Source organism: Antechinus flavipes, chromosome 2 (assembly GCF_016432865.1).
Source record: "Antechinus flavipes isolate AdamAnt ecotype Samford, QLD, Australia chromosome 2, AdamAnt_v2, whole genome shotgun sequence".
NCBI lineage: Eukaryota > Metazoa > Chordata > Mammalia > Dasyuromorphia > Dasyuridae > Antechinus > Antechinus flavipes.
In genome coordinates, this window is record NC_067399.1 from 148,273,725 (window position 1) to 148,345,813 (window position 72,089).

A 72,089-nucleotide genomic window follows, 5' to 3' on the forward strand; every position below is an offset into this window, starting at 1 on the left:
AGCAGGTTAGGAGGCAAAGCACTACATATTGAGAACTCTGGGTTCCAATATTGGCTTTTCCCTTCATCAGTCATGGGACCATGGGACCAATCCAATCTTACGTAGCCACCCAACATCTATGATGTTTCATGGCTGATATATCATCTTCTGATCTTGATTCCCATGGGACAAATCCTTTCATCTCTCTATTATTTTCTCATGTGTTGAATGAGTATAGTAACCCCTATCAGGATTGTTACAAGGATTCATAGAGATGTGGGTGAAAGTGCTTTGGGAACTGTGAAGAGATGTAAGATCATGAGGAGAGAATAATATGTATATTTGGGAACATGGGTGGGGCAGATGTATCCCAGAAGCCTCTAGGTCAACTCTATGTGGCAGGCTCCTTATAAGCTTATGGATTTCTAAATAATCTCTTTTCTTTTTACCATAAAACAACTTATAGCAACATGAAAGGAATATCTGTCACCTGATAAGCAGAACCTTGAAGTCTGAATCCTTTTATTCTCTGAATGATCCAAGCAAGTTGTTGAAAATAGAGTTTATTGTTGTCACTGATATTTGAAAATCTATTGAACAAAATACTTGCCCCACTCTCTAAAGACAGTTTCTGAGTGGATTTTTTTTTAATACAAACAATCAAAATAACCCAGTTGGGATAATTTTTTCCTGATTTAAAGGATATTTTGGTAGGACAGCAAAATTCATTTTGCCTTGTAGTAAAGGAGGTGTTGTAAAGATGACTGTCAACAGAGGTGGGCCTGCAATGGCCACTCCACAAATATTTGATAGATAATGGCATTTTGAAAATCACAGATGAAGTAGAGAAGTGATATTGGAAAATACAAACAAAACAAAACTTGAAAAGGGGTTATCAAAGACTAACACCATTCCACGGAGATGCTCAGCGGGGATACTGTAAAAAAATTCCTCGAATCCTACTTTTCTGAGAGGCATAGGATAATGTCAATACACATATTTGCTATCTGAGCTTTACTGGGTCAGGGAGGCACCATTCAATTATAACCAAGGGATTTCATGTAAACCATGGCTGGAAGTCTTGGTTGAGGCTGGAGATTTTTACAAGAAAACTGGTATGAAAATATTTCATAAAGAAAAAAACTAAAGGATGTAGAGGCTGTATCCTTGGTATCTATATTGTTTCATAGCTCATCTCCCCTTCCATGGCTGATACATCATTTGCTGTTGGTTGCAGAAAGAATCTGTTGGGACCCTCGCACAGACAAGATTCCCTAAGGATCTAAAACCATGTACTGGGATAGTGAGTGAGATCAAAAATGGCCATGGGAAGATATCATCTAGGGTTCTTGGGACTCAGCATAGGGGTCTGAGGAATCTCATTTTGCCATCTACCTTCTCCCTAGCACCTCATATACAGGAAATAATGATGAGAAAAAGCAGTCAATATTTGGGAATAAACACAGCAAGCCCCTGACTCTCTATATATAGTTAGTTATGTGAGGCAGTAAAGATAAACACCAACAAAAAACAGATAGGTTTCCATCCCCAAACCCCCATTTTGTACAAGAGAACAGAGATCCATTTAAGCATCCCCAACTTTTAAAAAGCTACCCTGGAAGGATGGCCAATCAGTTAACACCTTCTGGATTTTTGGGTAAACTTCCACAGGACTTTATGATGACTTCCATCTGATTAAAGAAAATACTGCATGGACCACATATATCAGAGTGGCAGCATATGCAAATACCTGTAACCAAATAAAGGGGCAATAATCAGTGCACAAGATTAAATGAAAAAATACAGATTAAGAGTCATTCTTTGTTTTACTCTGTGTTTCATTATTCTTAAGCTTACCAATAGCTAACATTATAGAACACAGACCAAACCACATGGAGGTACAAGCACAGGTGACTTTCACTGCCCCTAATGATAGATTCAAAGGACCCCATTATAAGCCTCTTCCCCCATAAAGGCAAGTGCCCCATTGTCACTGACTTCAGCCACCAAGGTGTGTGTGTGTGTGTGTGTGTGTGTGTGTGTGTGTGTGTGTGTGTGTGTGGATGTGTATATACCTGGTATATATAAAGATAAAAATTATATGGTTCTAGAATTTGAGTTGGAAGAGACCTCAGAGATTATTTAGTCTGATTCCCTCACTTTACAGAGGAAGGGACAAGCCTGAGGTCACAATCACTAAATGACAGAGCAGGGATTAGAACTCAGATCTTTTGGCTCCCTTGTCTAGACCATTATACACATGGATTTATTTCAAAGTGTTGGTATTATTATAAACGCCATATCTCTCAATAAATATAATCTAATTGTGGAGTAGATAGAGTGGTGCGATAAAGTGCCAGGTCTGGAGTCAAAAAGACTCATCTTGTTGAATTCAAATCTGGCCTCAGACACTAGGTGTATGACTCTGGGCAAGTCATTTAAATCTATTTGTCTCAGTTTTCCCATCCATAAAATGATCTAGAGAAGGAAATGGGAACCGTTTTGGTATCTTTGGTAAGAAGACCCCAAAAGGGGTCACAAAGAGTCAGATATGATTGAAAAGTAACTTTAAAATATGGAATAATTAAAACTTGAAAATTCAACTACATCATAGGAAATTATATATTTTATTTCATTCTATTTTAATTGCATTTTGAATTTTTAATTTAATTTTATTGGCTCTTTGTCCCCTTCTGAATTTGTCTGGGTACTTGTCAAGTTTTGATGCTGTTGTTGGGTTTTTTCCTTCAGTAATTGTAATTAATATACACATGGATTATATTGTTCTTTCTGTTTAACTTTATTTGCATTTTGCCTCTTCCCTTTCTTTATCTTCTCTTGATAATTTGTAAGGTATCTTTAAGTTTCTCTATCGAGGCAAGGGATGAGGAAAAAGTTCCTTCGAGTCTTGCTTAGGTCTGGGCTGAGCATATATCAAAAGTTTCTATCTGGAGAGCTTGCTTTTGAGGAGGATCTCTCCCTATCTCTTTGGAATGACCAGCATAGCCTGCTGGAAAACAAATGACAGTTATATACTCATTTGGTCACTTGTGACATTGTAGATGTTGGGCCATCTTCCATAGGAAGCTTTCCCATATCTCCCTGCTCAGTGCCTTTCCACTGAAATTACTTTTCATTGCTATTCTATAAGCTTATCATGTACATAATGACTAGCATTATCACTAATATTTTATTTGCATGCTTTTTTTTTGCAAAATTACATATATAAAGTACTTTAAAACTTGCAAACCCTTTTGATTATACATTGTCTGTTTTCTCTCCAATTAGAATATGAGCTCCTTCAGAACCAGGAGAATACTGTCCACAGTAACAGCAACATTGCATGATGATCAATTATGATAGACAACTCTTTTCAACAGTATAATGATTCAAAACAATTCCAATAGATTTGGGGTGGAAAATGCTATTCACATACGGAGACCTTTGCCAATAAGACTAGTATGGAAATATGTTTAAAATGATTGTCCATGTATAACCTATATCAGATTGCTGGCTGTCTTGGCTGGGGGATGGGGTGGGGAATTTAGAATTCAAAATCTTACAAAAATGAATGTTGAAAATTTATTTTTACATGTAGTTGGAAAAAAATATAATACTAAGTGAAAAGAAAAAAAAAAAAAACAACACAAGGGCTCCTTGAGGGCAGGGAATGTTTTTGCCTTTCTTAGTATCTCTAGGGCTTAGTGCAATTACCTGATATATAGTAAGCATCTAACAAATGATTGTGAGCTAACAGAAAGCAAAGGAGCTAATCTCTAATTTTTCTAGCTTCTTTTCTAAGGATTTTTTCTTGCATTCTGCTCCAAAGGTCCCAAGGTCCAAAGGTCCATGCTGCGAAGAGCTTGAAAAACTATCTACCTTTTCTAGGACATGGGTACATTTTATATTTTCAATAGCTATTGCTGTTCTCAGGGAGAGGAGAGGACATGATCCCTTTCCTCTGGTCACCTCTTCCCTTAGGATTACTCTAGGAAGCTGCCTCCAGACTATAATTTGAAGGGCAGCTGAAAACCTACTCCAAAGCTTTCCCCTCCTCCACCCCACCCACACATTCACTCCAATATACTAGTCTGCTAGGGTGTATCCTGGAAATAGTGTGCATTTTTGAAGGGTCAAAGCATGATGCTACCTGAAGAGATTGCCCTATTAGCGAGATAGCACATTATCATGAACTTCCAGCTTCTAGTCTCAGTTTTGCCATGAATGAACTGTGTGACCATGAGCTTGACTTGTCTGAATATCAGTTTTATGATGAAGTATTTGGTCAGAGGATCTTGCAGGTCTATTCCATTTCTTTTTACAATTATATGAATCTTTTTTATTTTTAGAAATTTCTAAGGAACACAGAGATATCCATTTTTGAGGGCACATGTCCATGAATACTAGCGAGGAGTGGTACAGAAATTCTTGAGTTTAAAGTCTGGCTTCAAGATACTCAAAGCTGTCTGATTTAAGGCAAATCAAATAGTAGTCTCCGATTTCCTCAATTTTCTCAACTATAAAGTGGGGTATAAAAAAATAACATCTACCTCCCAGATAGGTAGTTGAGATTAAATGGGATAATATCTATAAAGCATTTAGTATGATACTTGGCCCATAGTACATTCTTAATACATGCTTCTTTTCTCCTTACTCCCTTCTTTCTATCAGATTTAGCCCATTATTATCAAATAGAAAATTTTATGGGAGGAATAAAACACAAGCAAATTTTGCTGGGCAAAATAAAAATAATAAAAAATCCAGAGTATGAAATAGTTCCTGGCCACTTCTCAGGTCCAAGGGAGGGAACAGGAAAGAATAAGATAAAGGCAAACTCTGCCCAGTTCCCAGTTTAACTCAGGGCCCACTTTCTCTAATCATTCTACGCCTTCTGTTTGCCCTGAGCAGCTTTATTTTCAGGTACTGGTTTGGCAGGTGAGACCTTGGAAGCTTACCTACTGGCTTTCTAAAGTGAATTTCAAAAACTGGTTTAGTGACTTAAGGACATAAGGTCAGAAAATTCTAGTCCAGGCAAGTTATTTTATTCCCTTTGTCCTTCACTGACTTAGACATGCCTACAAACCATAATCTGGGCCCTGTCTCTGCCCTCCCCTCTCCAGGGATGGAATCATGACTGTAAAAATATTCTGGTTTTCATTGGAAGAAAACAATGAGTAACCCAAGTTAGCTAATAATAGTAATTTAAAATAAGTTATCCAGGAACCTTTAAGTATTCTCTATGAAACTACTATACTAGAGAGAAACTAAATGAGGCTGTAGAGAACTACTCTATCAAAATACATTCATTAACTTCCTAAGTGAGGGGTGGAGCCATATGGATTAGGATAAGAAATGGGTCCTGTGAATGTTGCCCAAGTGGGCTAAAGAGTCCCTGTTAATTCTAGATCATCAGGAAATCTAGATTTGAATCCTTACTTTATCTGGCTGACCTAAACAAGTCATTTTTCTTACAAACATTTCAGTTTCTTCATCTAAAAAATGTGGGTGTTAATTTGAAATGACTGATAAAGATTCCTTAATAACCTACAAATTCAACAAAAACCAATAGCGTAACATGGCAGCTGCGAAACCAGAGGATTTTAACCTGACTTAAGAGCAGAGCATTCATGGCTATGAAAATGAGAGGCCTATTGTATGCTTTGCCCTGGTCAGACTCCCTCTGGAATATTGTTTTTAGTTTTGAATGTTGTATTTTAGCAAGTACATCGATAGGTGGAAGAGAGCTCAGGATGATGAAGAGTATTGAGTCCATCTCAGACAAGGATAGGCTGAAGGAATTGGGAATGATTAGCCTGGAGAAGAAAAGACCTGTGAATAAATATTTGAAAGCTGTTGTATGGAAGGGGTATTAGATATGTTTTGATTATTCTCAGATTAGGAATTATTGACTATTTCAATAGGTGGAAATTATAAGATGAGCAAGTTTGCTTGCTATCAGGGAAAACTTTCTAATAATGAGAGTTATCAGAATGTAGAATGGGCTGTCTTGGGAGGCAATGAGTTCCTTTCATTACTTGATCTAGAGGTTTTTAACCTGAAGGGCCTGAGAATTTTGGACAGAAAAACAACTACATCTTTGTTTTCACTAGCCTTTGGTTTTCTTTGTACACTATGTATTTTGTGCATTTAAAAATATGATTCTGAGAAGGAGTCCATAGACTTTAATCTGCTAAAGGGGTCCATGACACAAAAAAAGATTAAGACCGTCCAAGGTCAAAAGATTCTGATTCCAAGTAAAAATGGTACCATGAGCCCACATTTTTGTAATCTATCCTTGTCTCATGAATTTGGCCCAGGGTAAAAGTCAGGAGTTTGGGGGTTCTGGTGCCAAGTTATTTCTTAGATTAGGCCAAGTCACATGGAACTCAGATTTCTCAGCCAAAAGAAAAGGGGGAAGAAATGTCCTAATGGAAAAATCATTGGGTTTTGAGTAAGAGAAGCTAAGTTCGAATTTTGGCTCTGCTAATAATAATAATCCATATTACTTCCCAAGTTTATCTCCTATCCTCACAATAAACTTGGGAGACAGGTGCTAAACTATGAGGCAGACAGAGGCTGAGTGACTTGACCAGGACTAACAATTAGTAATTATCTGAGGCAGATTTTGAATGTAGACCATCCCCACTGCAGGTTTAATGATCTCCAGCCCTTGTATCACTCAGCTGCCTCTATATTTGATATATCTGGGCAGAAGTCAGAGATATGATTGGAATAATAGAAAAGGCAGAACATCTGACTTCTGCTCATGCTTTTCATGACATGCTGCCTGTATGACCTTGAGCATTTTAGATATTAACCTTTTGGGACTTCAGCTGCTTTATTTGTAAAAATGGAGTATTACTTAACTGTCCAAAGGCAAGGGCTGGATGAGATGATTTCAAATATCTCAGTTGTTTTTCAGTTGTTTTTAACTCTTCATGACCCTATTTGGAGTTTTCTTGGCAAAGATATTGAAATGATTTGCCATTTTCTTCTCCAGATCATTTGACAGATAAGGAAACTGAGGCAAATAGGCTTAAATGACTGTCCAGGCTTACACAGGCTAGTAAGTAACTGAGGCTGGATTTGGATTTAGATGTGTTGTGGTGGAGGACTTGGGTTTTTATACTGCTTCTGATGCTTACTCACATTGTGAGTAACTCATAACTCTTGAAACTACCATTTTTTCACTTGGTATTTTTATTATACAGTGTTGTCACGAAGAAAGTGATTTCTGAACAATAAAATACTACCTCTCTTTTCTAATTAGAGATATTAGGCATTGGGGTACTGAATGTTGCAATATTGCCAGCAGTGGGTTGGGTTTTGCTTAACTGGTTTTTTTTTTTTTTTTTTTTTTGCTATAAGATAAGGCTCAATAACAGGGAGATTATATACCAAGAAATGACTGGCATAAAAACAAAGAGGCATAAAAAACCCAACCAAAAAAAATATTCAAAATTATAAAGTGCTATTATATACATTTGAATAATTATTATTATTCCAGTTCTGAAATCTATGAAACTAAAGGATTTTGCAAACAATCCATCTCCCAGGGCTACTAGTACACAGAGGTCTATCTATATATAATGCATGGTAACTTTTTCTGGAAACAGATATCCTAAGCTCCACTTGATGGATTTGGTGTCTTATGTAATGATTATGGAGTATCTTCAAATTCCAAGGACAGTTAGGTGGTGTAGTGGATAGAATGCTGGGCCTGGAGTCAAGAAGACCTGAATTCAAATCCAGTCTTAGTCATTTATTAACCTGTGTGATCTTGGGCAAGTCATTTAATCCTGTTTGCCTCAGTTTCCTCATCTGTAAAATGAGCTAGAAAAGAAAATGGCAAACTATTATATTATCTTTGCCAAGAAAACCCCAAATGGGTTCATGAAGAGTTGCACATGACTGAAAAATGCCTAAACAATTCACATTCCTACCCTTCCTTCAAGGATCAAGTATGAGGTTACTCCCTTCAGGAAGCCTCTCCACATTCTCTCAGTTAGTGTTTGGTTTCTAGCTCCTCCAATTATCTTGTGTTGACTTATATGAGTAGGACTCATCCCTGCAAACCCACAAGCTCTTACAAGGACAGGGACTAATTGAGAGTTTTGCCTTGGTATCCTAAGATGAGGAAATTGAGGTAAATAGAGTTAAGTGATTTTCCCAGGATCACATAGTTAATAAGTGTCTAAGACCTGATTTGAACTCAAGAAAACTCATCTTCCTGACTCCGGTCTTAATCCTCTAGCCACTGAGACACAGAGCTACCCCACTAACCGTCAGGAGATATATTTGAACCCCGGACATTCTGACCCTAAATCTAGGACTATAGACCCTCTATTTGCCTTACATTCTTGGATATGGTGATGCAGGGAGCAGGGTAGGGTTGCATTACTTGTGATTTTATTGATGTATGAAAAGTCACTAATTGTTTTACTATGTGTCAAGTACTATTTACATAGACTTCCTAGTAAGTAGTTTTTTTTTTTTTTTGTTTTTTTTTTTAACCAATGCAGATTGGTATCCTGCAATTTATAGTTTTATTGAGTTGACTGGCTCCCTGAATGCTTAAGAGATTAAAATGATTGCATTATAATGACAACAATATTTCATGCTCATAGATTTCTTTACAGTAACAAAGCATTGTTTTCTTTTCTTTTTTTTTTAAGACCCATAAACACAAAAGGAAGGGGAGGATTGGGAAGATACTATTTTCCCTATTTAACAGATGAGAAAACTGAGGCTGAGAGACATTCTTCTTCTTATTTTTTATTTTGGTCATAATTTGTGTTAGGAAAGTTTACATCAGAGATGAGACTTGAACCTACATGATTCTGCCTCCAATCCAGCTTATCACATCATTATAACATTGCTATACTATGCTTTATACCAACACAATAAGAGCTCAATAACCTGTTGTTAAGCGGATTCTATGGATTTTCTCAGTCTCCTTAAAAGACCTGGAATCCAGAGAAGTTGTTGCCTGAAACTTCAATCCCTGACTTTGACACTTATTCTTTTCTCTCTAATTGTTATGGTGATGGAGGGAAGGTGGGCAGCATAGATCAAGACTCTAGTCATTTGTCTTTAATACTCTATCTCTTACTCCCAAGTTTTTTTGTTAGTGCAGTGGAAAGATCAGTGAATTTAGAATGAGTGGTTATAGATCATATCCCTAATGTGTCAGAGGCCTTCAGGACTTCACATCCTGTACTCTCTCTTCATGCAACATTGTCCCCTCTCATTTTCTATCTTTCTGCTATTGTTGTACACCTAATCTCCTTCCTGTATTTTAAGTTCCCAGTCAATTAGGACTGACTGTTCCTTCATATCTTTAGTCTTTAGTTCCTTCTATCTTGAATCTTCTGCTTTTATTTAAGCTGCTCTCTCTTTGTAGACTGCATTCCCCCATCACTACCACACTGTAAAATCTCTAGCTTCCTCCAAGACTCAGTTCAAGGGTCACATCAATTGGGTTTTTCTTGATCTCCTGATTGCTGGTGCCCTCTCCCACCATCATATTATATTACTTTTTATTTACTTTCTATGTTCTTATTACCCTAATAGAATGTAAATTCTTTGAGAATAGAGTTTTTTTTGTTGTTGTTGTTGTTGTTTTTTTGGGGGGGTCTTTGTCTCTCCAGAACCTACTACATTTAAACATGGTAGATGTTAAAAAAATGTTTGTTAAATGAATGAACTTACCACTGCAGAGATGTTTTCTTGGTAATGTTTAAAGGTTTCATTAAATCCACCCATTAGAGAATAATTCATTGAATCCTTTAAACGAATTGTAGCATAAGCTTCTAGGACTGAAGCACTCAGGTAAAAAAGAGCTGCAATCAAATGATAGGACACGTCCTGGAATGTCACAGAAAAGAACCAGTCAGTGGAGAGAAGCAAAAGGTCCCATGAGAGGAAATATGCAAAACACAAAAAACCTGACAAAGGAAGTAGTAGCCAAGCTATTCATAGGAAGGAATTTCTTCCTTCAAACCTTCAAGGACCTGTGACTTTATTAGTAGGTTACCCCCTTGGAAGGTAATTTTAATAAGTGTATTTCAATATAATTTACTTCTTTCATAATCTTGGATCCAAAGGCGTCACCAGACTTCCAGAGGGGGGCACAGCACCAGAAAGGTTAAGAAGAAATTGTATCCTGGTCAAGAACTTGGTCTCAGTTTGAAAGGCAATTAGTTAAGTGTGGCTTTCCCTATTGCTAGGAAGAAAGAAAATCAAACCGAATGACACTGGATATCTCCCTTTCCCCTTTATCAAAAGCTAGCAATAAGCAACTCAGAGATCTGTCCCTGGAAACTTCATTGCCTCCCTTCAGGAATCATTTCCAACTACTTCAAACTCTTGGAGGCAGAGATCATTTTAATGATGTATGTAGTGATGTGACATTTCATTAATGTTACCATCTCTATTTGGAAGGGACCTCAGAGACCACTGAGTCTAACTTCATTATTTTAAAAATGGATCTTTTATTAATCATTTGTACTTATATATGTCTATATTTATTTATTACATATCCTTTTCTCTCTCCTTGAGAGCTATGTCCTTTAACAAATAAATTTTTTTTACTATGTGGACCACAACATAGCATTCTTACTCTTTCTATTGTTGTTTGCTTGCATTTTGTTTTATCTACTCAATTTTTTTTCTCCTTGATCCAATTTTTCTTGTGGAGCAAGATAACTGTATAAATATGTATACATATTTTTTAACATATATTTTAACATATTTAACATATATTTTAACATTTAACATGTATTGGACGACCTGCCATCTAGGGGAGGATGTGGGGGGAAGGAGGGAATAATTTGGAACAGAAGGCTTTGCAAGAGTCAATGTAGATAAATTACCCATGCATATGTTTTGTAAATAAAAAGCTTTAATTAAAAAAAGAAAGAAAATTATAGATAAAAAAATTAATTTTTTTGAAGGGAATAGGAAAAAGTTGCAGCAAAATAATCAACACATCCAAAAAAGAAAAAAAGAAAAATCTGACATTCTAAGCAAAGTTCTACGCTTTCTTGACCTCCACCTCTACAAAGGAACCAAAGTTGGCCTTTTCAGTTTTGCAGTATTTATCTTCAGTTGTTTTTTGGTGATTGTTCTTTCCATTTCCATAGTTGATTATTTATTCTTTGCATCAGTTATATGTAAATCTTTCTAAGTGTGTCTAAACTTATGTTCATTGTTTCTTATAGCACAGTAATATTCAGTTTTGTTCACAAATCCCAATTTATTTAGCCATTTCCCATTGATGGGGATTCTTTTTTTTTTTGTTTTGTTTTGTTTTTGGTCAAAGACCTTGGGGTCTATGTCTAGCAGTAGAATCTCTGTAGATTCTCTAGTCTCTCCTTTCTAATCACTTCCTTTTCATAATTCCAAATTGCTTGGCAGAATGACTACCAATTTACAGCTCCATCAACAATGTATCAGCAAGCTTGTCTCTAGACAACTTTTCTAATATGAACTATTCTTATTTTTGGACATTTTTGAAGATTGGCTGGGTGTGAGATCATCTCCCTTATTTTAAAGAAAGAGTCCCAGTGAGGTTGAGCCATTTGCCCAAACTCACCCAGGTAAGTAAGTGGCAGAGACAAGATTAAAACTCAGGCTCTATGACTCAAAATCCAGCATTCTTTATGCTATACCATATTTACTTAACCCTGGAGCACTTTCACTTTTAAGTGTGCTTGCAGGGCATAGGGTAGAAGTTATCATTTGTACCCCAGAGAATCTTCTAAGACAAGCACTGGCTCAGTGCTTAGGGATCAAGACAGCAGGATTAAACACAAGGAAAACAACATTATTGTATGCTGGTTGCTTTACAGTAGCAGATTTTTTCCCCTCTTTTTTGAGACTCATGATCACCCAATGAGAGCTAGGGAAGATAATACTGTCCCCATTTTTTAAAAATGAGAAAACTGAGACTGAGGAGCAATATTCTTATTTCACTTTAAATTGGTCATAATTTGTATATTCAGCAAAGTGTTCTAAAAGTATTATCTTATTCTAGTTATTTGTGGTAGGAGCAAAAAGAGGTAAAGTGAATTAGTAGGAGGTTTAAAGAGGTAAATATTAGTAAGGTCAAATAGAATCTCTACAGACTAATTATTCAGAAGAACTATATGCAATGTTTTGCCATTATGGTTCCATTGTAATGTTTCACCCTGGTGTTTTAGCTGGGTTTTTAGGGGGCTGGATCAGTAGTACACAAGCTCTGATTTATTCCCATTCAACTGGAAGTATTTTGAGCACCAATCATTTATTGACTGGTCATATATTGACCTATCATGTCATGACCAACATATACTAAGCTAAATTTGGAGAAAAATTTCAGTCACAGTCATCTCTCAAAGACAACTTATGAAGCTTCAGAGGATTATCTCTTATAAGAATGTAAACACCTTGAGGGTAGGAACTGTTTAATCTTTGGTTCTGGATGCCCAGGAGACATTTAATAAATACTTTTTGATTGATTAAAGTATAGGGTAAGGAAGTACACAGGAAGTACACACAAGTAGGGAAGAACATAGAACTTAGGTTCAGATGACTTGGCTTTGCGCACTGGCTACACTATTAACATTCTACATAGCCACGATGAAGTCATTTCATTTCTCTGGACTGTTAAAAGAAAAAAAAAACTTGGGGGGAGAGGAGTGTGATTCTAGGACCTGGGACTTTTAACATTTTTGGTGTCACAGTTACTTTGGCCATCTGGTGAGACCTATGGATCACTTCTCATGATCATATTTTTTTAAATGTATAAAATAAAATGTAGAATATTATAAAAGGAAATCCATTATATTGAAATACCGTTATCAAAATATTTACAAAAACAAATTCATTAGCTCAGATTAAGAACACCTAGATCACACTATCTCCAAGGTCCCTTCTATGCTTTAGCACTAGAAGCACCCAACCCAATAGAACCATAGATATTTGAGGAATGTAAGAAGTAATATAGTCAGTGAACCAAGTTTCCTAGGAAGGCAAGTTTCCCTAAAGATGGGGGTCTTAGCCTAAAAAAGGCTGACAGTCTTCCCCCAGTAGTAATATGAACATGTGTTCAAGTAGAAAAGGAATTTGACTCACCAAGGGTATCCAGGAAGCATCTCCACCATGAGCACCGACAAAGTAGAGAAAGAGCAAGATGGTTGTGGCCACGAAGCAGAACACTGACACAAACATGACCCAGCCCTGAACCATTGGGTATGGTACTCTAGAAGAGGCCACCAGAATCCAGACCAAGCCTCCAAATATCTGCAAGGGAAACCAGGAAAGGAGAAAGGTTCATAAAGTAGGCTGTGATTTGGGTAAAGGCATTTGAAGGATCTATTTCCTCAGAATTAGTAAGAATGAATGAAATGTGAGTCCTGTGGGTTTGAAGGGAGGTGAAGAAAAGATAGACATTCTTACTTAAAATGATTTATCCCTTCATCCTTCATAACATAGATTATTTGTTTTATCTTTGTTTTCCTAATTCTCTGGTGTTATCTGCTTATTTGGGTTTCCCATCTCTTCTTGCCCAGAAGTCAACCCTGAGATTTCAATGGGATAGAGAATTCCTGTGAGGAAAATCTTTCTAGCAAAGCAGATCAACACCTACTCTGCAAGTTAAATTTTTAAAATTTCTGCTGTCAAGGAGCTTGCTGGAAAGCCCTTTCTTTCTGGTTCTGCCTGTATAGTTCTTATCTATCTTCCAAGGCTTAATTCAAATGATATCTCCCTGCTCTACTTTCATTGCCCAGCTAGAAGTAAGCATAACATTTTTGTACCTCTTTCTGTATGACAGTCATCTGTATTAGCTATCACTTCCAGTTCTCTGTGAATGAATTGAAAAAAGCATTCACTCTCTTTTCCCTTTGTCTCTCTTGATAGAATATAAGCTCCTTCAGGGCAAGATAGTTTTACTTTGGAATCGACTGCATGACATGGGAGACCCAGGGACAGGACCAGCATGGTGTGCCCACAGCAAAGAAGATCCTGTATTCTATGAGCAAAGCAGAATTGCAATAGCTCAAAAGAAATATATGATGTGCAAATTTAGAAACATTTCTACTCCAGATGTTTACTCCTGACCTGTGGTTTTTGTAGCTCATATTGATCTTACCAATCATAATGGGACACACTGTACTTGGCAATATATTCCATTTTGGTTCTCTTCAAAAATGAGGGCCAACAACTAGTTTTACTTTCATCCTTGTACCCTCAATACCTAATACAGTGCCCGGCACATAGGATAGGAATAGAGATTAAAATTGTGATTTCAATAGCATTTTTCTCAAGTGAAGAAATTCTCTTTACCAACTCAGGTTGTTGCTGAGAGGTATCTAGAGCATTGAGAGGTTAAATGACTTGCCAGAATTACAAAATCTTTGTCAGAAGTGAGATTTGAACCTAGGATTCCTGACTTTGAGGCCAGTTCTTTGTCCTTTATGTCAAACTACTTTTGTACAATTTATAGTAGACATAAATACTTATAGACTAATTGCTTCATTCAAGTCTAGCACAGGACCAAGGACAGATCCCCTGGAGCTGTTTCTAGAGAGCTTTTTTTTTTTTTTATCATTGATCCATTATAAATCACTACTTTGGGGATCTGATCATTGAACCAATTTTGAATCCACCTATTATTTTCTAAGTCTGTGAGGTAAGTGGTTCTATCTTTTCATTTGAGAGTACATAATAATAATAATAAAAAAAGAGCCAGTGGCCAAGAATAAGAAATTTGGTATGACAAAGTCTGCCACCAAAAACATTTTAGTACTTTTTCACACATAGTTGTGTTTTGCCCATAGTAGACACTTAATAGATAGTTGTTGAATAAATTATGAGTACAGAAAAAAAGAGTAATTCCATCTATTTTGGCATGCTATGGAAAATTCTTTGTATACTGGAAACTCTAAAGATCCATTTAGACCAGTAGGCAACTGTGGCTTTCATAATTTAGAAAGAAAGTTTCTAAATATAAAAAAGGAAGAGATATTAATTAGATTTTATATATACCTGGTTAAAAAATATATGTACTTAAAAAAAATTAACCTGAGACTGTACTGGTGTGAGCAATTTTTCTTTTTGCCATTTGTAGTTTTAGAGTTGGGGACATTGAGAGTTTAAATAATTTGCCCAGAATTATGCAGCAATATATATCAAGAGATGGAATTTGAATTTGGATCTTCTAGACTCACAGGATTGTTATGCTAACTTGCTTCTCATTAAGTAAGGCACTAGATTTTCAAAGTGCTGATGAGATTGTTCCAGTCTATTTTTAAGAATAGCCCAATCAGGGGGCAGATAGGTGGGGCAATGGATAGAGCACCAGCTCTGAAGTCAGGAGGACCCAAGTTCAAATCTGACCACAGACACTTAACACTTCCTAGCTGTGTGACCCTGGACAAGTCACTTAACCCCAATTGCCTGGGGAAAGAATAACCCAATCACTTCTAACTCAAATCACTACAGCTGATGTGACAAAGTAGCAATTTCATCCTTGCTTGCAAATAGGTCCCTTTCTAAAGCAAACATCACTTAAAACAATATTATGAGAAAAGACCCAAGAGAGCATGATTCTAATAGTCCACACAAAGACCAGTTGAACTCCCTTGGGTGTAACCATTAGAACTTTACTTAATGAATAAGGCATTCTTTAAGGATTAGGTTCCCACCCAGCTTTGTGCATCTTATGGTTCATTTAGGTGTGGTGATTTGGGGGTAGAATTATAGGTTCATAGAATTTGAAGCTGAAAAGGATGTTGGGCATCATAGACCACAAATACATAATTCCACAGGCAGGAAAACTGAGGTCAGCAAAGTGAGGGACTTTCTCAAAGTCCCACACCTAGAAAGTGATTGAGTCAGGACCGAAACTCAGATCCCCTGATGCCAAATCCAAGGTTTTTTCCTTTACATCAGTCTAAAGTAAAGTGAAATCAAATCACTTATTAAGCACCTGCAATGGATAAATGAGGCATAGAATCAGGAAGTTTCATCTTTGTGCCTTCAAATCCAACCTCATTAACTGTGTGCCCTGGGCAAGTATCGATCCTGTTTGCCTCAGTTTCCTCAACTGTAAAATGAGCTGGAGGAGGAAATGGCAAACCACTCCAGTATCTTTACCAGGAGAATTTCAAATGGGATCACAAAGAGTTGGATATACCTAAAATGACAACTCTGGGTCATGCACTTTGCTGAGGATAAAGAAAATATATCATAAACCTTGAACCATTTGACATGACCTACTTCTCATTCTACTGATCTTTGTGTGATTGCATTTATTGTGTTGTCTTTTGATCCTTTTTGGATTTGCTATGTGGTTTCAAATTCTTTCAAATTGTTCTTTTATGTTCATACTGTGTAACCCATGAAAAGTGAGACATCATCCATGAACTTGACTCTGATTCTAATTTCATTAATTTTGTAAACCTCCTGTTCTTACTACTTCCATGGGTTTATAGTCATTTAGCATGGTGCTTTGCACTTAGTAAGTACTGAATAAGTACTTTATTCATTCATCCATTCATTCATGGATTAAGAAACTTGAACTCTGAAATTACATTGCTAGCTATTTGAGGAAAAAAATGGATTATTTGAATGAACCAGTTTTATTATCTTCTCCTGCTTAGAACTGGTTATTGGGATATTCCCTTTGTTAGGATTATACAAAAATGTTTACATTTAATATATGATAAAAATATTCTTTTAGTGATACTTTATGACCACAACTCATTGACTGATTCTTTTCTGAAGAATTAAAGTTGTAGGTTACCCCAGGGTGACTGAGGATAGAATACGGGTGAGTAGTAGTAGCACATGTCCAGTGAAAAGTTGTGAAGAAAGACTGCATGGCATAATGAAGAGAGAACTGGCATGAGAGACAAGTAGTCCTGGATTTAAGTTCTGCTTTTGATCCTCATCAAATTATTTAACACTTTAATACCTTAGTCAAATGTTAAGAATAAACAGTAGAATTGTTGGTGGAGTTGTGAAATGATTCCATCATTCTGGAGAACAATTCCATAAAAATGCTGACTCTTCGATCCAAAAGTTTCTCTAGTAGGTCTGTATCCCAAAGAGATCATAAAAGAGGGAAGAGGATCCTCACATGCAAAAATATTTGTTGCATTCCTTTTTGTAGTGATTGGGAATTAGAAATTGAGTGGATGCTCATTAGATGGAGAAAGGCTGAATAAATTAGGAATAGAAATGTAATGGAATATTATAAGAAATGATGAGAAGGCTGATTTAAGAATAGCCTGGAAAGACTTATATGAACTGATGATGAATGAAGTAAATATAACTAAGAGAACACTGTACACAGTAACAGTAAGATTATGTGATGATCAATTGTGTTGGACTTGACTCTTCTCAGCAATGCAGTGATTCGAGACAATTAAAATTAAACTTGGGATGAAAATGCCATTCAGATCCAGAGAGAGAATAATGGAGACTGAATGCGGATCGAAGCATAGTATTTTTCACCTTTGTTTGTTTGTTTGTTCTTTTTCTTTCTCATGTTTTTTTTTTTCTTTTTCTTTTTGGTGTTTTTTTCTTACACAATATAACAAATATGGGAATATGTTTAAAAGGATTGTACACATTTAACCTATCTTAGATTGCTTGCTGTCTTTGGGAGGGGGTTGGTAAGAGAGGGAGGAAGAAAATTTTAGAATACAAAATCTTACAAAAATAAATGTTGAAAACTATAGGTATAGTTGGGAAAATAAAATATTGTTGAAGAAAAAACAGAATAACAGAGAAAGTGTCATGTAAAGGTTCCTTAAAGGAGAATTCTCTGTATCAGTGACACCACAGGTCTAAGACATATACCGCAATGACCAAGAACTCAGCACACAACAGAGCAAGATATATATAATAGCCATTACACATGTGTGTAATGTTAAAGGTTCTAGAGGAAGGCCCCTAAGTATGGGGAATGACCTCTGAGTGGAGGATTTCTCCACAAGAGATTCACTGAATGAGCAGGTAGAGATGGGCTATAATCTACATTATTGGAGAGAGTACCTACATCAAAAAGATCAACCAAACATTTACTAAGCTCTCACCAGGAACCAAAGGGCAGCTAGATGGACCAATAGATAGAACACCTAGCCTGGAGTCAGGGAGATTGATATTCCTGAGTTCAAATGTGACCTCAGGCACTTCCTAACTGTGTGATCCTGGGCAAGTCACTTCCACCTATTTGCCTTATCTTCTTCATCTGTAAAATGAGTTGGAGAAGGAAATGGCAAACCAGTATGTTTGCCAAGAAAACCCCAAGTGTGATGATAAAGAATCAGACATGACTGAAAAATGGTTGACTAACAACAGAAAGACATAAATGAGCCAATCCCTTATATCAAGGAGTTTACACTCTACTATGAGATAAAACATGTTCATAGATAGGTAAATATAAGACCTATAAAAACTAGATACACTAATAGGGCACATTTACTTGGCAAATTGGGAAAGGTCTCTTGAAAGAAGTGGCATTAAAGCTAACCCTTGAAGGAAGCCAGCATTTCCAGGAGGTATAGGCAAGAGGAAGGACTATTAGAAATGTGCAAAATTGTGGTGACTGGATGAGTGTTAGTGTCTGACAGAAACAAGGAAATGAAAGGAATGGCGAATTTAAGAGTAAAGAGAATGTGTTCTGTTCTGTACATGTTGAATTTGTTTATGGAATATCCAAATGGAGATGTTATATGTACAGATGAAGAGACTTGATCACAGAAGGAGGGAGGGGAAGAGGGAAAGACAGAGGGAGAGAGAGACAGAGAGAAGTGGGGAAGGAGAGGGAGAAAGAAAAAGACAGGCAGAGAGAAAAGAAAGAGAGAGGGAGAAAGAAAGGAAGAGAGATAGGGAAAGGAAAAGGGAGAAGAAAAGGAAGAGAGATAGGGAAAGGAAAAGGGAGAAGGAAAGGAAGGGGGTGGGGAAGAAGACTACAAATTCAGATTTTGGAATTATCTACATAGAAATAGTAGTCTAATCCATGGGGACCGATAAGAACAGTAAGAGAGAGCATAGAGCATACAGTGGAAAGACAAGAGAGCTTACATGACAGAGAATTGGATTCCACTGATGATTGATCAAAGGAGAAGGATTTTTCAATAAGACAGAAAGGATGATCATAGAATTAGATCTGAAAGGGACACTAGAAGCCAGAAGAGAATAATGTCACATTGAGGTGAAAGTATTAAGTGTTGCAGATGTCTAGAAGGATAAACACCCAGAACTGATGAGATCACTAAGACAGCATAAAGAAGGGAAAGGAGGAAAGATTCCTTGGATACACAGATTATGGGTTCATTAAAGTATAGCCATAAAGTTAATGCTGTGTAGCTTGGAAGTAGTCCCTTTGTGGGTCCCCCAGTTGGAAGCAAAATTAAACACAACAAAAAATGACAAAAATGACCTTTGTGCTTTCAGATTTTTTTTTTTTTGCAATTTATTGGAATGTTTCATACACATGATCACATTTGGATGTGAAAGTACTTTGATACAATAATTCAGGATTGATATTAAGAATATGGCAATGGGATGTTTGCTAGCAAGCCTATGCTAGCAAAGGAATTAGAATTCAGTTGCTTGTCTCTAGTTTTTGGCCAACTTCCCTGAGAGCAGACATTAAAAGAGCCACCGTGTCTGTCTCTCTCTCTCTCTCTCTCTCTCTCTCTCTCTCTCTCTCTCTCTCTCTCTCTCTCTCTCTCTCTCAAATTAAAGCTTCTTATTTACAAAACAGATGCATGGGTAATTTATCAACATTGATCGTGTGTGTGTGTGTGTGTGTGTGTATGTATGTGAGTATGTGTGTATGTTCAGATAGGTGGTGTTCCCTTAAGAGGAAGAAACTTGAAACAAAATTCTCAATATATGTGTTTTGAAATGTGTATATATATTTATGTAGTTATTTGTTGTTTGAATTAGCATCCATTTAATTCATAAGAGTTTAGAAAATGCATTTAAAATGCATCAAAAGTATAGGTAAATTTCAGTCTGATTTTTCCTAGCAGAGATGGAGTAATTTATTATTTTTCCCTATATTGGACAATTATAGATCAAGGCATAAAGTTTTATTATGAGCTAATTAATGACTAACCTCCATAACAGAGCTATAAATAAAGGGAATTGTTGTCAGTTCCTCCCAGTTCTAGGACCTAGCTCCCTTAAATCTATTTATGTAAATTTTGAATATATTTATTTGTGTCAGATCGATTCACAAATAAGAAAACCATTTCCCCTCACTTCTGATCTTTGCAAAATAGCTTTCTACTGGAAAGATAATGTATGATATTTCTGCCAAAATATAGATATGTTTCATAGCTAATGCATATAGCAGAGAGGAAGAATTAGAAGATTCATGAATTATACTTCCATTTACAATTCCATTTCCAAAGCTAATCATATAATCGTGTAAAAACTCCTTATATATATCAATAGCCTTCCATTTCAGGCCTGTGACAGTGCCAGCTGCTGCCTCTTAACATGAGCATGACTGCCATCTCATCTATAAGCCACTCAGCAAGCCTTTAACCATCTGCTGAATGTATCCTTGCCTTTCCTAGAACAACATACTGCATTTCTTGGTTCTGGGGATTTTCAATGGCTATTTTCTATGTCTGGAATCCTCTCCCTCCTTGTCTCTGTCTCCTGACTTTGCTGGCTTCTTTCAAATCCCAGCTAAAATTCCACTTTCTATAGTAAATTTTTCCCAATAATTTTCAATTCTAATGCCTTCTCTTTTTGTTAAGTGTCTATTATGTGCCAGACATTGTACCAATTGTTAAGGATAGTTAAAAGGCAGTCTAATCTCAAATTCACTATCTACATGCAATTGTACATTTACATGCAATCAACAGGCATATAAATATGTACAAACACGTTCTGAAATTTTAAAACAGTTTATCCTGTATATAACCTGTTTGTGCATACTTATTTGCATGTTGATTGTATGTAGATGTACATCCTTATGCAACCTGTCTGTGCATACTTGAGATACAGACTGTCTTTTAACTATCCTGGTATAGTGTCTGGCACATAATTAGATGACTTAATAAATGTTTATCAATTGATCAAGTAACCTAGATTCTGCTAGATAATTGGCAAATGCTTCTCTGTTTTCACTTTCCCAACCAACAACTGTAGAACTGGGGGAATGAGTAATTTCTTATGAAAGCCACACTTATTACTGAAGAATACCGAGATCCAAATATCTGAGCTGGAACAAAGCAGGCTTAAAGTTAATATAGGAATCTTTGAGTTAGAGAAGAAAATGAACTACAATAATAATTTACATTTCTAAAGTGTTTTAAGTTTCCTTTAAGTTTATCAAACACTTCCTCACAACACCCCATGTGCAAGGCACAGAAAGTCCAATTATCTCCAATTTGCAGATGAGAACAAAAAGGCTCAGATAGGTTAGTTTAATTATCTATAGTGACTTAGCTAGTAAGTTCCTGAGTTCAGGTATCCTCATACCTAAGTATCTGGACTGCAAATCCAATCCCACTATTCTATTGAGTCTTTTTAGAAGGCATCTGGATGGCTGAATGGATATAGTGCTAGGCTTAAAGTCAGACCTGAGTTTAAATCCAAATATGTATTAGCTCTGTGACCCTGGGTAAATCACTTAACCCTCTTTGCCTCAGTTTTCTCAACTATAAAATGGGGATAATAATAGTACCCCCCAGAGTTGTTGTATTGAATAAAATAATATTTTTAAAAGTAACACAGTGCCTAATATATAGTAGACATTTAATAAATGTTTACTCCCTCTCACCTCTCTTCTTTTGCAACCAAAGAATACAACAATTTTTCTTCCCTGCTGGAGATATTTATGATACTAGATTAAATAGTTATTAAAACAATACCATTCTTCCAGTCAACACTGTTAAGGAATTAGAGGAAGGAAAAAAAAAAAGATTTGCAGAAGGAACATTTGATTTGGAGTCAGAAGACCCAGTTCAAGACTTGGGTCTGCTGCTACCCAAAGTCAATAAAACAAAGACAAATTACATAACTCAACCTTAAACTCAGTTTCTTTACTTATTTTCCTTACTTCCCTGTCCTCTGCATTTTATTGAGTTGTCATAAGGGTCAAATATGATCATGAATGCAGCATGGTAGAATGAGAGAGTGCTGGATTTGTATTCAAGAAGAACTAAGTTCAAATTTCCCTCTGACACTTACTGGCTATGGGGGAATAACTTTTAATAACTCTGAACCTCAACTTCCTCAACTGTAAAATGGGCATAAGAATAACTCTAGTATCTAATTCAGAGTTATTATGAATTTCAAGTGAGATAATAATAGTGACTACCCTAACTCAAGATCTCATCATCCTTCTCCTAAACTATTAATATAAGTTAATCTGTCTTCCTGCTTTTAGCCTTTCCCATTTCTAATCTGTTTTCCACACAGTTTCTCAAATAATCTTAATGTCCATATTTGAACACATCACTCCTCTGCTCAAAACTTTTTTGTCGCTCATTATTGTTTATAGCATAAACTGTAAACTCTTTAAATTGTTTTTCATTTTATTTTATTTTTAATAGCAGCTTTTTATTTTTCAAAATACCTGCAAAGATAGTTTTCAACATTTACCCTTGTAAAACCTTGTGTTCCAAATTTTTCTCCCTTCCTCCCCAACTCTTACCTCCCCTAGACAATAAGTAATCCAGTATAAATTAAACATGTGCAATTCTTCTAAATATATTTCCATATTTATCATGCTGCACAAGAAAAATCAAATTGTAAATTCTTTCGCCTGGCATTTGAGGCCCTCCCTATTTTGCCTTTTATTTACCTTTCCAGCCTTATTTCACATATTATTTCATGTACTTTTTGCCCCAAATTGGGCTATGAGGTGTTTTTAAATGCATGACACATTCATTCAGACATGCCAATATCTAGACATGAAATGTACTTCTGCTCTCCTTCTCTTTCAGAATTCTTCTCTTCCGCCAGCTCTGAAGTCAGGAGGACTTGACTTCATGTCCAGCCTCAGATACTTAACACGTTTTAGCTGTGTGACCCTGGGCAAATTACTGGGCAAAACCCCATTTGCCTCAGGAAAAAAAAGATTCTTCTCTTCCTTCAAGACTTAGTTAGCAAAGATATCCTATTATTTTGTTGAAATGTTCCCTGATCCATGGGATCATAGATTTTTAACTTAGAAGTTATTTAGTCCAATCTCCACATTTTATAGACAAGGAGAGGCTCAAGAAGATCATGTACTTTGCTCATTAATTTTCCTCCCAAACCCATTCCTCTTCTGAACTTTCCTATTACTCGTGAGGTCACCAACATCCCATCAGGTACCCTTGTTTGTCACTCAGTGCCATCTTCAATTTCTTACTCATCCCATATATCCAATTTTGTTTCTTCCTCTACCACCTCATGCCCCTTGCTCTTTCCTCATCCAGCCACTTAGATTAGATCTTCATCCACTTGTCTAGATTATTGCCATAACTTTTTGCTTGGTCTTCCCATTTCAAGTATCTCCACAATTCAATCCATTCTTCAAAATGATTTTTCTAAAGTCTAGATCTGATCATGTCATCAGTGTTTCCCTGTTGCCTCCAGAATCAATATTTCCACGATCTATCCCTTTGCTAAGTTATTAATCTAATTTCCTTTCTTCCCTGCCTACTCATGATTCTGTACACACAGCCCTCTAGTTCTAGTTTCTGGTCCTTTTTGCTGGTCATCTCCCATACTTGGAATGTTCTCTCTCCTCATCTCTCTTTCTTGAAATCTCTGATTTCCTTTGGTTTGTTGTTGGTCTTTATGTTTGAGGAAGACCAAAATCACATTACTATGTTAGGGTCAAGGTACAGTGTGTGTACAGTGGCTGATCAGACCAAAACAAGCTCAGAAGGTGCTCCCAGAGGTAGGGCACAAATAGTCTACATGAACATTTGGAATAGAGAGTCCCTCAATTTGCACATTTCGTGTTTCTTTTGACTTATTGCAATTCTTCTTTGCTTATAGAACATATATAGCACCTTCATTGATACAGTGTCTCACAAGTGATTTAACAGTTCTTCAGAGAAACTTTGAAAGTATCCTTGATTATTTCTTCTGACATCCCTGTGAGTACTTGCCCTATATGAGTTCTCCATAAAATAATCTTTTTGGCAAATGTATGTTTGGCAGTTGAACAACATGATCAAGATTCAACTGAAGTGCCCTCTTCCATATGAAGTCTTTCCCGATTCTCCTTTTTGCTAGTATTCTATCCCCAAAATATCTTATGTTCATTTTGTAAATATGATAAGTAACCACACACACATACGAGATCTCCTCTGTTAGAAAAAAAAGTTCCATTTGGTTGAAGACCATTTAAAAATGGTCCATACATAGTCACTATCCTAATTCATGCATTTCTTTTCTGAACTATCACACTAGTCTCTTAATGTATGGTAGTCTCAACAGTGTGAACTGCTAGGACCCAAAGCTTGTTTTAGAGGCTAAGGATAACACCCCACCTACATTTGTAATGTGAACAGAGAGACAGGACAAATATAATAGCTTATCACAGAGAGATAAGTCACTAGTTTACCCATATGAAGTCAACTTTTCCCCAGATCTCAGTATAACCCTAGCCAAATATTTATTAAAAGCGGGGAAGCAGAAAAGATAAGGGTGATTCAGAAGACTCATTCCTTTCATTTTATACCTAAGTGTGTACTGGGCAATGGAAGGAAAGACCTAGAGCCAAAGAATCACAGAATCTCACAAAAGGACCTCAGCCATCATTAAGTCCAACTTAAACCTGTATGGAATTCCCACTATAACAGGTGACAAGTGGAGAAGGAAATGGCAAAGCACTCCAGTATCTTTGTCAAGAAAACACTGTGGACAGCATTAGCATGAGGAGCTGGACAAGACTGAATAACAACAACAGCATTCAAATTATTTGGCCATTGGTTCCCTTCCAACTCTAAGTTATGATTCAAAAGTCCAGATTTTCTCCTGATACCATTCTTTAGTTACTCCCTTAAATCTCTTCCATTATGGGAAGAGAGAACAAGTTTTCTCAGACAAGCAGAAAACAGCAAAGTGCATCTTTTGAGATGAGGAAGTATTCAAATGATTTGGATTGGAAGTGTTTGGACCATGGGCATCATATAGAATAATGGCAAATAAAACACAAAATTTCACCAAAGTAAATCATTAAGCAGAGTCAAAGCTACCTTTCTGAAACATGATAGTGAAATCTCTGATACAAGGGTATATCCTCTAATCTGATCCCCTGTTTTTTCATTAAAGAAATTAACCCAGAGAGGGGAAATGGCAGGACATACAACTTTATAGGGCAACTGAGTGGTTCAGTGGATAGAGCACTTGGCCTGAAGTTAGACAGGTCTGAGTTCAAATATAGCCATAAAATCAGGGTAGTTAGTACCCACTCACAGGGTTGTAGTGAGGGTCAATTGAGCTAATATTTGTTAAATGCTTAGCACAATGCCTGGCATATAATAGGTGCTTAACAAATGTGCATGTAGAATCCAATTCTCCTGGCTCCCAGTCTTTCTGCTGGGTTTTCTAGTAAGTGATTAATAATCAGGTCACCAAAATTTTGGCTCAATATGGTACTTTGATTCTGATAATTTCAAGGCATTTAGAAACCTATTATTATTTTATTATCCTCACATGTCTGGAAACAGACATGCAGGGGCATTATTGGCCCCAGGATAGAGATGAGGCATCTGAGATAGATTGGGCATTCATTAACTTGTTCAAGCTGAACAACAATGCTTTAAAGTTCTAAAGTCTCTCCAAACTAATTACGAATCCTATGAAGCAGATAGGATAGATCCCAATTATCAAAGGAACTCCTTATTCTACTTGGTTTCCTCCTAAGTCACAGTAGAATACACTCTCAATTAAATAGATCAAGCGGAAATCTTTTGTTATTTAGTCATTTTTCAATCATGTTTGACTCTTCATAACCCTATTTGGGGTTTTCTTAACAAAAATACCAAAATGGTTTATCATTTCCTTCTCCAGCTCATTTTGCAGAGAAAGAAACTGAGGTAAACAGGATTAAATGATTTGTCCAGAGTCACACAGCTAGCAATATTCTGAAGTCAGATTTGAACAAATAAAGAGTCTTCCTGACTCCAAGTCCAGCACTTTATCCATTGTGTCACTGACTTGGCCCAGCTGGAATCATCTACTCTAATCCTTACCTTTTTTGTTTATATACAAGAGAACTGAGGTCCAAAGAGTTTACCCAACATCACATAAGTAGTAAGCCCAGGTCTTTTGGCTCCAAATTCAGCCGCCTTTCCACTGCTCAATATTGACTTTCTCTTTGTACCACCCTGAGTTCCACAGACATAGCTTCAGAAGCAGAACAATGGAAGCTCATGTGTAGAAATGTACAAGAGGCGATTTGGCCAGAGAACAGCCATGTTCCAGATTGGAACCCTGGGCAACTGACCATTAACCCTTCCTTCTTCCCACTGGCTTCCTGTGCTGTTGATTCTAGCTATGGCCACATCCCTAATTATGGCCTTCGGGAGCCATCTCACCTGTTTGGATCTATCAGTTTCTTTCTATTAGTTCAGAGAAGGGCTTGCAAGGAGGTTAAGGACAGAAAGAAAAGCCCAATGTAGAACCAAATATGACAGGGAGTTAGCTGGTACAGTAGGTAGAATACCAGACGTGGAGTCAGGAACACTTATCTTCCTCAATTCAAGTCTGACTGACCTCAGACCCTTAACTTTGCTCATTTATAAAATGAGCTGGAGAAAGAAACAGCAAACCCCTCCAGTATCATAACCAAAAAAACCCAAATAGGGTCACTAAGAGTCAGACATGACTGAACACAAATGAATGACAACAAAACTTCAAATACTCATACCAACAACACTTTTTGTAGAATCCTGACAACAGTATAGAGAGTTACTGATTCAGAAACTGAACAAATTGTGGCACATAGATATCATAGAATAGTACCCAACGGCAATATTTAAAGCACTTTTTCTGAGAGCACCTTCCTCCACCTTAGTGAACTCCCTTCCCAAGCCACGTTTCATTCATTTTGTTTATATGATAACCACACACACATACCTTCATATATGTGTAAATATATACAAATATATACATATAGCTACCTTTTACAAGAAATCTTTTTGAAAGTATCCTGCCTCCCATGCACTGTTTTGTATTTATTTTATATATATTACATAGATGATATTTATATACATTGTGTATTTTGTATATAAATATATTTTAATATATTATCTATATGATAATCGTGTATATACATATATGTGTATGTACCCATATTTAGTTTCTCTCCCTATTAGAATGTAAGCTTCTTGAAGGCATGGACTCTTTCACTTTTGACTCTATCTCCGATGCTTAGCTTAGGACCTGGCCCATAATAATGATAAAACATACCTCTTTCTTCTTGGGAGACAGGTTGGTAGACCATGGATGCAGACATTGTCAGATACATTGTAGATTCTATTGTTGGGAGAACACTTTCACTAAATTCCCACATTACTTCTTTTTGGTAGAGTATGGAGATAAACCAGGGTCAGTTATTTTGAAAGTTTTTCTTTAGTGTTTAAATTTGGACAGGTCTCTCATATTTGGAAAGGCTCAAGTACTAACTCCAAGACAGACTGATAAATCTTTTGCCCAAGGACTAGATCTGCCAAGTTAGTGATGAGGGGATGAAATTTTTACTTTGGCCACAGAATATTCTGAAACTATCTATGAAGGGAGGCATGGAATGGTGGTGTACACAGGTGGACTGAGAGACATTCTGCCCTACACTCCCCCCACCCTTCAATCCCAATGAAATTACAATCATATGATAAAGTTCTTAAGTGATGCTGTTATTGAAAGCAAACCTTGTCAGGGCTTTGGTATCAGAAATAACAACAACAAAGCACAAGAAAGTACAAGAAAGTTCAGAAAAACCTGTTTGTCTAGGCTGGGGGTGGGGAGGGAAGGAAGAATGAGAAAATATGAAAAATGACTTCCTTTTAAATAATCTTAATACACATATAGTATATATGTATATAGATAGATATTATACTTATAATGTATAGTGTGTTTCTATAGCTCTTAACCTATAGCAAAATACATGCTTCTATAATAACCCAGGTAAAGTTGTTTTTTTTAATTTAAAAAAATTAGTCTTTTGATGAATTACTTATGTAATATGGCCAATGGTTGTCTGTTTTTAATGGGAACTTTCTGGTGTAGCTTTAGGTGATTATTTGTGTGTGGGGAAAGAAAAAGATTTTAGTACTTGATTCTCTTCATTACTTTTCACATTGCTTTTCTATCTTAATTGTTTTTGCTATTATATTGATGACTCCTGCATGGTCTGGTTAACAGAGAGCCCGATAATAGATGAGCTTAGGTCATAATTTACACAACTGATGACCCCAAACAGTGACACTGAAGCTGGAAAAAATCTGTCAGGGGCTATAGAGTCAGAGTTTGCAGAGACTTCAAGAGCCCCAGTTGTTACACTCAGGGAACTTCAGGAAAAGTAGAATTTTAATGGGATTTTTGTTCTCAGCTCTCTACTTCATTCACGCAAGCACAATTCAGATATACCAAATAATTTTAACTCAGATATCCAGATAAGACATGAAAATAGTCTTGGGATGAGGAAAGATTAAATCACGTCATCACCATACTTTAAAGAAATATCCTTTATAAAATGAGCTTTGTGCTCTTTTTTTCTATCTTGCTTTTTAATCATAGCTAAAATTTATATAGTGCTTTAAGGTTTGCAAGATACTTTATAAATATAATCTCATTTTATCCTTACAGAATTCCTGGAAACTGGGATTATTATTTTTTATTGTTGTTGTTGAGTCATTTCAGTAATGGCCAACACTTTGTGATCCCATTCTGGAGAGTTCTTGGCTAAGATACTGGCGTGATTTGTCATTTCCTTCTCCAGCTCATTTTACAGATGAGAAAACGGAGGCAAACAGGATTAAATGACTTGCCCAGGGTCACACATCTATTAAGTGTCTGAGATCAAATTTGAATTCAAGGAAGATGACTGATTTCAAGGCCAGTATTCTATCCAGTGCACTCTCTAATTACTCATTAGTGCTATTATTGTCCCCTTTGTATAAATGAGGAAACAAACAGGAATTAAATGATGCCCAAGGTTACACAGCTAAATATTCTGACTTGGGAAGACTTTAGGAAGTGCTAGTTGACTTCACTGGCTTTTAGAATATGTTGGAATTGAGAATGATGATCAGAAAGAGAGAAAAATTGGTTGAACAGGCTAAGGCACTAAAAGATTTGTTGAGTAGACCAGAACTTCTTAAACCTTTTACTTTTCTGACCCCTTTGTGCCCAAGAAGTTTTTATCTTACCCCAAGTATATAGATATATAAAATAGATATATAAATAAAAAATAAATCATAATTTTGTGACCCCCACATTTAGTTATGACTTCATATGAGGTCACAACCTTCAGTTTAAGAAGTTTTGGACTAGATTATTATTCAAGCAGAGATTGTTATGTTGATCAGCATTGTTATTAATAAGCATGGTATTAACCCTCCCACCCCCAAAATGGAGTAAAAGAGGACACTGAAAATTTTTTTGAAAAGTTAAAAACAATTATAGTTTAGAGTATGAAATTTTATTTTGAATCTTCTCATTTTATTTACTACACTGTTGACATTTGTTGAGATTTTTAAAATAATTTTAAATTATGAATTTAGGATTATTGGACTTTGAGTTAGAGGTAGAAGGATTTCAGAAGCCATGTAGTGCAACCCTTTCATTTTACAGGTAATACCACTAGCTAGCATTTATATTAGGCATTAAGGTTTGCCAAGCTCTTTGTGCTATCTCATTTGCTTCTCATAACAACCCTGGGAGGTAGATACAATCACCATTTTACACAAGAGGAAACTGAAGCTCAGAGACTTTTAAGTGACTTGCCTGTGGTTAAAATAGCTAGTTATGTATCTGAGGCAGAATTTGAATTCAAATCTTCTGGACTAAGTTAGGCTGGAGTCCACTATACCACCTAAGGATATTGAGACTGAGTGGCTTGTTCAAGGTCATCCAGGTAAATAATTACAAACCAAACCAAACATAAGGCATTATAGAAACAAAAGGAGGGAGATGGTCAGTGGGGATGGTTATGGATCATTTTACAGAACAGAAAAGATATGAATTGGTTTTGAATGATGGCTAAAATTAAGACAGGCCCAGAGAAAAGGGAGGTAGATGACAGGATGGGAGTAGAGATTCAGGGGTAGAAAGATCCAGGAGTATGTGGGCTTTGAGTAGAATGATTTCTCTAGTTGCTGTGGCTGAAAAAAATCCCAATGTTAATATGTCATAGTCAAGGAAACTAAAAATACAGAAAATCTATGGAATATACCAGAATTCTGAGCTCAGCTATTTGCCAAGGCATAGATTTTTCTTTTTAAACAACTTTTCTTTCGCATTTTAATTTAGCCCTCTGCTGTCCCAGAACTAGTAAGCCCAGACCCCAAAGGGAGAAATAACGACATACAGTACTACCAGAATTCCTTAATGGCATCTCAGAATGTATTTCCTCCTAGAAACAACATTGAAGAGTCAAAAGATTTTACAATATGGAAGTTACAATCTCCTGTGGACTAGTGCTAGGACCCCAAGCCTTGAAACAAGAGGAGACTATTCCTACGGAAAAAAGCATTCCAAACAAGTGACTTGCAAGTCAGTGTTTTGGAATACAGAATACTCTAACCCTATTAAATTAACCTTATGATGTTTAAAATAATTCTGTATTCAGTGGTGAGTTAGGTTTTATAAAAGGGGAATGATTTATCTTATGGGGCTAAGAGGATTAATTGAGATAATATATGTGAAAGTGCTATATAAATCTCAGCCATTATTATTATTTTTTCTTTATTGAAATAGAGTTTGCTAGAGGGTATAACATGAACTGTTCATAATCCTTAGCACACGTGAGTACATTGCATGCATAAACACACACAGAACATCATGAAACAAAGGAGAAACAAAGCAGAAAGATGGTGGCCTTGGCTAAATTTTACACAGGAATAAATTAGTGCATTATTAGCATAGAAAATAATAACTTCACTTTTTTTTGGTGGGGGGGAGGAGTGTCCTAACTTGTGTAAAGTACCCTTGGCTAACTAGCCAAGTGAAAATTTAAATATCTTTATTATTTAAGTGTCTGAGTACCATACTTTAGGGAAAAGTCCTGCTCCTGGGACTTTGTGCAGAACCAATATATTCTTTTTCCTATTGCTTTTTTCTTGGAACACAAGCTTTCTGGAAATTCTGAAATTATTGAACAATGTTGGAAGTAGAACAAGTAAATAGGGCCATGATCTAGAGCCGACATCCAAGTATGGCATGCTTCAGCTCCACTTAGTTACTGTCCTTGTCCTGTTCCTTCTGCCATTGAGGTACCTTTTTCTCCAATCCTAGTAGGGACAGAGGAAAAGCCAAGATTTCAAGTGCATTTACTTTACCCTGTTCTCGTTAGCATAACTGTACAAATGGTCAAAGTTTCTGTCTCTGAAATGCCAGCTTCCTTCTCTCTGAAACTTGTTCTGCCCCAAGTGAAATAATTACTAGTCATGTTTTTGATAGTTATCATTTGTAGAATCAGAAATAAAAGTGTCAGTTGCCACATCAGAATATTGAGAGTAGAACACAATAATACATACATTACTCATGTTTGTAACCCTCAAATAAGGTCATACAGTCTTACAAAGCATACCTATTCTATAAAATCTATTAAAAGCATTGCTTTTAATGCTTGGTATTAGGATGGCTCTGGGGCTCTGACAGGTATGGTTAACAAAGCATTATTTTATTATCACTTTCAAAGGTCAGGAATATAAGCTTGAACTGGAGGTCCAGACTAGTCCAAAGTGATTTTGGATTATTACCTGGGCTAATTTTTTCAAGGTGACTCTCCCCAGCTTTCCCCCCAATGCTGGAAAAGCTCAGGAAGGAGGAAAGGAAGAACTTCAAAAAGAACCTATTACTCTTTCTTCCCCTCCACTTCTTTAAATCCCTAGCTTCCTTTGAGGATCAGCTCTGGGGGCCAACTCCTCCCTGCATCTCCACTAATCTTCCTAACTGATGGCATCTTCTCCCTCTTCAAATTACTTTGTACCTCCTTATCTGCATTACATACTGTATCCATCTAACCCTATCTAAGCTATTTGAAGACTAGTATTGTTCTGTTCTATCTTTGTTTCTCTTATGTTTTGCACATAATAAGTGCTTGATATGAGTTTATTGAATGGAAACAAGTTGAGAGACCTCGAATTTAAAAATCAGGGCTAGGATGATTAAGCATTAATATTGTTAATAAATACTTATTAAATGAAAGCTGTTCAAAGTGACTGAGTAGGTTCAAGAGATGATTGGAGGACTGGATTGATTTCTAAGTGCATCCCCTCCCACAGGGGTTCAGAAATCAAAGGCATTAATTATCCCTCAGAAACCTTCAAATACAAGATGACTTGGGGTCTCACCAAAGCAATGACCCAAAGTCTTCCAAGTATGACCCACCTTCCTGGGGTCTAGGAAGAATTAACTCTGTTTGAAGGAGACACATGATGGAGGGGGAAGGGAGGAAAACCATTTTCCAGTATTCTAGCACACTAGGGATCTTCAGGCACAATAAGCTCTTAGACATGTTCAGCCTGAGTGACCCAAGGTTGTATCTGGGCCACCGGTATAAAGACAGTCTTTGTAGGTAGACCGACCCAAAGAACTGCAGTTACTTTTATTATTCTTTGCTCTTTTGCTTTTTCTGAAAGTCCAGCAAACTCCTTGACAGGGTCATGGGGACTTTGTTTGGAATAGCCAGCATAATAATTCAGCCCATGGAGGAGTAAAAGGGAGAGACAACGTGTGTCCATGTGTCATAGGAGAAAGTAGGATAATGACAATTTCAACAGTGGATGTCATAGAGATTTGGTTAGAAGAAGACTTATAGGGCTTCCCAATAGTCTGTTTCAAAGAATTGCTGAAAGTCACATTATGTGATTCATTCAATAGAGTTCTAGCTTGCATAAGAACTTTTGGTTCAAATACAAAGCTTTGCAAAATGAAAAAAAAAAATCAATCAAGATTAAAAGACAAAGATGATACTTGTAAAACCAGGTATGAACTAGGTGTATAGCCTCAGTTTCATCATTACAATTTTACAATTAGGGATTGGCCTAAATGAGGTCCTCCTAGTTCTAATATTCTATGATCTGTCTTTGCCACAAGATTTTGTTTCCAGTGGAAGGTTTCCCTGACAAAGGAATGTGGGCATATTCTAAATTTGGCTTGGAATTACTTGAATTAGTGACTAATGTATAAGAATTATCCAGGCTGGTATGAACTACATTGGGGATAAATGATTGATTATAATAGTATTTGAAAACAAAGAATTGTCAGAGATAATCAGATTCTCCTTTCCCCTTTATTCTCCCCACCTTAGATCATCATTAGCATAGATATAAACATATACATATAAGCAACAAAGTCTTTTGCACTTGCATTCCATTTTTAACGAAATCTCTCCTTTGTATCTTTTCCTCCACATTGAGAGGGATAGAAAAACTTATTCCTGTTACAGAAAAAAAAAAATCAAGCAAAATCAAATTTCCGTGTTGGTCATATCCAAGTTTTGTGTATCTCCTCCTGTAGTTTGAGTCACCTACTCTCTGACAGGAAGTGGGTAGACTAATAAATTCTCTGAAATTGTGGCTTGTCATTGCATTGATCAGAATTCCCAAGTCTTTCATAGTTGTTTGTCCTTATAATATTGTTGTCTTTTTATAAATTGTTCTCCTGGTTCTTCCCAATTCATTCTGCATCAGTTCACACAAATCTCCCTAAACTTCTCTGAAATCATCTTATAGCATCTTATAGACTTCTATCACATCCATGTGGCTTAAGTTAGTTAGCCACTTCCTAGTTTATTTGATTAATCTTCATAACAAATCAGTGTGATCATTTGATGAACAATCATTTTGTGGATGGAGAATTTAAGGCACATCACAGGGTTAAGGGTTAAGAACCCAAGTCACTTGACTTTTATTTCATTGTACTATTGCAGGACATGTTGGGGTTAAGTGACTTGCCCAGGATCTCACAGCTAGTAAGTGTTAAATGTTAGATTTGAACTCAGATCCTCCTGATTCCAGAGCTGGTACTCTCTATCCACTGCACTATTTAGCTATCCTCAGAAATCTCTCTTTTGAAAGATTGGGAAACTGAGGTCCCAGAGAAGTAAAATGACTAAGCCAAAATCACACAAGCACTAAGTATCTAGTTAAATCCACTGCTCTCTCGCCAATCATTTTGGTCTATATTTGCCACCGGATCCAAAGGCTCTGGAGGGGAAAGTGAGGCAGGTAACCTTGCTCAGCCCTCCTTCCCTTAAATCCAATTCACTCACCTGTCACAGCATCACTTCTGTGATGTCAGGGTTCTCTTTGAAAACTAAGGACAAATAACAACCTCTCACCAGTACAGCAGAACAATATGGTAGTCAGGTGTCCAGCCTGTCTAGCCAGCTCACAAAAGCCTTTCAAATTCAGAAAATGTTACAATGACACTGGATTTGGAACAAGAAAACCTTGGTTCAAATTCTGCCTCAGATGGTGACCTTGGGCAAATTATTTAACTTATAAAATGAGGAAGTTGGACTATATGGCCTTTAACTCCTGACCTATGAGCACACTAATCATTTCATCTTTGCATTTAGAGTTCAAGGAACTAGTTTTCAGTCTCAGTGTTACCATTGAGAATGCCCAATCTCTAGTCCAATTTACCTGAATCATGAGTCATAGTCACAATACCCTGCCCTCCTTGAAGGTTTATCCAGCCTCAACAGAAAGACCTACCGTGACAGGTAATTTGTTACTCATTCAGAGGCAGCCCTTTCATTTTGGGACATTTCTAACTGAGACTTTTGTTCCCAATGATGGCCAGGCATAGATGAATAGATGATTTTTAATGAAAGGAACACCCACATTGATGAAGTCACAGACTCTACTACAACACTGGAATATTAATGCCAAAATCTATCTATCGTAACTTTTGTCTATTGCCACCAATTCTGACTTCTTGGTCCAAGAAAAATAAGTCTAATCCCTCTTCTTACATGATAGGTGTTCAATAGTGATGTTCCTCCTAAGCCTTCCCTTTATCTGCATCCTTAATTCATTCCTCATACTTCTCCAATCTTCTTGTACTTATTTAATCAGGGCAGCTAGGTGGCTCAGTGGATTGAGCACTGAGTCTGGAGTCAGAAAGACCCATCTTCCTGAGTTCAAATCTGGCTTACTAGATGAATGACCTTAGGCAAGTTATTTAATCCTGTTAAAAAAAACTCAGTTTCCTCATCAGTAAAATGAATTGGAAAAAAGATGGCAGAGCATTCCAGTATTCTTGTCAAGAAAACTCCAAATGGAGTCCCCAGGGAGTATAATACACACTTTGATACACAATTTTAGTGGGCAACTTGGAGTTTCTTGAACATGACACTTCACTTCCTATTTCCATGCCTTTGAACTAGATGTCTTCCATTCCTGGGATGCTCTTTACTTTAGCTTCTGATTCTTAATTTCTCTGAGGTCCTTCAAGGCTCATCTCAAAGTCTACCTTCTTCAAGAGGCCTCCCTGGTTCTCCCAGGAGCCAGGCCTTCCCCTTTGCTGTTTACTGTGTGTCTTTGTATAGGCTTAATTCCTTACATATTGTCTGTTCCCTGAAGGAAGGAATAATGTTTTTTTTTTTTCCTTTGCCTTTCTTTGTATCTGCAGTGTTTAGCACAGTACCTGGCACATAATAAGCTTATTGATATGTACTACATCTCCTTTACTCTGTCCTTATGCAGTTATCTTTTGAATCTAAGTTTAGGACCTTATATTTATTCCTCATAACCTTTGACTCAAGCCCTCAAGATCCGAGTTCACAAGATAGTTTATTCTAGGGAACTATCCAATACTTTGTTTCATTCTTGCTCCCATGTAGATTATCCACTTTGTAATCTCCAAATAAAGTTCATTTTCTTAGATGTGAGCTTGGAGATTGAAGACTACTCTTTCCAAGTTCAAATCCAGCCTGACATGGACTAGTTGTGTGACCCTGGGCAAGTCACTTAATCCTATTTGCTTAAATTTCTTCATTTGTAAAATGAGCTAAAGAAACACAAACAGTACAGTATTTCTGCCAAGAAAACCCAAAATGGGAGTCACAAAGAACCAGATGGGAATGAAAAACAATTAGATGACAATAATAACGATGTGGATGAAAAAGTTCTCCAGCTAACATACAAGCACATACTTTAGTCCACCCTGCTGAAAATGGATAAATTTCAAAGGACTTATAGGAGCTCATAGAGAAAACCCATAAAGAACTCACAATAGTCCCTCACTCTGGTGAGGGCCCCACTTATATGGTCAGCTGGGAATGTTGGTAAGCCAGTCAAAATTTTATTAAGCCCCTGTTATATGCCAGGCCCTGTCCTAACTTCTGGGGATACAAAAAGAGGCAAAAGATAATTCCTGTGCTCAAGGAACACACAATTTAATGGGGGTAGAAATCAAACAAACACATCTGTACAAATGAGCTATATACAGGATGAACAGGAAATAATTAAAAGAGGGAAGGCACTTTTTAGTTAAAAGAGAACAATCCCAGTCACTGAAACTATTATCTTTTGTCCTCTCAGTAAGATATCTATGAGCATATCTACCCTTTGTAGGGAAATGATTTCAAAAGTCTCAAACTATGGCTCACCCTTTAAACCAATTTAATTAAGAAACTTTTGTCTTTAACTTTCTTATATCTAGTAAATGATTCAGACCATTGTTAGAACCTGTCAAGACTGGATTCTAAGAATACTGGTTTTTTGATTCAATATATTAACTATCCCTCCTAGCTTTATATTACCTACAGATTTGATAAGCATATCACTTTTGCCTGCATTCAAATCATTGACAAAAATGTTAAATGGAACAAGGTCTAAAACAGAGCCCTGTGGCACATCACTAAATACCTTTACTAGGTTGATATTGATCCATTAATCACCACTATTTGGTCACTGTCATTTTCAACAAATTTTGCATCCACATGCCTATACTATATCCAGTCTAAACTATCTATCTTATCTCCAAGGATACTGAGAGGCAGTCAAATTCTTTACTGAAATACAGATATGTCATTCCCTGGCTCTACCAGTGCAGTGTTAAATGAAAAATGAGATTGTCTGATAATACTTTTTTTTTTTTAAACAAAACTAAATTGAATTGCAGTTTCATTGCTTCCCTTTTTAATTGTTCACAAAATATCTTTTTAATAATGTATTCTATGTCAACCTCACCAGACTATACTTTGAATTATATAGTCAGTCTCTCTCTTCTCTCTCTCTCTCTCTCTCTCTCTCTCTCTCTCTCTCTCTCTCTCTCTCTCTCTCTTTCTCTTCTCTCTCTTCTCTCTTCTCTCTCTTTCTCTTCTCTCTCTTCTCTCTTCTCTCTCTCTCTCTTCTTCTCTCTCTCTCTCTTCTCTCTCTCTCTCTTCTCTTCTCTCTCTCTTCTCTCTTCTCTCTCTCTTCTCTCTCTCTCTCTTCTCTCTTCTCTCTCTCTTCTCTCTCCTCTTCTCTCTCTCTCTCTTCTCTCTCTCTCTCTTCTCTCTCTTCTTCTCTCTCTCTCTCTTCTCTCTCTCTTCTCTCTCTCTCTCTCTCTCTCTCTCTCTCTCTCTCTCTTCTCTCTCTCTCTCTCTCTCTCTCTCTCTCTCTCTCTCTCTTTCTCTCTCTCTCTCGTAAATTGTGTTTGCAAATTGTAAATTGTAAAATGGTAAAATGGAGACAATAACTGTTTACCTCCAGGCCAGCAACAAATTCTCCACAAATCACAGAAAACAGCTCAGTCATAATTTCTTTCAGCTTTCTTGGTTCGTATTCATGTAGGTCATAAGACTCAAATTCATTAAGGTCAGCAACATGTTTTCTGAACAAGTCCTTCACTTATTCTTACTTGAAACTGCTTATTAGCTCTGTGACCTTAGAGATTCATTTTGCTTCTCTTGAATTATTTTTTAATTTTTAAAAAATGTTTATTGTTCAGCTCCACTAGTCTCCTGTGGAGACCAGAGGCATCAAGAGCTGCCTGCCCTTCCTCAACCCATACCCATTGTAAAGGAAAATACATGGAAACTACTCTCTAGTCTATTTGCTCTCACTTTCTGAGTAGTGAGAAACATGCTGGATTTTTAGTCAAAGGAATTACCTTTACACCCTCAGTTTCTTCATCTATAAAAATAGGTGGTTAGATTAGGTGACCTCTAGAATTTTTTTCAGCTTTAAACTTCTATTAATTTCAAATCTTACTACCAGGCAGATTAATGTTTCTAAGGGAGCATTAATTCATTCAACATATAGATCACAGTCCTAGGCCCTGGACAAGATTAAACGTTTGGATGAAACAAGATTTCTGTTATCAGGGAACTTACTGTCTCCTAGGGAGAGAAGATACAGAAATAATTTTAAAACATGTTATTCTATACTAAGTGGAACAATTCACAGTTGCAAAACAAAGTGTTGTTTGAGATCTGACCACTAGAATTCATGGAGGATATTTCTTCTGAGTTGAGTTTTAAGGGATAAATGTGACTTCAAGAGGCAAATATGGAGAAGGAAGACAGTGAAGGCCTGGGGAACAGCAGGAGCAAAGGCATCAACATGGTGCATGGGACAGAAGCGGGAAAAGAGCTTCCTCTGGGTCCACTGGTGGGATAGGTTGTTATTGTCTGTTTTTAGAGACAACCAAGATGACATCATGTTATGTTAGATTTGAGTGACTGCCCTGACTGGCTGATCAGACCAATAGGAACTCAGAACGCTCTGCCACAGGTCAGACACAAATAGTCCATAAGAATATTTGGGGTAGCTTTTTTAGTTTTGTGTATTTTTCATTTCTTTGGGCTGAAATTCAATTCTACTTTGCTCATAGAGCACTGCACCTTCTCTGATGAGGGCACACCATAATGGGCGCTTCTGTGCCAGTGTCTCCCAAGTCATACAATTGATTCTAAAGTTCTTTTTTCTCCCTGAGGCAATTGGGGTTAAGTGACTTGCCCAGGGGCTCACAGCCAGAACGCATTAAGTGTCTGAGGCCAAATTTGAACTCAGGTCCTCCTGACTACAGGGCTGGTGATCTATTAAACATCACCTAGCTGCCCTGAGTCTAAAGTTCTTAAAAGAGAGACCTTGAAAGTGTCCTTGTACCGTTTTTTCTGACCACCTTGTGAGCTCTTGCCCTGGGTGAGTTCTCCATGAAATAATTCTTTGGCAAGCGTACACTTGGCATCCGTACAACGTGACAGGCCAAATGGTGGGATAGGTACCGGCATAAAGTATGCACATAAATGCTTGCTGACGTGCCAGCTCCCTTTGCTCTTCCCTCTTCTGTCTACACCTACCAGGAAGTAGAGCCTCTGGACTTCCAGCTCTGGGTCGGTAGGAAGATGTGAGACAGAGGCAGGAACTCAAGTTGGCAGGAGGCAAGATGTGGAGGAGCAAGAGCTCTGCTCTCTGGTACAGAGATATCGGCCCACCTGCGCCCCTTCTCAAGGTCACCGCCCATTGCTTCTGGCCAGAATTCTTTTTTTTCCTGACTCACTTTGGAACCAAATGGAATATATTTTGGCACTCGGGCCATGAGATTTTCAAAGAATAGTTTTAAAAAATGCTTATAAACAAAGATGAAACAGTCAAGGAATTTCTTTTTTAAAAAGGCTTTTTGCCTAACGCAGTACTCCTGCTTTCCCCTTAGGCCCTTTGTACGTGAAAAATTGAACTGAGATGAAGTTACATTTTAGATAAATGGACGTAGAAACTGAGACACTGGTTCGGCAGGGACTAAAAGGAAAAGGTCTCTGGATAGGGTCAAGGAGGGTGGCTGCAGACTGTGGTGCTGAAGGCAGGGTTTGTGCGTGTTTGTGTGTGAAGTCAGTAAAAGAAGGAGCCAGAACTTGTTCTTCACTCTGTCCTTCTCTTCATCTTCACCATAAATTATGTACTTCCTATTCCAGCTCTGGGGAGAGGGAAGAAATCAAACTAGAGGGGCCTTGAGAATTCCCTATTACGGGGAGAAGTCAGCAGAAGGAGGGAGATTCTCAAGAACTTCAAAGAGCAGTTTTATATTTCCTTGGAAGGGAGGTGTGGCCTGGGAAGAGTCCACTATAAACAAGAGCCACCAAGTAGTTGGGTTTTTTTTTTTTTTTAATAGATAATAAGTGATGGTATTTTGGAACAAGAGAAACCAAACCCCACATCACTGACCACATTAGTAAGCACTTGGTCAATGCTTTTTATTCATTTTCACTCTATTCACTCTATCCACTGCTGGAAGTGACTAGTTTTTATTGCTGACTAGATCTTAAAGCTGCTAAAGGGTAGCAAGTGTTGCTGGGACTCTGAATTTTGAAACCTCAGGGTAAATCCCAATTAGCCGTTACTTAGCTAGCTACTTCTCTGCTCCCAAGCCCTTTTAATAAGGCTATAAATTGAAGGCTAATTGAATTCAACTTTACAAGCAAAAAAGAATCTCTGGTAGCCTAAAGCCCTATGGTCTGCCTAGTTATACTGTTCTTTATCCTGAATGCCATCCCTATGAACCTCGTCTCATGACGGGACCTGCTTTGCAGCAGAAGTAGGAACATTGGACTGATAGTCAGGAGTCTAGGTCTCCTCAGTCTCCTTACCTGTAAACATGGGATAATAATGCTTGTTGCTGTGACCTATGATAAAGCTTTTTGGACAAATACAAAAGACCTAAACAAATGTAAGGTGATGCTATTATAAATTACTACAACCTGTTGGGCATTTTGTTAACTGCTGGGGAACCGAGGTGGCTCAGTGGATAGAGCCCTGGGTTTAAATTCCAAATCTAGCCTCAATAAACATTATTAAGCCCCTTTTGTGTGCTGGGTACTGCGCTGGAAACTGGGGATACAAAAAGAAACAAAAGATAGTCCCTGCTTACAATCTAATGAGACAACATACAAACAAATATATATATATAGAAAATAATTAACAGAACTATGTGATTGCTTTTTGTCAACTGAGTAATGACAATGATAACAGTGCCTACCTCACAGGGTTTTGGGGAAGATCAAATGAGATAACATTTGCTTCTTAGAAGAGTGCTTGGTACATAATGGGTGCTATATAAATGATAGGTATTGTTATTATTAACCATTATTATTAACTTAGACTTGTGGGTTATCTGCATAGATAAAACCTAAGTAGTCAGTGCCATTGAAGGAGCTCAAGCCTCTCTTGGGGAGTTTTTAACCACCCAGCAGCTGGGTGGCTCAGTGGGTAGAACACAGGGCTTGGAATCAAGAAGAATTGAGTTTAAATCTGTCCTCAGACATTTACTAGCGGTGGGACGCTGGGCAACTCCCATAAGACTGGAGGAGGGAATGATTAACCATTGCAGTATCTTTGCCAAGAAAACCCTACAGATAGTGTGGCTAGCTATGATCCATGGGGTCACAAAGAGTCAAGACAACCACAATTCAATTTCTGATCTGAAAGTGGGGCTGCCTTATGATTAAGAAAACAATAACAAGCCCAAAATGCATACCCAATCCTTTTCCTCTCTCGAATTCCATACTTTTGTTAATGGCACTTTTGTTTTGAGTTATATGGATTTTCTTTTCCATCAGTAATTCTGTCTCCACGATGTTTCTGTTTCCAAGTCTCTCCTTTCCATTCCTAAAGCCACTACCACCATTCAGTATTTAAACCCTTATTAACCTTTCACCTAAACTATTATAACAGCTTCCCCAGCTCTAGTTTTCTTAGTTCTATCCTATCTTTAGTTTTCCTAGTCCAATCCATATTGCACATGCTTCCATATTGATCTTCCTAAAATAAAACTTGGATTTTACTAGTCCCTTATTCAAAAACCAAAATGTCTTGTTTACCCACAGATTAAGTCCTAACACTTCAGCCTGGCATTCAAAACCTCGCATAATGTTGTCCTAATCTATTTCCTCCCCCCCACTTTATCACCTTCTAAATATATTCTACCTTCTAATTAAATTGGACTCAATACCCTCAATACACCTCAAGGTTCCTTGCCTCCAAATCTTTGCTCATGCTATTCCACTTTGCTTGGAATGTTTTCTCCTTCCCGATATCTCAACCAGTTGAAATCCTGCCCATCCTTTAAGACCCAGATCAAATGCTACTTCCTTCATGAAGGATGATCCCCTCTTCCACTGGAAGTGATCTCTTTGCCTTTGCACCTCAGAGCAATTTACATGGCTCTAATTGTCATAACTAGACATTGTGCAATGGGCACAAAATGTATTTTCAGTTCAGTTGGTGTGAAGTTGTAAAGACCCCTAAACATCTCCACTCTCCTTTTTCCAACTGCCAATCATTTTTTAAATCTCCCAAAATATCCAGAAAGCCACCTTCAGCAACACACTTGGAGTTTTTGATCTGGATAATAGGAAACTACCTATCAATAAGTCAATGAGCACGGATCAAGCCTCTACTACTTACCAGCCCCAACTATGTACCTATTATATATCTTAGGTCCTGAATATGCAAACACAAAAGAGAGATAGTAAATACCTTATATTCTACTAAGAAAATGCAATAGGACTTTCTCCCCTCCTGCTTCACTCCCTTTTCTAATTAGTTCTCCACACAACAACTTTACAGATCCCAGCAAGGACTTAGAATTTAAAAGAATAAATGTGTTTGATTTGGGGTTGAATAAGAATAATAGAAAAGCAAACAAACAATTCTTAGCAGTTGGTAACACAAGCATGCACCAAATTCTAAGAGCTGGTATCCCTGTTGAAACTGGGTGATTGTTAGTTACTTTCTAATATGTAACCAAAAGGAAATTCCCTAAGAATTTCCATTGAGTTTTTCAACTACGTATAGTCTTTATGGACTTCCCTTTTGAACAAGGTCACTGAAGACGAGATGAGAAGTGAAAAGGGAGGTACAGAAAAGTTCAGAGATTTGTCCAGATCATTGACTATAAGTGGGAGGAGAATCTTAAGCCTCCAAATATTTAACCAGTGAGTGGAAATGCACTGTCATGCAAACTGCTCCTATTGTAATCTTTTCAAAATAAAGTAATCCAAATTCATAAATATAGGATTTAAAGTACATATCAATAAGCCCCAGTTTTTGAATTAGGGATATGAAAAAAGAAACTAACAAAAAATCCAAACAACCCCCCAAAACCGAAATTCAAGTCCTCATAGGATATCCCATTCATAACCACTGTTTTAGAATCACTCAGATTCTTTTGCTTGCTATTCCTCTCAAGAGACTGGGCATTTTCAGTGACTGTCCCTAAGCCTGGAGTGCTGTTTTTTATCCCCTATACCTCACCTCCCAGACTTCATTCAAGTTCCAGGTAAAATTCCACCTTGTACCAGTATTTCCCAATCCTGCTTAATTCTAGTGCTTTCCCTCTGAGACTCTTCTCAGTATACTATATTTCATTTGCACAGTTGGTTGCTTCTCCATTAATTTATGGGCTCCTGAAGAGTAGGGACTGGTTTTCATTTGCTTTTTGCTTTATTTATTTATTTTTATTTTGTTTTTTGAAATCTCCCTTTATTTATATTAGCACTTAGCGCAATGCCTGAAATATGATAGGCACTTAATAATTTTTGTTAATTGATTAAAAACTTCCTTTAAAAATTTAGCAATTCTTCCCTCCCCCATGTCCCCAGGAATCATAGATTTATAGCTAGAAGGGCTATTAGAGGTCATCTACTCGAACTCCCTCCATAAATTAGTACTATAATAAACCAAATCACACATTTATTTCAGTTACACAATTTTGCTAGTGACTTAAAATATATTCTTCTCATCAAGATACCTTTCAAAAGTAAAAAAAAAAAAAAAACAAAAAAAAAACTAAAAAGTTTAAGAATCAGGATAAAGATTAAGAGATGGATGCAACGTTACAAAACATAATCGGAGGTTCAACTGAAAACAGCAGCTGTGCATTTGGTCATTACAAGTTTCAAAATAAACCTTAAAAAAAGTTACTTAAAACTAGTCACATTTAGAATCTTCTGAATAATGTGATTTATTTAACAATTTTTAAAAAATACTGCCTTTGGAACTTGGTAGCTCTCTAAAACAACGTTTTGTGGTATGCCCAAATTGTTTGTTGTAGCATAGTCTATAGAAAGTCTATGAAAGAAAAATTGATCAGATAGCTGTAATTACAGATGAGGAATTAGGGCACAGAGAGATCATAGAATCCTTAGAAGTGACTTGCTTAAAAATCACATAGTAGAGGCAAAATTTGAATCCAGATCCAGAGTTGTATATAGCTAAAGCAAATCACTTTTTTGAGCCTCGGTTTCTATGTCAGTAAAAGGAGGGCAATACTTGAACCCGGTGCCTCTCACGACTGCTGCGAGGAAAGTGCCTGAGAAATGGGAAAATGCTAAAACAAAGTCCGTAGTAGCATCATTTTTTGTGACTCCTTCCTTGTCTCTCGAGTAGGGAAAGTCCTCATCCAAGAGCTTACCTAGCGCAAGTCTGCAAGCGCTATTTCTACCCTCACCCCTTACCCCCATCCCACGCCAGGAAAAAATAGATATTTTTAAAGACCAACTCACAAATTCAAAAATGAAAAGTAGGTCCGGGAAGGAAGCCAGAACAGAGAAGCCGCTGGGCAGGGAGCCACCTCCCGAAGTTGCTGCAGGGGCCATCCTTGCTTCTGTAACAGCAGCCGCACCTGGTGTCGCTTATGCTTGGGGCCACAGGGAAGATCTTTCCTCTGCCAGGCTCTACGCGTTCTCTCCACTTGTCCGGGAGAATTCTGAACTGGCCGGATGGCCCAAGGCGCCCAGAATTAAGGGGGGCCGAGGAGGGGGAGGGGAAGGAAGGAGGAGGAGACTGGAGCGCCAGTGGGAGGTGTGGTCCATTAATCAATCAATCACCCTGCAGGTGTCTCCTCCCTGAAGTGAAGACTAAACTCCGTAAAGACGCTGTTAATCCTTTTCTGGTGGCGCTGGGTTCAGGTGACTGTGCCAGCAGGAAGCCCCCCGCCCAAGCCCAGAGGAACGTACTCCTGACTTTGCCAGCCCAAAATCTGATCGGACTGGTCCCAGTGTCTTCCCGCCCTCTTCCCCCAAACTGGCCCTTCTCTGTCCAGTCTCTAAGAGAGGGGGGCCGCCTTCATTAGGGTGCGGAGTGTTTCCCGTGAACGGTTTGGAAGAGTTCGGGTTGAACTGTCTGTCCTTGAGGAGTGTGGGTGGGTGTGGCAGAGAGTTGCGGGGATGGGGAGGAGAATATTTTCTAGACTTTAGAAATAGAAAAGTTAGGGACGGGACCTGTGATTCCATCGATTTAAGGCAGTGCTTCTTAAACTTTTCCCACTCCTTTTCATCCCAAAATTTTTTACACGACCTTAGTATATAGACATGTAAAATAAATACCCAAACCAAACATCTATGATAATAAATCATAATTTAGGACCCCCTCTCCCCTCCACTTTCAGTTACACCAGTCACGACCCACAGCTTAAAAAGCTCTGGTTTAGGGAACTGTTACCAACGTAGGTTGCCGCTATCCTGGGCAATTTACAGTTTTAGAGTTCCCTCGGGGATACTGAGAGGATGTAATTTACCTACTTATAGTTGGTAAAGCCCTTTGAAGGAGTATTCGAACCCCCTCATTTTACACATAAAACACCTAAAATTCAGGGGAAACAATTGAATTGTCCAAGGTCTTGAAGCTACGAAGGCTAGATAGTTTCTCAGGTTCCTTTCAGGACTGAATTCTATGGACCAATAAGAAAGGTATTCTAATCCAGTTCTGATTCTTCAGTCCAGTGATCTTTCCACTAGCTGTCCATACACTTGTATGGGCCCTTTGCAGCATCCACTCCTAGGCTCCAACTTGGAAATGCAATTAAACATTTCCTTCCTTTCCGGAAGCCACACTTGCAGCAGTCAGGCGTTTCTGTGACTTAGGTATTTTCCCTTATTTAGCCTCCATATAGTCAAGATGGTGACTGTCATGGGTTTTCATGACACTGCAGCCACTTAAGTTTCAAGGCTTTGCGTTCAAAAAACAAACAAACCCTCGTCTTAGTCTGTAGTGTTGGCAGTTCAGTCTTCAGGTTTCTGCTTTTACATTCAGACCTTCTTTATCCTCTTGCCCGCCTCCCTCAGTGACTTATAAAACAAGGCTAAGAAACTGGATTAAAACTCGATTATAGGGGCAGCTGGGTGGCGCAGTGGATAGAGCACCAGTTCTGAAGTCAGGAGAACCTGAGGTAAAATTTGGGCTCAGACACTTAAACTTCCTAGTTGTGTGACCTTGGGCAAGTCACTTAAACCCAATGGCCTCACCAAAAACCAAATAACTCGATTGTGGGGGACACCATTGAAGCTCCTGGATTGCTTATGCCTACCTGGAATTTTAGAAAAGTTATTTAAGTTACTATGGAATAGGCTGTCAGATATGTGGATAAGACACAGAGTGAGGAATATATGAGCTTGAATCTTGTCTCAGCTGTGTGTCCCCAAGTAAGTCACCTGCTATCTTTTAATTTGGTTTCCTTAGCAAGAATCTCACAGGGTTGTGATGTAGCTCAATCAAGATGTAATATGTAAAATTCTTGGTTAAAAAAAAAAAACAAATATAGCAGCAACAAAGTTAAATTTATAAAAAATTTATGATAGGAATCCTTTCTTGGGAGAGAGTTTCATTTCCTTCTTTTGAAGATCATTGTGTCATATTTCGGTAGAGCTGTGATTCTCCCATGTCAATATTCTTTCTAACACCAGTGGAGGATATATGTAAAGAAGAATGGGGAAGGGAATCATCTATGATTATGAATAGAGATGGTTGGTTTTCGTCTGTATCGCTGAAAAAATGTAGATTGTCCCTATCTGATCCTATTCAGTCTCTTCCCTACCCAGCCCAATGCTATCTTTCCAGCATTCTTAAACATCACTCCCCTCCATACACACTGAACAATACTGGCTCACTTGCTGGTTTTTTTTTTTTTTTTTTCCCTGAGGCAATTGAGGTTAAGTGACTTGCCCAGGGTCACACAGCTAGGAAGTATTAAGTGTATGAGGTCAGATTTGAACTCAGTTCCTCCTCACTTCAGGGCTGGTGCTCTATAAACTACAGCAACTAGCTGCCCCACTTGCTGGTTTTTTGCTTGTTTGTTTCTTTTTTGTTTTTGTACATAGGACACTCCATCACCCATAACTGAGCCTTTCGACTACCACTCATGTCCGCAATAGTCATCTCTGCCTCTGAACCTTTGCTTCCTTTAGGACTCAGCTGAAGTCTTTAGAAGAATTTTCTGGTTTCCTTGTATCTGTTTTATTTGTGTTTTATATTAAAGCTATATAAATACATGTTATCTCTTCAATTACAAAGATAACTTCTCATTTAATTTTTGCTTTGTATTATTCCCAGCATGAGCATAGAGTAGTTGTACAATAAATACTTATTTGTTTGCTTGATGGTTTAGCCCTTCTAATTATGTGACCATCTTTTCTTTTTATCTCCAACATACACCTCTTTGATTATATCCTTTATGTGGTTTTTTCCCTCCTTTGTAATATATTGCAGCTTACTCACACCTATCTGACTGTACCTCCCCATCACCTTTTGGGCTACCTTTAACTTGAATTCTTTCATAAGAATGGTATTTATGACTCATAGTTTTAAGATGGGTCTTTATTTCAGGAGAAAGCATGACACCTTTAAAAGATCTCTCCAGTTTCCTAGAGGCAGTCTCAGCTCTGATGTCCTGTTATTCAATTCTAGGCTCAGATCATTGTTCATTGGTTGACTTTATCCAAAACACAGGTATTGATGGACTGGATTTCTGGATTACCCAACCAAATGTAAATTTCGGATTGGATAATGGGAATTCATCATCCACTTGGTTTTATCTGTATGGATTATTAGGATCATAATTTTAGAAAAGAAAGATACTTTAGAGATTGCCTAGTCCAATCCCTTCATTTTATAAGTGACTATTTGACAAGTATTTATTAAAATTTTGAAATTTGAAAAGCATTGGGCTAGACTCTAGGGATGCAAAGGCAAAAATGAGATACCACCTGCCCTCAGGGAGTATGCATTCTACCAAATGGAAATATTTATACAGATAAGTCAATACAAAATACATACAAAGCAAATACAAGATAAATTCAGGGGCAAGGAAATGAATATCTGGTAGAGATTAGGGATGGGGTGAGACAGAACAGGCCTCTTAAAGTACTTGAGCTATTCCTTGAAGGAAGTAAGAATTATAAGAGGCAAAGGTGAAAAGTAGGTACCTTCTAGCCATGAGATACCCATTGTGCAAATGGTTTCAAAGCTAGAGGTGAGTAGAAAGAAGAGAGTATATACAGGAGCCTTAGGTTGGAGGTAGTCCTAGAACAGAATTTTGAAGAAAGTGAGGGATTCTGTTGGCTTCAGGTGAGGAGGGAATGCACTTTAGGAATGGGGAATAATAAGTCCACACAAAGTCATTATAAATGGAAGAAGAAATGTCTTATAGGAAGAATAGAAGGAAATTGATTGAATTGTAGAATATAAATAGGAATAATATCTGTATGTATGTACAGGTGTACATTTAAAAGCTACAAAGGGCTTTTAAATGACAAATGGTGCAGTTTATATTTGATCATAGATGCAACTGGGAGATACTGCAGTTAACTGAGTGTTCAGACTATACCCTGTAGTTAAGTCATTTCAGCAGCTATATGGATAATGGGTTGAAGTGGAAAGAGGCTTGAGATAGGGAGGGCAATTAGGAGGCTTCTGAAATAATGTAGGAGAGAGGGGATCAGAGCTTCAGGAACTAGTCATATAAGTAGAAAGAAGGGGACAGATATTAAAAACGTGAAAGTCAGATCAACAAGACTTGGCAATGGCTTAACATGTGAGGTAGAGGGAAGTGAGCTGAGGATGGCTCTGAGCTTATGAACAATCTGGGAACAGTATTAATTTGTCTTGCTGAATGTTTCCCATGTCATTAAATTTCTTGTTTCTTTTTCAATGGAAGTTAGTGGAAGAGTTCAAATCCTACTTCAGTTACTTACTAATTGTGTGACTCTGGGCAAGTCATTTGTCCTCATTATGCCTCAGTTTCCTTAACTGTAAAATGGTGATTATAATCACACCTACCTTCAAACGTAGAGAATCAAATGAGATGATATTTGTAAAATGTTATGGACAGTTCCTAGAATTAATAAATGCTTGTTCCCTTCCTCTAGTTCCCTCCCAGATTTTAGCCTCTTAAATTCTAATTCTTCTGTGCTCTTGGGGAAATATTGTAGATCATAATGATGAATAAAGGACAGCAAAAATGTCAGCTAGGTGGCTATAGTGCATAAAACACTGGGCTTGGAGTCAGGAAGACTCATTTTCTTGAGTTCAAATCCAATCTCAGACAGTTCCTAGCTGTGTGATCCTGAGCAAGTCATTTAACCCTATTTGCCTCCGTTTCCTCCTCTGTAAAATGAGTTGGAGAAGGAAATGGCAAACCATTCTAGTATTTTTGCCAAGAAAATTCCAGATAAGATCATGAAGAGTTGCACAGGACTAAAATGACTAAATAACAACAAATGTCATGAAAACTCAATGAGGAAAGAGTATCTAGAGAGATGAGTCAACAGCATCAAATGAAAGCATTGCTTGCTGTCTTAGGGAGGGAGGGACAAAATTTGGAACTCAAAATCTTTTTTAATGTAAAAATTGTTTTAACATGTAATTGGGGAAAATAAAATATTATTTTAAAAAGAGTATATGAAAAACAGAATAAGAGAAGGTAAAAATAAATAGAATAAAAGAAAATTTTAAAATAATGTCTGTTTTGTGTGTATAAAATATAACTTAAAATAAATTTCTCTGATAAAGACCTCACTTCTCAAATTTGAATTGGGTCAAATTTATAACAATAAGAGCTCAATTGATGAGTGATGAAAAAAAAGATATGAAAAATTTTCAGATGAAGTAATCAGAGTTATTTATAGCTATATGAAAAAATACTTTGTCACTATTTAATTGGGAAATGAAAACTCAAACAATTATGAGGTAATTACCTCACTAGATTAATAGGACAGAAAAAGAAAATGAACAATGTTGGAGGGGATGTGGAAAAAAATGGACATTAATGTACTGGTGGTAGAGTTGTGAACTGATTCAACTATTCTTTAGAGCAATTTGGAACTATGCCCAAAGGGCTATGAAACCATATGATCCAGCAATACCATTATTAGATCGGTATCCAAAGAGAGGTTAAAAAAAACAAAAAAAGAAAAAGGACCTATCTGTACAAAAATATTTATGGCAGCTCTTTTCTGAGATCAAAGAACTGGAAATTGAGTATTTGCCTATCAACTAGAGAATGATGGAACAAATTTTGCTATGTGATTATAATTGAATATTATTGTACTATAACAAATGATGACCAGAATGCTCTCAGAAAAACCTGGAAAGACTTAAATGAGCTGATGCAAAGTAAAGAATATTGTGTATATAGTAATGGCAATATTGTAAGATAATTAGTTGTGAATGACTTAATTATTCTCAATAGACAATGATCCAAGACAACTCTAAAGATTTTATGATGAAAAATGCTGTCCATCCCCATAGAAAGAACTGATGATATCTGAATACAGACTGAAACATACCTTTCTTTTAAACTTTATTTTTCTTGAGATTTTTTTGGGGATTTTGAAGTATGTTTTCTTTTACAATATGACTCATATGGAAATGTTGCATGACTATAGGTATAACCTATATCAAATTGCTTGCCTTATCAATGAAGGGGAGATAGAGAAATGGGAAGGGAGAAAATTTGGAACTCAATTTTAAAAATGTCAAAAAATTTTTAAAATGTAATTGAGGAAAAATAAAATACTAAGTAATTAAAAAAAACAAACAGACAAACCATGATACAACTCATGCCAATACACATCCAGATCAGCTTTGGAACAAAGTTGTTTGTGTTTTTATCCTTTTCAAATTTTCCTAGAACTATTTGAATTTTCCCTTGCTTTCTCTGCTCCTTACTTTGAGTAGTATTTGCCTGTATACTTACTGAACCTTCCAAATACACCATAAATTGTTGCTTTTTTCCTTCAGTTTCCAACATTGAACTTGGTGTACAGTAGATACTTAATAAATTCTTGCTGGATTGAATTGAGGGCACAATTTGTATACTGCTAGAAATTCTAAAGAATGCATTTGCATTCTGTGAGCACTCATTTCTTGGTATTGGTTTATTTTGAACCTTCACTAATATGAATAGGAAGAAAGATTGTAGAATCATTGATTTAGAGCTAGACAGGACCTTAGAGTTCAGGTAGAGTTAAGTGAAATGATAGAGTGAGCACTGGGCCTCTAATTGGGAAAAGTTAAGTTCAAATCTAGCCTCTGACATTTACTAGCTGTATGATTTTAGGCAAATCACTTATCCATTATCTATTTTCAATTTCCTCATTTATAAAATGGGGAATGAGGTTCTAATAATATAATATAATATAACCCACCTTCTTGGGTTATGGTGAGGATAAATGCAATATTTGTAAAGTATTTTGCAAATGTTAAAACTTTATATAGTTACTAACTATGATGATGATGATGATGATGATGATTCCCATTTTACACATTGAATCTATCACCTCTCTGTCAGGTGGTAGATAATATGCTTCAATACTGGTCTTCAAGAATTGTGGCTCATCATTACATTGATCAAAATTCTTAAGCCTTTCAAAGTAGTTGTCTTATTACAATGTTGTTGTTACTGTATGAATTATTCTCCTGGTTCTGTTCACGTTATTCTGTATTGCTGTTTGTTGTTATGATTCAACGATTTCAATCATGTCTGACTCCTTATGACCCAGTTTGGGGTTTTCTTGGCAAAGACACTGTATAGTTTGCCATTTCCTTCTCCAACTCATTTTACACATAAGGAAACTGAGGCAGACGGGGTGAAGTGATTATTGCCCAGAGTTACATAGTTAATAAATTTCTGGGGCCTGATTTGAACTTAGCACATAAGTTTTTCTGACTCTGAGCCTGATACTCTATCCACTATGCCATCTAGCTACCTGTAATTTTATATATCTATATCTATATCTATATTTATATATAGATATAGATATGGATAGATAGATAGATATACCAATTGATGCATAAGTACCAGCAGATAAGCAGGGAACTCATCAATTGATATAAATTTAAATAAAGGTAGATAACTGAAGATAAATACAGAAGAGTATAACTAGGAACACTAAAGTCCAAAATGGGCACTGAAAAGAATTCTAAGGATAACAAAAGGGGATTTTTTGATTATGTTGGGGGCAAGAAGTTAGTTAGAGAAGGGGTAGGACTCACCTCTTCTTTCTTTTTCCTTTCATGGAGAATAATCATCCTGGGAGGATATAACAAAATAGTTAACTAAATAATAGTTCAAACCAAAGATAAATTGAGTGGGAAGATGATAAACAAGTACCTTACTGTCTTTCAATTCAAGATATCAGCTCCAGGTTACCAAGTTATGATGGCTCATGTCCATATTCTTTGCTAACGGAAACACTGATACTGGTGGATTAAGTTCAAGAGTTCTGTGCTGCAGCAGGGATAAAGTCAACTGGGTCTTCAAACTAAGTCCAGCACCAATATGGTAAATCCCTGGAGTGAGAGTGAGGTGGGAGAGAAGGTATTAGGTTATCTAGGCAGCCATTTAATAGACACAGATCAAAGCTTCCATTGTTGTTCAGTGATATGGTTGAGGTAATGACTGAGCACTGTACATCTAAACTGAATAAAATAGGAAGACTCCATCTCAAAATAAAATAAAAGATGCTTTGCCAAAATAATTCCATTACTTTTTTTTCACAGAATCACTTAACTGTATCAAGAGAATCTCATAAACCCAGTACCCTTAGATTTTAGCAAAACATTTGACAAAAGTTCCTCTTGCTGCCCTTCTGGATAAGATGGGCTAGATACAGTTAGGTGGATATTGAAATGTTGGAATTAATAGACCCAAACAGAAGCCATAGAATTGAAGCATTCGACAATTAATGGAAAGGTACCTCATGAAGCATTTATCTGAAAAAGGATTACCTTTAAGCCAGGCTGCAACAAGTAGCTATGCTGCTTTTGTGTGATCTCAAAGCAAGGGAGAAGTAGAGGCTTCTTAATATAGTTCATTTCATTTTTGAAGACCTTTCTTTATTATGAAAGTTTTCCTTACCTTCATCTTAAATTTGTTTCTCTGAAATTCTCACCCATTCCTCTTAGCTCTGCCTTTAGGACTGAGCTGAACAAGATTAATCTCTTCTATGTGACAGTCCTTCAGACTTTGAAAAGAGCTGCCATGTCTGCTCTAAATATTTTTGTTTTACAGGCTAGCAATCCATATTTCTTTCAGTTATTTCTTGGTATGGTACGGTTTCCAGTCCTCTCACTATCTTGATCATTCTTCTCTATATAATCTTTTGGTTTTAAATGTACTTCTTAAAATGTGACACGCAGAACATCTTCCAGATATGTTTTGATGGGGTAGCTCTATCTCTCTATCTGTGCACCTCCAGTGGAGGAATTTGGAACATCAATTCCCATGTTCTGTACTCCATACTTTTCCTACCATCTTCTATGTATGAAACCTATTCTTCAACACAAATGCAAGATTTTACATTTATATCTATGAGAAAATAGGTGAGCAAAGATGTAGCGCAGCTCCTCTGTGGCTTTTCCAGGAAATTCTTGGGGACCAAATTTATTTAATAGTTCGAGGACTCCTCCCACAGAGCATGGCAGCAGTGGAGCTAGAGAAGCCAGAGGCCTGAGCTATAGGCTCATCTTCCCACCTGCTTCTGTCTCCCTTCTGGAAGAGGGAAGCTCATTCTTTGCCCCTGATTGATTCCAGTTTAAAAATCTTTAGATAAGGCTTCTGATAAAAGCCTCATTTCTAAAATATATAGAGAATTGACTCAAGGAAATCAAGCCATTCTCCAATTGACAAATGGTCAAAGGATACAAACAGACAATTTTCAGATGAAGAAACTGAAACCATTTCTAGCCATATGAAAATATGCTCCAAATCACTATTGATCAGAGAAATGTAAATTAAGACAACTCTGAGATATCATGACACACTTCTCAGATTGGCTAAGATGACAGGAAAAGATAATTATGAATGTTGGAGAGGATACGGAAAAACTGGGACACTAATACCTTATTGGTGGAACTGTGAATGGATCCAACCATTCTGGAGAGGGATTTGGAACTAAGTTCAAAGGACTATAAAACTGTGCATACCCTTTGCTCCAGCAGTGTTATTACTGGGCTTATATCCCAAAGAGATACTAAAGAAGGGAAAGGGACCTGTATGTGCCAAAATGTTTGTGGCAGTTCTCTTTGTAGTGGCAAGGAACTGGAAACTGAACAGATGCCCATCATTTGGAGAATGGTTGAGTAAATTGTGGTATATGAATGTTATGGAATATTATTGTTCTGTAAGAAATGATCAGCAGGATGAATACAAAGAGGCTTGGAGAGACTTATATGAACTGATGCTGAGTGAAATGAGCAGAACCAGGAGATTATACACAGCAACAAGAAGACTATACGATGATTAATTCTCTTCAACAATGAGATGATTCAGGCCAGTTCCAATGATCTTGTGATGAAGAGAGCCATCTACACCCAGAGAGAGGATTGTGGATCACAACATAATATTTTCACTTTTGTTGTTGTTGTTTGCTGGCATTTTGTTTTCTTTGTCATGTTTTCCCTGTTTGATTTGATTTTTCTTGTGCAGCAAGGTAATTGTATAAATACATATGTAAATATTGAGGAAAAAAGAGAAAACAAAGAAATAAAGTGACTTTTCCAAAGTTACACAAGATAAATACATTATAGAGCTATGATTTAAATTCAGACTGATTCCAAATTGAGAGATCTTTTCATTATACCACATAGCTTCTTATTTGGGATAACAACTTATGGAAGATCCCCCTAATATTAAGAAGACAGGCAGTGTGATCTAATACCTAATATTCTGGATTTCCTGATAGGAAGGCCTACCTTTGCTTCTTATACTTAGCATCTTGGTGACTCTGTAAAAATCAGTTTAATCTCTTTGGGCCTCAGTTTCCTCATTTGTAAAATAGATATAATAGCAGTATCTCCCTTACAAGGTTGCTATGAGAATAGGATGAGATTAATACATGTAAAGCTATTTGTAAAACTTTAAAACTCAATATAAATGTAGACAATAACAACCACCACTACCAGAAAAAAAAAAAAAAGAATAAAAGTCCTTATTGGTGCTTTCCCACCAGGACAGTCTAGGGAGCACTCTTTGTCTTTTCCACCATATACTAGTTGCTGGACTTACCTGTATTTTTACCTATGTGCTGCATTACTCAGACTTATCTACCTATGAGCAAAGAAAAGTTTAAAATAAAAACAAAAACCAACCAGCAACCTGCTATCAATCCCACAAATCATAATATATATAAAGCTACTTTATACCTAACATCTCTGAATTCAGATATCAGTGCCTAACACAAAGAAATTAATTAAAGTCCTGCCCATTTTTAATATAAAATAGTGACCTAGTGTATATTGCAGTCCCTGTGTGTATCTCAAAAAAGAGCACCATGTGTGGCAGATCATTGGGTGGAAAAAGATCTGAGTGGATCCTGATGAAAGCAGCTAGATAGTACAGTGGATAGAGCACTGGGCCTAGAATCAGGAAGAATTGAGTCCAAATGCTGCTTCAGATAATAACTGTTGATATTGGATAAGTCACTTAAACTGCTTCAGTTTCCTCAATTGTAAAATGGAGATGATGATAATAATAGTATCTACTCCCAAGGTAATTCTAACAATCAAGTGAGATATTTGTAAAGTGCTTAGTAGCAGAATGCCTGGCACATTGTAAACATTTAATAAATGCTCATTTCCTTCCTTCTTTATTCTTTCCTTTCTTCTTTCCTTCTTTCTTTCTTTTCTTCCTTCCTACCTCTCTTCATCATCCAACATGTTAGTTACCGATGTCAGCAAGGTATCTTGAAATTTTATGAGCCATCTCCTCTGTGCTTTCATTCAAATAACTTAAAAAAATGAAACAATATAGAACAACAAAATAGAAACCTAGGATTTCTTGCTAGATTCCTTCCTTCAAGTTAATGTTAATGATTACTCTTCAGATTTGGTCATTCAATTACTTTCAAATCCACTTAGCTAAGCTTTTATCTTTCTTTCTCATCCACAAAGATAAATTATGAGACTTTGTCAAATGCATGTACTCTACAACATTTCCCCTGATATATCATTTTAGTTATCCTTTCAAAAAAGAAAATTAAATTAGATGGATGAACTGTTTTTAATGCTATCATATTAAATATTCATGATTACTTTATTACAGTGTGTGACATATAGTAAATACTTATTAAACACTAGTTGACATGATTATGTCTCTTTATGGATATTTGCAAACTATTCCTTTTAATAATGCCTTCTAGAAATTTGCCATATATTGAAATCAAGTTCAGTGGCTCATACTTTCTAGACTATACTCTTTCATGATGCAATAGAAAAAATACTTTTCATTGATTTTTGAGTTCTAGCATTCCTGGAACTATTTTAGTAGGATGTTGTATTTCTTTTCTGTTCCCTGTCTAGCTACCATCCTCTGTCATCAACTAAGTGATGTAGTGGATTAAATGCCAAGTTTGGAGTCTAGAAGACTTTTCTTTCTGAGTTCAAATCTGACCTGAAATACTGTCTAGTTGTGTAACTCTGGGCAAGTTACTTAACCCCATTTACCTCAGTTTCTTCATCTGTAAACTGGAGACAGAGAAGAAAATGGCAACCTATTTCAGTATCTTTGCCAAGAAAACCTCAAATGGGATTATGAAGGGTCAGAAACAATTGGACCATGAATTTAGAGAGGAAAGTAATCTTTGTGCTTATAAATTTATATCTTCCTCTTTAGATAACTTCCCTTGTTCCTCATCATTATAATTCTTTCTTTTTGTGGCTGTGGAAATCATTCTTAAAGTTTTTGTGGAGTTAATTTATCTTTCAGAGTTGTAGGCCATAGGATTCCAATTTAAAATTTTTTCTAATCCAGAAATCTCTGGATTCTGCTATCTTAAAATGAGAGTGCATATCACACTATATCTGGAATTCCTTTTCCCCATCCTATTGTGAATTTTAAGATAGCTTGGTTACTTAATCATAAAATTTCTATTTGTTTCTCCTATATCAACCATTTCCTTCAATTACTAATATCTAGCACCTTGCAGCAGGGGCCTTGATATAGTAGGAATTGAATAAATTCTTGTTGGTGATGAATGAAATCAAGATAAATTTGAAGGGAAGTCTTGGATAGAGTACCTAGGTATCTTTCCATGATTTTGGTGATGTACAACATTTTAATTAGAAGGAATGAATTCCAGGCATAGAGTGACAGCCAGTGCAAAAGGATAAAAATGGGAGATGGTCTAATAGGAAAGCCAATTTGGCTCAGCCATCGAGTTTGGGGGGTGGGATAATGCAAAAGAAGGCTTGGAAATGTAGGTTGGGAATAGTTGTTTGTGAAGTGATTCAAATGCCAAATAAAATTGGTTATATTTATTTCTAGCTATAATGAAAGGGAGATTTACAAAGGATAAAAAAGACCTGGCATTCTGTCACAAAGAGTTAGACACAAGTGAATAATAATAATAAAAATAAGTACTAAATTGAAGTTTATTGAGTAAAGGAGTAACATGGTCAGACCCGTATTTTGGGAAAAATCACTTTGGCAAGGAGTGGAAGATTGATTAGAGTAAAGTGATACATGAAATGAAGACATGGAGACCATTCTAAAAGCAGTTTAGGTGAAAGGGCCAGAATACAGGTGGTGGCTATATAGGTGGAGAAAGCAGATAGATCCCGGAGATGTTGTGGAACTAGAAACCACTATAACTGGCAGCTGATTGGATATGTGGGGTAAGTAAGAGTGAAGAATTGAGGAACCTGGGTGGCTGGAAGGATGGGGTTAATTTTTACAAAAATAGAGAAATTCAAAAAGGGGATGGGTAGGAAAAATAATGAGTTTTGTCTTAGACATGTTGGGTTTGAAAGACCTGTTGGACATTGTTTAAAATGCCTAATGGTCAATTGATAATAAAGTATTGGAACCCAGTCCAGACAAGGATTGGGAATAAATAAAGTTCTGTGAGTCATATACAGAGAGGATAATCAAACTTAAATGAGCTGATAAGATCATTAATAATCAATAAGCTTTATAATAACATAATTAATAATACATTAACAAATAATAATTAAATTATTATTAGATAAATGTTAAACAAATATTAATTACATAAAATAAATAATAATATTATAAAGCATTTTAAATTTACGAAATGCTTTGGAAATTATCTCATTATATTCTCAAAGTAACTGTATGATATATGTTATTATTACTCCCATTTTATAGTTGAGAAAATTAAAACTGAAGAAGATTGAGAAGCTTGCTCAGAATCATACAGCTAGTAAATGTTTGAAGTAGAATTTGAACTTGGGTCTTTCTGCCTTTATGCTCAGGATTCTATTCATGCAGACCCCATTGAGAGAATATAGAGAAAGAAGAGAATGGGATCCAAGGGGAGGGGCAGGGTACACTCCCATAATAGTAGATTAAAGGGGAGTAAAAGAAAAAGAATATGAGTCACTTTCAGAATGTTTTCCTGTTACTGCTTCTTAGTCAAAGATGAACCTGCCCTCTTTGGAAGGAAAGGAAAAGACGGGGTGCCAAATGCTTATTATAAGACTCATACTGCTTGCCTGAGAAAGGTAAGTAACTCCATGTGTGCAGAAAGAGAAAATAAATACCTGCCTAGTTACACATCAAATACAGCTTGAAGAGCCTAAAAGCAGAACAGTACAGGGCAGGTCTAGGAATGTGGTATTGGCTGGTTTTTGCCTCTCTTTCACTGGCTTACAGTGATAATGGAGCATCCATCTGGGGCCACATCTTCATTCAGAGTTGCGTTTGCAACACTTTTCAGAAAACCTTTCCTCTATGATACATATCTCTGGGTTGACTAGGATAATTATCTATTAAACCAAAGGAGGAGATTGTATGTGACTATTTCCTTACCCTAAGGAGTCAAGCAAATTTAAAGTAAGATGAACTTTTAATATCACAGCCTATATATTACTGTTCACTCCTATGTGTTACCTAGCCCTGTCCAAAAGTTCATCTCAAGGAAACTGATCCTTCAAGTGTTTTCAAGGACTTTAAACTTCAGAAAAGGGAACTTAGAGAAGGCAGGTCTAAAATTCAGGAATATAGGACGGGGGGAAGTCTTCATGTCTAAGTTTAAGAAATGAGAGAAGACGGAGTAAGAGGAGAGAGTGAATAAATGGGGAGGAGGAAGGAAGAGCAAATGAATGAAAGGAAGAAGGAGAAAGAAAAGAGAAAGGAAAAATTCAAGAGAGAGAGAGAGAGAGAGAGAGAGAGAGAGAGAGAGAAAGAATGAGAGGGAAGGAGAATCAGAGAGGAAAAGAGAATTGAAGGAAAAGGTTGTTTTTGTTGTTTGTCCTTCAATCTTGGAAAGGACTATGACATCAGGGAAGTGATGTTATGACATGCAAGTGAATTGGATTTAAGTGAAAGAGGGCTGTACAAGGTCATCTGTCTCACTTTCACTTCCAGAGCCATTTGGATCGAGTGGCCAGATATAGATCAGGATGGCCCTGGATGCAGTAGGAGACCTTGGTCTTTTTAAGCAAAGGTCTTTAACAGGTCTCAGTTTGACAGAAGCAACACCCATTCAGTGATTAAGGCTAGGTAGCAATTGAGCCAAAGAATGACCTCTTTCATGTAATAATAATGATAAAAAACATATAAATAAATAAATAAATCTGGAAGGGGAAGACCTCAGACTTTCTGGACAAAAAAGAAATGATTGCTATTTACATAGAAGAGGAAGGTAAGGAAAGAGGAAAAAAAAGGAGAAGAGGAAGGCAAGGGGAAGGAGAAAGAAAAGGAAATAAGAGACTTTTGTTGCTACTTTTGCATTCAGAGTTGGTAAGTGAGCCTTGAGTTGTGTCAGTATGTAGAAAGAGTGGGTTGTAGGACTAGGCAAAGACAGACAGCACATTGCCCATATGGTTGTCCAGAAACAATGGACAGTCCTGGATCTTAGTGACAGAAATAGCTGAGAACCACAGAATTTCAGAATTGGTAGGGACCTCAGTGGTTAGCAAGTCCCACTCATACCTGGACAATAACTCACTTTACAACATAACCAATAAGGAATCATTCAACAATTTATTTGAAGACTTCCAATAAGGGAAAACCAACTACCTACAAAGACAATCCAAAGAAAAGTGCTTTGGAAATAACCAAAAAGCCAGAGTTGAAATGTGAATATAATTAATAGAAAACAGTATTTTGTTTGTGACATTTAGGAATCAGTCTCTGACATTTAGGTATTATTAGAAATTTTCATTGACAGGTAAATGACTAGTTAATTTCACCCCTGTACTAATGAACTGATTCTTTATGGTTTAGTTCTTTTGCCTCTACTTTTAATTCTAAGGGTAGAATGCCACTCAAATGTCACACTTTTTCTCTACTTGTTTCTTGTGGGGAGGGATGGGATCCAGGCCAGATTCTTTGGGGAAAATGGGCCACCACTCCCATTGTGACTGTACTCCATTGTCACAGAGAAACTATTGAAGGCATGATGAAGATGAAAGCTATTACAATAGTCTTGAAGCTCAGCTGAGTTCTTCCAAGGCCCTGTTCAACTTCTTACATTGGTCCAACAATCTCTCCCTGGTTCCTAACCTTGCTTCTCTGTACCTTCCCTACCTCAATCTAGAATTCTTAGAAATGGCTGTAGATACTATTCTTCTGATTGAGATTTTTTTAGTGGTGTTTGATGACCTTTCATGTGAAGTTCAGATTCATCTGCTAACTGTTCAAAGCTTTGTATAATCTGCAGCTTTGTCTCCTTGAGACACTCAAGGATATCATTCAAGATATCCATGGATAGTTTTCAAGGGGGTGTGTATATTTGGATGGGAAAAAACTGACATGTTTATTTTCATCAACTGCACACTGAAATTTAGCATTTTCTTCAGTACTAGATTGTAGGCAACAAAGATCATTCTGAGAAGGGGTCCCATGGAATTTGCCTGACTGCCAATGGGTTCTTGTCACACAAAAAGTTAAAAAGCCCTAGATTAGATGATCTCTGGTTCCTCCTAAGATCTGTCCCTAAAGATGTATATTATGCTTTTATAACTCCATATCTTTCTTTATCTTCTTCCTTATGCTTGTAATGCCCTCCTCCTTCACTTGTAAAATTCCTATCTATCTTTTAAAGTCCAAACCAAATGTTATCTCCTACAGAAAGCCATCCTCATTTCCTTATCCACTTACTTCCATCTGCTTGATAAGACTGGTATTTTGATATGAGACTCCAGGGATATTGTCTACAATCTTTACCATTCACTACTCATTTACTGTGATAGATTCACATCCCAGCAGTCCAGACAAGTCCATATAGGAAGTACCCAAGAAATGTCCACTGGCCTTTACCATCATCTTCTACACCCTTCACGTACACTCCCTTCAGGATCCCCAAGAATTGTCATCCTAAGGTTCTCCAGGACTTTGTCATCCACCCAGCTGTAGTACTGTGTTGGGCCTTTCCATCCTCTAGGCAGCTGAAACTTCCCCTAATTTAGAATGTCACCTCCTTGAGGAGCTATTGCTCCTTGTTTATTTACCTGTATTTACAGAGCTTAGCATAGTGCTTAGAGTATAGTAAACTCTTTAATGTTTTTCTATTCCATTCTAAATTTGCTAATATACTTATTATAATAATATATGCACATAATAATAGATACATAAGTATATATAATATACCATATGTATATAATAGTATATGTATATGTAAGATATAATACCATATAATATAGTTAAAATATAGTATACTTAATCATATGCTTAAATATAATGGAATAATTTATCATTATACACTATAGTTTCCTGTATTTTATCATCTTCCTAAATATAAGGTCTTTTAGAGCAGATGATATATTTTATCCGAATTCTGCTTCCCCCTTAGAGTTTGACGCAGTGGTATTTAATAAATGTTTTCTATTTTTGAAATATGTTTTGCATGTTTGCACATGTATAATTTACAATAAATTGCTTACCTTCTCAATGGATGCGGGTTGGGGAGTGGATAAGGATGTCCTTATGATATATGAGAGGGGAAGTCTTCATGTCTAAGTTTAAGAAATGAGAGAAGATGGAGGAAGAGGAGAGAGTGAATAAATGGGGAGGAGGGAGGAAGAGCAAATGAATGAAAGGAAGAAAGAGAAAGAAAAGAGAAAGGAAAAATTCAAGAGAAAGAGAGAGAAAGAATGAGAGGGAAGGAGAATCAGAGAGGAAAAGAGAATTGAAAGAAAAGGTTGTTTTTGTTGTTTGTCTTTCAATCTGACATGCAAGTGAATTGGATTGAAGTGATATCCAATAGTATGATATCCAGGTATGATATCCAATAGTGGATAGAGAGAGGGAGGAAGAGGGAGAGAATTTGAAACTCAGTTTTAAAGAATAAATGTTAAAATTGAGGGTTTTTTGCATGGAACTGAAAAAAATTAAAAAATCAAAAATTTTAAAAAGTCTTATAATTTTTTTTGTTACATTTAGTTGATTCTATCTCAATTTTATCTCAATTCCAGTTTTACTGATATCAACTTAATTAAGGATCTCTCTATGTAAACTATACTATGATAACATTCTAACTCATTTTTTTATCTTCTGTTGATACTATTCTATTTATCTGCCAAATTTTATGCTCCTTCTATGAATATTATAGGCTTCTTCCATTTGATAATATCATCTCTTAGTATTCATCAATCATCAACAATTCCCTGTTGATTATGGAATTAAATCCAAATTCCTTAGCTGGCATTCAAAATCTTCCATGTTTCAACTCCCCTTCATATACCCTGTGCTCTAAACAAATCGAAGGCAATCTGATATCTGGTTGAAAGAGCATGTCTGTGTGATTTTTGTCAGGTCATGTCACCTCAATGGATTTCAGCTTCCTCATCTATAAAACTAATAAGTCCATGATCCTCCAATGGATCTGATCAGAACTTTGTCACTCAAGATATCCATGGATAGGGTTCAAGGGGGTGACTTGGATGGGAAAAAACTGACATGTTTATTTTCACCAACTGCTCACTGAAATTTATTATTTTCTTCAGTACTAGATTTTAGGCAACAAAGATCATTCTGAGAAGGGGTCCCATGGAATTTGCCTGACTGCCAGTGGGTTCTTGCCACACAAAAAGTTAAGAAGTCCTAGATTAGATGATCTCTGGTTCTTCCCAAGATCCTCTTAAAAGGTTGTAGAGGGCGTTCAGATATGAAATACTTCCCTCTTTTTCCTATGTCTTTCAGAACACCTTTCTCACTCTATTTCTTTAGAGAGAAGATGAACAATGGGAATTCTAGAGTCTCAGTGTTCCATTTCCCAGAAGTATTTGTATTTTAAGGCCCTCTTCCCGAATAAACAATGAGCAACAACATTTTTAACAATAATAAAAAAAATTAATGATAATATCCACATTTAAAAGATGAAAAAAACTCAGAACAAATTGAATCTCAATACTTTGCACATTCCAAATACTTAAATTCTTGCTGGATTATGTTATATTGGATTGAATAGGAAAAAAAAAAACTTCAGAGTTTTTGAATCCCATTCTGTTTCCTTGGTCTACATTTCCTCTTTGTACAGCATAAATTTTATTAATAACAAAGCCCAATAGACACCCACATAATTGAGCCACAGTGGAAATTCATATAATGAACTTATAACTGGAAATCATTTTCCTCATTTGCATGAGCAGGAGACAAAACAGTTCATTCACATGTTCTCTATAATGAAATCATGAGTAAGAAAAGTGCTCTGAAGACATATGAAGTTTATTTTCAGAACAATCCAATATAATACTTTTAAAAAATACTTAATTATATTTGTTTTTCCGATTGCATGAAAAGATAGTTTCCAACATTCAATTCTGTAAGATTTTGAATTTTAAATTTTTCTTCATTCCTCCTTTTCCTAAACTTTTCCCAAGACAGCAAGCAATCAGATATGTTATACATGTGCAATCATGGTAAACTATTTCCACATTAGTCATGGTGTGAAAGAAGAATCAGAACAAAAGGAAAAAACTTTGAGAAAAAAAAGTGAAAATATTATCCTTTGATCTGCATTTAGATTCTATACTCTTTCTTTGGGTGAGTCTTTTCAAATTGTCTTGAATCATAGTTTTTAGTGAGAAGAGCTAAAATCTATTGTAAAGTCCAGACTAGTTCTCAGGAGGACCCCCGGCATCAGCCAAAGTTCTTGGTCTTAGTGGAGGAGTGAAAGAGGCAGGAGGGCCATGTGGCTGGTCAAAGATGGAGTCTGGAATCTGGAGTCTAGAGTCTGGGAACCTGAAGTCTTCTCTGAGAGATGGGGTGGAGAGCTGCAGCTGAGAGAGAATCTTCTGTGTCTGAGACTTCCTTTAAATACTCCAGTACCATTATGTCACTGCATCACACGGAGCATGAGCAATTGTAGCCATTACTGTGCAAGTGCTATATGTAGTAACATTATATCACCACGGCACATTAAGTATATTAAACTTACTAAAGTGATTACATCATTAGCTAGAGAATCATTATCTCATCAGTCATACTGAGTCCTAAGTATACCACTGGCCCTCTACAATCTATCACAGTTCATCATAACACAATATTATTGTTACTTTCTTGGTTCTGCTTACTTCACTCAGCCTCAGTTCATGTAATCTTTCCAGGTTTTCTGAAATCTACCTTCTTGTCATTTCTTTACCCAAGTGAGACAGAGCTTTCTTGAAGTCTTTTCTAAATTACCTTAAGTTGGAAAACTGTTTCACTCTTTTTGTGGGTTCAGCAGCTTGATTTAATATTGTTTCTAAGGGAAATTGGGGAGAGCTCAGGCAACTTCTTGACTTCTCTCCAACATGTTAGATTCACCTCTCAATCTAATACAATATAATCTAGCAAGAATTTAAGTCTCTAGTGTGTACAGAGTATAAATAAGGACATTAACTGTTCTCTCTGTTCTGCTAATAGATTGGTTTTGTTTTTAGGCTCTTGCTAAAATGTTGCTGTTGTTGCTCATACTTCATTCTGGAGGAGGACCTTAAATTGCAAATATCTCTGGGAGAAGTAACACTTTGAGTCCCATCATTTACACTTTAGCATAAAGATGGTCCTAGATGCAATGGGAGACCTTGGCCTTTTAAAACTAAAGTCTTCAACAGGTCTCAGTTTGACTGAGGCCACATCCATTTAGTAATTAAAGCTAGGTAGAAATTGAGGTAAAGAATGGCCTCTTTCACCTAGTCCAAAAGAAAAAAATCTAAGTAAATAAATTCTGTTGTTGTTTGTCCTTTGTTTTGAAGAGGAACGTGACAACAGGGAAGTGATGTCATGACAAGAGTAACACACAAATTCATAGATTGTTCTATATTATAAATACATAAATTCTTTGATACAAAGAAAGGCAAAAGGCAGACCCTGCACTTGGGGAGCTCACAGCTGAATGAATCTAATGTCAGAGGACCTGGATTTGGATCTTTGTTCTTCTGTTTTCTATTTCTATTATCTTGAATAAGTTACAACCTCTCTGGACCTCAGTTTCTTTTTCTTTTCTTTTTTATCTTAAAAAAAATCATTTTTTAATTAAAGGTTTTTAATTTTCAAAAGATATGCATGTATAATCTTTTTTCAATATTAATCCATGCAAAACCTTGTGTTCCAATTTTCCCTCCCTCCTCCCTACCTTCCCCCCAGCTATCAAGTAATTCAATATATGTTAAATATGATAAAAATATATGTTAATTGTAACATATACATATATATTTATACAATTATCTGGCTGCACAAGAAAAATCAAATCAAAAAGGGAAAAATGAGAAAGAAAATAAAATGTAAGCAAACAACAACAAAAAGAGTGAAAATGCTATATTGTGATCCACACTCAGTTCCCACAGTTCTCTCTCTGGGTGTAGATGGCTCTCTTCATCACAAAATCATTGGAACTAGTCTGAATCATCTCATTGTTGAAAAAAAAATACATCCATCAGAATTGAATCATCATATAGTTTTGTTGTTGCTATGTGCAAGGATCTCCTGGTTCTGCTCATTTCACTTAGCATCAATTCATGTAGGTCTCTTCAGACCTCTCTAAAATCATGCTGCTGATTTTTTTTTAATAGAACAATAATATTCCATAACATTCCTGTACCATAACTTATTCAGTCATTCTCTAACTGGTTCCACTCAGTTTCCAGTTCCTTGCCACTATAAAAAGGGCTGCTACAAACATTTTTGTACATATGGGTCCCCGTCTCTCCTTTATGATCTCTTTGGGATATAAGCCCAGTAAAAATACTGCTGGATCAAAGGGTATGAGAACTTTTTGAGCATAGTTCCAAATTGCTTTTCAGAGTGGTAAGATCTGTTCACAGTTCTACCAACAATGTATCAGTCTCCCTTTTTTCCCACATCCCCTCCAACATTCATCCTTGTCTTTTCCTGGCATCTTAGCCAATCTGATAGGTAGGTAGTGTTGCCTCAGAGTTGTCTTAATTTGCATTTTTCTGATCAATAGTGATTTAGAGCACCTTTTTATAAGACTAGAAATGGTTTTAATTTCTTCATCTGAAAATTGTCTGTTCATATACTTTGACCATTTATCAATTGGATAATGACTTGAATTCTTATAAATTTGAGTCAATTCTCTATATATTTTAGAAATGAGACCTTTATCAGAACCTTTGACTATAAAAATATTTTCCCAGTTTATTGCTTCCCTTCTAATCTTGTCTGCATTAGTTTTGTTTGTACAATTTTTTTTAACTTAATATAATCAAAAAATTTTTTGTTCAATAATGATTTCCAGTTCTTCTCCACAGATCTGAGAGGTAAACTATACTTTGTTCTTCTAATTTGCTTTATAATGTCACTCTTTATGTCTAAATCATGAACCCATTTTGACCTTATCTTGATATAGGTGTTAGGTGTGGTGGACCTCAGTTTTTTAATCTGTAAAGATTTTATATTAGATAACACATAAGGATCCTTTTGGAATAGTCAGGTGTCTCAATGGATAAAGAGCACTTGGTTTGGTATCAGAAAGATTCATCTTTGTGGGCTCAAATCTGGCCTCAAATACTTACCTACTGGTGATCCTAGGCAAGTCACTTAATCCTGTTTGCCTTAGTTTCCTTATCTGTAAAATGAACTGAAGAAGGAAATTGAAAACCACTCCAGCATCTCTTGACAAGAAAATCCAAATGGGGTCACAAAGACTTGGACATGACTAAAATGACACAACCACCACTAGTAGCCACCAATCAATTAACCATAGCTTTTATAACACATCTAAAGCACTAAAGAGAACCAGAAGTGTATTCAAGTCAGGACTCTGACATATACTAATCGAATGGCTGCAGACAAATCATTTAATGTTCAATGCTCCAGGCAGCCAATTCTTTAAATTACGTGTGAGATACTAATCTGCATTGATGGAGAGAGTTTCTACAGTAGAAATATCTCATGATATTTCTCTTTCTTATATGCACAAAGTAAAGCACTATATAAATGGGAATTACTGTTATTACTTTGTCATTTTTCTCAAAACTTGAATTCCCAATCCTATTTTGTAATTATTATTAAGTCTGTTTCAGATGATAAACAAGAGGGAACAACTTAAAATGCTTCTAGTTGCTGTCAAAGGTGACTATTCTTGATGGTAGATGCTCAGTAGGCCAGTCCTGGGGTGGAGCCAAATGATCTATGGGAGGGGGTGGGTGGTTGGTCTAGGCACAAGAAGGATACAAGCTTCATTAACTCCCTGATAAAAATCAAATCAACCTTGAAAACATTTTTTTTCCTGGCATTCATTTGACCTGAAGCCTTGGAAGCTGACATGGCCATAAGCTGGCAATGTTTCAACTCAGATTTAAGTAACAAAGCTAGAACAAAGAATATTTCTAACCTTTTGCTGGAACCACAACCCCACCCCTGTTCATTGAACTTGAGTTAATATGGGGGCTCGAGGAAAGGATTAAAGATCCCAGTGCTCATACTCATGGTCTTATGGATCAAGTTCTGAGCCAGGAGGCAGGATGATGAATTCTAATCCTACCTTACACATTAGCTGTGTGGTCCTGGCAAAATTGCATCTAACGTCTCAAGTTCAATTTGCTCATATGTAAAACTTGAATAACAGCACTTGCTTTATAGGATTATTGTGAGGCTCAAATAAAGTGGTATTTATAAAACCCTTTGCCATCTATTAAGAGCTACATAAATGCTAGAGATGAGTATGATGGTGGGTGATGACAATGATGTTGATATTGATGGCAAGGCAGCAGAAGCTCTCTGGCACCTGTCAGAAGCACTATTACCATAGATTGCATTTGGTTGATGTGACTCTAAGCATCCAAAGTCTTATTCATTAATCTAGTTCCTTATGTCACCTTTCAGATTTCCCAGATATTTCCTTTAATTCTCAAAATAACAAATTAGGCTTTTTCACCTTTGTCCAGCTATGTGGCTTCCTGGCAAGTGACCCATATTGTCTGTCCATGTTTAACTTTGAGATTCTGGGTATATTACTTTAACTTCTCCTAGAGTTGATTTCCTTATCTGAAAATGAGGCTGGTAGTAGCACCTATATCACAGGATTGTTGTGAGAATCAAATGAGATATTTGTGAAGTGCTTTGTAAACCTTGAAGTTTTATGTAGAATGTCCCAACCTTAATGCAGTTGTAAGCTATTAAAGACTTTGGAATACTCTATGTACGTCTGTTTTTATTATTGACTATTTTGTTCAACAACATCCTAAGTTATGGAAGGGAATAGCCGTATAAAAAATAAAACCCACAATCCAATTGGAGAGACAGAGCACAAATGAAAGAGCAGTGAATAATGTATGTGGGAAATTGTGTATAAAAATTAAGTAAGTATCGTAGGAGTTGCTAGAACGAAGCAAATTTAAGAGGTCCAGGAGGCCATTACTGCCATAGGAAGTTCTCCCCAGCTGCAGGTGATGTGGAAGATTCCACTGAGTCAAGTTAGTTTCAACAATATCCAATCATTGAAACAACCTTGCCGCCTCAGGGAACACTTGGGGACCATAGCTACCCTTTCTGTTGAATGTTAAGATCCACAAAATCAATGAACTTTATGGAATGTTAGAGAGGCAAAAGACTTTCAGTTATACATCATCTGGTTCCACTCCCACCTCCTCCCCCATGCTCCTCCACCCCCCCTCTTTTTGTAAAAGCAGCTGGGGCCTAGAGAGATGACATCACTAACTTCCCAAAGCCAGTGAGCCTTTAATTAAACCTTTAGATTTTTCAATGTGGTTTTTTTGTGTTAAAAAGCACCTTGGTACATCCAGAGAAAAAACTATAGAGACTGAATGCAGATCAAAGCATACTATTTTTAAAATTTTTTTGTTTTTTTCTTTTTCATGGTGTTTTACTTTTCTGATTCTTCTTTCACAATATGACTAATGTAGAAACATGTTTAATATGATTGTACATGTATGACCTACATCAGACTGATTGCTATCTTGGGGAAGGGGAAGTGATGAATAGAAGGGAGAAAAAATGCAAATCAAAATATTATAAAAGTAAATTTTGAAAACTAATAAATTTTTTAAAATGCAAAGTGACATATTAACATCTTTACTGGATTTGTGGAGCTAATTTTTTAAATAACTTTTTATTGATAGAACCCATGCAAAGGTAATTTTTTACAGCATTATTCCTTGCACTCACTTCTGTTCCGATTTTTCCCTTCCCTCCTTCCACCCCCTCCCCCAGATGGCAAGCAGTCCTTTATATGTTGAATAGGTTACAGTATATCCTAGATACAATATATGTGTGTAGAACCGAACAGTTTTCTTGTTGCAAGGGAGAACTGGATTCAGAAGGTATAAATGACCCGGGAAGAAAAACAAAAATGCAAGCAGTTTATATTCATTTCCCAGTGTTCTTTCTTTGGGTGTAGCTGCTTCTGTCCATCCTTGATCAATTGAAACTGAATTAGCTCTCTTTAACAAAGAGATCCACTTTCATCAGAATACTGTGGAGGTAATTAAAAAATTTTTTTTCTCTTTTCTTGAATTTTTGGGATTTTCTCTCTCTCTCTCTCCCTCCCTCCTTCTCTCTGTCCCTCCTTTTCTCTCTCCCCCCTCCTTCCTTTCTCCCTCCCTTCTTTCCTCCTTCCTTTCTCCCTCCCTCCTCTTTCCCTCCTTCCTTCCTTCCTTCCCTCCCTCCCTCCCCTCTTCCTTCCTTCCTTCCCTCCCTCCCTCCTTCCTTTCTTTCTTCTTTCCTTCCCTCTTCCCTTTCTTCCCTCCTCCCTTCCTTCCCTCCTCCTTCCTCCTTCCTTTCTTCCTCCCTTTCCTCCTTCCTTCCTTTCTCCCTCCCTTCTTTCCTCCTTCCTTCCCTCCTTCCTTCCCTCCTCTCTTCCTTCCTTCTCTCCTCTCTTCCTTCCCTCCTCTTTTCCTTCCCTCCCTCCTTCCTTCCTCCCTTTCCTCCTTCCTCCCTTTCCTCCTTCCTTCCTTCCTTCCTTCCTTCTTTCCCTCCTTCCTTCCTTCCTTTCTTCTTGCTTTCTTGCCTTCTTTCTTGAGAGTAAGGACTTGTTTTTGATTTTCTTTGTATCCTCTTAGCACAATAGTTGCTGTGTAGTAAATGTTTAATATGCTCATTAACTAAGTAGCAAAGTGTTTTATCCATTCTAAGTGTATTTAAAACAATATAGATGAAAACAATCTTTGCAGAAAATGTTTCTAATAAAGGTCTCATTTCTCAAATATATAGAGAACTAAGTCCAATTTATATATAAGCCATTCTCCAATTGGTAAATGGTCAAAGGATATGAACAGGCAGTTTTCAGATGAAGAAATCAGATCTATCTATTGTCATATGAAGAAATAAATCACTTTTAAGTAGAGAAATGCAAATTAAAACAAGTCTGAGATACCGACTCAAATCTATCAGATTGGCCAATATGATGAAAAAGGAAAGTGATAAATGATAGAGATGTTGGAAAATTGGGATATTAATGCATTGTTGGTGGAATTGATAATTCATCTAATCCAGTTTGTAGAGCCATTTGGAATTATGTCCAAGGGGCAACCAAACTCACCCAGCAATACCACTACTCGGTCTGTATCCCAAAAAGATCATTAAAAAAGGGAAAGATCCTACCCATGCAAAAATATTTATGGTAGCTCTTTTCATAGTGGCAAAATATTGAAAACTGAGGGGATGTCTATCAATTGGGGAATAGCTGAACAAACTCAGTATATGAATATAATGGAATACCATTGTACAATAAGAAATGATTAAATGGGCAGATTTCAGAAAAACCTGAACAGATCTGTATTAATGCAAAGTGAAATGAGCAGAACCAATAAAACATTGTATACAGTAGCACAGTATCAGCAACATTGTGTGATGATTAACTTTAACTCAGCTCTTCTCAGCAACACTATGGGATCTAAGCCAAGTACAAAAGACTCACAAAGGAAAATGCTATTCATAAGCAGATGGACTTGGAACTTATGGACTTGGAATATAGATTGAATCATATTTTTTTCACTTTGTTCTTTCTTGTGTTTTCCCTCCCTTTTGATCTGTTTCTTCTTTCACAACTATGACTAGTATGGAAATATGTTTTACATGATAGCACATGCAAAACTATCAAATTACCATCTTCAGAAGAAGGGAAAGAAGGAAGAAAGGGTAGAAGAAAAATAGGAATTCAAAGTCTTGGAAAAATGAATGCTAAAAAATCTCTCTCTCTCTCTCTCTCTCTCTCTGTGTATATATATATGAAGCAATGTGTTCAAAGCACTACAGATTAAAGCATTGTTAAGTCATTTTCAGTGGTG

The 72,089-nt window shown here is 36.7% G+C and overlaps 1 protein-coding gene across 1 annotated transcript; it reads right to left on the reverse strand.

Annotated features, from left to right (window-relative positions):
* Window positions 1-526: 526 nt before the first annotated feature.
* Window positions 527-45,147, reverse strand: MAL (mal, T cell differentiation protein). The gene is made up of 4 exons (XM_051975791.1): window positions 44,666-45,147; window positions 13,096-13,263; window positions 9,691-9,846; window positions 527-1,729 (listed from the first exon to the last, which is right to left on the reverse strand). The coding sequence occupies exons 1-4, from the start codon at window positions 44,756-44,758 to the stop codon at window positions 1,655-1,657; spliced, it is 492 nt and encodes a 163-aa protein (XP_051831751.1). The 5' UTR covers window positions 44,759-45,147; the 3' UTR covers window positions 527-1,654.
* Window positions 45,148-72,089: the final 26,942 nt, after the last annotated feature.

Excerpts from the sequence above, each read along its gene's own strand:
- MAL (XM_051975791.1), bottom strand. The coding sequence starts at position 44,758 with ATGGCCCCTGCAGCAACTTCGGGAGGTGGCTCCCTGCCCAGCGGCTTC. Across the intron at positions 13,264-44,665 it reads TACTTTTCATTTTTGAATTT|ATATTTGGAGGCTTGGTCTG; the intron begins GTGAGTTGGTCT and ends TTTCCCTTGCAG. Across the intron at positions 1,730-9,690 it reads AAGAAAACATCTCTGCAGTG|GTATTTGCATATGCTGCCAC; the intron begins GTAAGTTCATTC and ends ATTTGGTTACAG.